This window comes from Stenella coeruleoalba (genome assembly GCF_951394435.1).
Source record: "Stenella coeruleoalba genome assembly, chromosome: 9".
NCBI classification, from domain to species: Eukaryota; Metazoa; Chordata; class Mammalia; order Artiodactyla; family Delphinidae; genus Stenella; species Stenella coeruleoalba.
The window spans coordinates 98,542,974-98,603,921 of NC_137155.1; the positions used below are offsets into that span (position 1 = coordinate 98,542,974).

At 59.2% G+C, this 60,948-nt stretch overlaps 3 protein-coding genes across 11 annotated transcripts in view; 2 read left to right on the plus strand and 1 right to left on the minus strand.

Annotated features, from left to right (window-relative positions):
• KRBA1 (KRAB-A domain containing 1) overlaps positions 1–303 on the plus strand; it is a 24,724-nt gene extending 24,421 nt beyond the window's left edge. For all 9 annotated transcript variants that reach the window (XM_079930986.1, XM_079930990.1, XM_079930988.1 and 6 more), the window contains one exon: positions 1–303. This exon is cut by the window's left edge and continues 2,629 nt beyond it. The gene's annotated coding sequence lies outside the window, so the exon portion shown is untranslated.
• Positions 304–22,289: 21,986 nt separating this feature from the next.
• Positions 22,290–30,497, minus strand: ZNF467 (zinc finger protein 467). Its single transcript, XM_079931965.1, has 5 exons — positions 30,179–30,497; positions 28,153–28,228; positions 27,558–27,674; positions 26,629–26,742; positions 22,290–24,174 (listed from the first exon to the last, which is right to left on the minus strand). Exons 2-5 carry the CDS (start codon positions 28,184–28,186, stop codon positions 22,661–22,663), a joined length of 1,779 nt encoding a protein of 592 aa, XP_079788091.1. The 5' UTR covers positions 28,187–28,228; positions 30,179–30,497; the 3' UTR covers positions 22,290–22,660.
• A 2,823-nt stretch (positions 30,498–33,320) lies between these two features.
• On the plus strand, positions 33,321–60,628 carry LOC307191774 (SCO-spondin-like; the record flags this gene model as incomplete). Its single annotated transcript, XM_079931966.1, is given in 66 exon segments — positions 33,321–33,370; positions 33,599–33,757; positions 34,146–34,182; positions 35,315–35,486; positions 35,712–35,952; positions 36,365–36,426; positions 36,429–36,508; positions 37,321–37,456; positions 38,093–38,160; positions 38,162–38,308; positions 38,310–38,516; positions 38,714–38,879; positions 39,114–39,235; positions 39,237–39,349; positions 40,148–40,337; positions 40,458–40,552; positions 40,783–40,920; positions 40,922–41,037; positions 41,364–41,499; positions 42,144–42,252; positions 42,254–42,522; positions 42,621–42,691; positions 42,694–42,735; positions 43,075–43,226; positions 43,343–43,434; positions 43,500–43,669; positions 43,875–44,108; positions 44,316–44,468; positions 44,868–45,200; positions 45,795–45,950; positions 46,048–46,139; positions 46,231–46,447; positions 46,579–46,731; positions 46,844–46,964; positions 46,966–46,982; positions 47,071–47,253; positions 47,357–47,584; positions 49,302–49,394; positions 49,721–49,939; positions 50,807–50,884; positions 50,983–51,455; positions 51,457–51,601; positions 51,736–51,815; positions 52,282–52,371; positions 52,761–52,930; positions 53,547–53,593; positions 53,704–53,895; positions 53,988–54,193; positions 54,435–54,540; positions 54,543–54,617; positions 54,947–55,043; positions 55,154–55,281; positions 55,284–55,328; positions 55,693–55,853; positions 56,420–56,548; positions 57,065–57,189; positions 57,806–58,002; positions 58,251–58,252; positions 58,256–58,329; positions 58,331–58,386; positions 58,523–58,639; positions 59,031–59,114; positions 59,601–59,728; positions 59,831–59,852; positions 59,855–59,951; positions 60,448–60,628. Coding segments are annotated over 66 exon segments (8,844 nt in total).
• Between the last annotated feature and the right edge of the window lie 320 nt (positions 60,629–60,948).

The window sequence follows — 60,948 nt, forward strand, 5'->3', positions numbered from 1 at the left end:
CGAACCCGTGTCCCCTGCATGGGCAGGCGGACTCCCAACCACTGTGCCACCAGGGAAGCCTCCGGTTAGCCATACTCGATGGAGCATAAGGAACAGAAAAGTTCTAGGCTTTCCACTCAGGAAAATGAGTCCAGCTCGTTCCCAGGCTGTGCAGGAGCGACGCTGGGCCCGTTTCAGAGCCAGTAGTAAGGGTCTGACGGCCTGGCGGGGAGAGGGGTCGGTGCTGCGGGCGAGGGGCCCCGGCCTCGCGGAGGAGGCCTCCGCCCATCCGCCTGCCCATCACCCTGGGCGGCCTCCCCTCTGCGCGCCCTTCTCAGCCGGGGGGGGGGGGGGGGGGGGGGGGGGGGGGGGGACGGGGCGGGGCGCGCCGTCCTCCTCTGGGTGACGTTTGAAGGCTCGGTTTTGTGGGCTTTACAAGTCAGCTTGCACGTCAACGTGTGAGGTAGCACGCGGGCCCAGAGGCCAGGAGGAGCGGTTGCTCCGGGCTGCGCGGGCCTCCTGCTGGCGCTGGCGGGGAGCGCGCACGGCGTCGGCTGCGGCCCAGGCCGGGGGCTCCGGGTCCACCTGGACCCTGTAGGAAAGTGCAAGTCCTCTCTCAAGAATGTAGAAAACGAGTAATAAAATAAAGGGTGAGACACTCCTTGGTCTGCAGCCACATTCGTCCCCCAGGTCCACTGCCTGCCACGTGGACAAAACCCTTTATTAACTGAAAAGCCTTCTAGAATCTCTGATTTGGTGAGCAATCTGTGTGCAGTGTAGGAGTTTGATCCTGTGTCCATCTCCAACTACTTCGTGAGGAAATGGGGTCACTCTGGTGGGACAAACCGAGGGGCCTTTGGAACTCAGGAATTCCCGGGGTCTGGAAATGGGGGCAGAGAACCTTTGCTCCCACGGAGCTCCCTCTGGTCAGGGTCCCCGGCGGCCCACCTGCCCCGCCAGCCTGAGGCCGCTGTGAGGCAGGAAGGTGGGAAGGTCCCGCCTCAGCCTGTCGGCATCGGAGCGGGCCCCACACAGTCCAGCAGAAGGGGGGCCGCCGTGGAGGTGAAGGGGTGCGGGGGCCACAGTCCCTGCCTGAGACGCCCCACAACGTCACCGCTCTCTGCTGAAGGAGCTCGGCGCATGGGCAGACCAGGCTTGCTCTAGACCTTGTGTCCTTGTGTTTTAGATGTGGCCTCTGTAAACAGCCTACGGTTGGATTTTGTCCTTTAATCCAGCCTGACAAATTTGGTCCTTTACTCAGAGCCCTTAATCCATTTATGTGCAAAACGATTGCTAATACATTGAGATTTGAATATAGCATCTTATTTTGTGCTTACGTTTGTCTCACTCGGTGGTGGGAGGTTCCCGTCTTTCCTGCCACCTTTTGTACTGACAGTGTTGTGGGTTTTGTTATCAGTCATTCCATTTTCCCCTCAACCAGCCTCAACATTTAAAGAAATAAAAGGGAAGACATCCAAATTTACAGCTGTATTTGGGAAGTTTTAGCGTAGTTTTTTTAAGAAATGGATAGGACATATCAGGAAGGATATGGAAGATTTGAACGAGCCAATTAACAAAATTGGCTCGATTGATGAATCTAGAACACGGCACCACAGAACTACAGAATATTCATTCTTTTCAAGCATACACAGAACATTTACAAAAACTGACCCTGTACTAAGCCCTAAGTGTAAACAAATTTGAAAGTATTCAAATTACACTGAATATGCTTCCTGACCATACTTTAGCTTTTAAGCTAGAAGCAAATAACAAGAAATGAGAAATTCATATACATATATATATATAAATAAAATAAGAACTGTGCTCCTAAGTAACCTGTGTGTCAATGAAGAAATCATAAGGAATATTTCGAACTGCACTATAAGAAAGTACGGCATATCAAAACTTGTAGGATACAGCTGAATCAGTACTGAGAAATGGGTGAGCGTGCAAAAAAAAGAAAGGCTGAGAATTTACAAGGAGGTACAAATAGGACAGCAAAAGCCCCCGAAACATTAAGGCATGTAAACATAAGAGTAGAAATTACTGAAATAGCATACGCATAACAGATACAATCAAGAAAGCCAAAAATTGTGTTTTTCACAAACCTAACAAACTTGACCAGTTCGTGGTGTGATTCGTCACTGAAAAAAGAAGGCGGTGACACCCCTTCAGATGCTGCTACAGACCGTATGAAGATAAAAAGATACTTCAAACTTCGCCAAAAATTTGAAAACTCAGACAACTCCCACAAGAATACAACTTAACGAAACAGACTCAAGAAGAAATAGAAAACCTGACTAGTCCCATGACATTGGAAAAATTGCATCGGTGGTCAAACATCTTCCCACAAAAGTACAGACCTGGAAGTCTTCTCTGATAAATTCTACCTCATTTAAGGAGAAGGTAATTTCACTAATACACAAAGTATTCCAAAGAACAGAAAAATATAGAATACTCTGACTCACTTGTGAGACTAGCATAACCCTGAAACCAAAACCTGAGAAGGACAGTACAAGAGAAGAAAGTCACAGGCTCATCTCCCAAAGTGTTCAAAGAAGCAAAAATCTTAAAGTATTGCCAAACAATGCAGCAGTTTATAAAAAGAAAAAAACATCATGACTGAGTTGGTTTTATTGCAGAGATTCAGATGGTTTTAACATTTGGAAATCACTAGTGGTAACACGCCATCGTAATAAAGGAGAAAGGTCATCTCAGTAGCTGCGTAAAGATCATCTGATAAGAGCCAACATCCATAAATGCTCTAAGTAAACTGGGATGAGAAAGGACATCGCTTAATTTGATAAAGATTATCTACCAAAAAAAAAAAGTCTTACGGTAAACGTAATACTTAATGATGACCTATTGAACAAGTAAAGGAGGCTGCCTTTCGCACTGTAATTCAGCGCTGCAGTGGATGTCCCAGACAGAACAGTGAGCAAGGAGGATGCAGGTTTGATGATCAGAAAAGGAACACAGGAGTCATTACTCACAGGTGATGTGACTATATATATAGACAGTTGAAAACATCTATAGATAACCTAGTAATGGGAGAGTTTATAAGTGGCTAAAGGCCAATGTACCAGAGTAAGCAGTATTTGCATATACCAACAACGGCAGTTAGAAAAAAAATTGGGGGAGACTTCCCTGGTGGCACAGTGGATAAGACTCTGGGCTTCCAATGCAGGGGGCCCAGGTTCGATCCCTGGTCAGTGAACTAGATCCTACATGCTGCAACTAAGGAGCCCATGTGCTGCAACTAAAACCCGGTGTAACCAAATAAATACATAAATATTTTTTTTAAAAAGAAAACATTTTTATAGTAACAAAAATTCAAGTATCTAGGAACAAATCCAACAAAGATTTATATGAAGAAAACCATTGAGTACTTTTTATGAGTTCCTTCATTCCTCATTCCTCACAACAGTTTAGGTAGCTGTAAATACTATCATTATCTTTTTTTAAAAAATAAATTTATTTTATTTATTTATTTTTGGCTGCGTTGGGTCTTCGTTGCTGCGCGTGGGCTTTCTCTAGTTGCGGCGAGCGGGGGCTACTCTTTGTTGCGGTGCGCAGACTCCTCACTGCAGTGGCTTCTCTTGTTGCGGAGCACGGGCTCTAGGCGCGCGGGCTCAGTAGTTGTGGCTCGCGGGCTCTAGAGCGCGGGCTCAGTAGTTGTGGCGCATGGGCTCAGCTGCTCCGCGGCATGTGGGATCTTCCCGGACCAGGGCTCGAACCCGTGTCCCCTGCACTGGCAGGTGGATTCTTAACCACTGCGCCGCCAGGGAAGCCCCCATTATTTCATTCTTATTTTACAAATGAGAAAACTTGCTCGAGGTCACACAGCCACTAGGGGACTGAGCTGTGCTGGAAGCTTGGGTAATCTGGCTTCAGAGCAAAGTGAGATCCTAAAACATGCAGAGCAAGAGCACAGTGAAAGCTGCACCTTCAAGTCTGAGGCAATTCAGGGAGGAAGAAAAAAGATTATCTTTAAAACTACTAACCGGCAACATTTATTTGTGCGTTATTTGTTGAATGCTCCCCACCCCCAAATCTAAGCTCTATGAATGAGGGCGGAGACATGTTGTATTTCTGCACCCACACTGGGTCAGGGACATAGTAGGGGTTCAATAAACATGTATTGAATATCTGAACAACGCTTTTATTTGGATTTGAGACACCAGAGAGTGAGGGTATTGGAATGAATTCATTGAAATTTTCCGAGAGTTTATAGAACCCTTGGATTCTAATTGAAACCGTGAGCTAATACCATTGACACCTGGGGTTCAGCGCTGTGTTTCTGCCCCCCCCCCCCCCCCCCCCCCGTTAAGAGGCTGGTCACACATTATTACAGGAAAGAAGTTAGAAACATTCTATCCTAGTCCTGGAGCATCTGTGTCCACTTGGCTCAGACACTCCCTCCTCTCCACTCCCAATGTTGTAAATGCTTGTGGCTTGGTGGTGAGCTGGTCTTTAAGGTGACGAAGGACAAGACCCTAGAGAAGCAGACCTGGGCACACACTGGGGTCAGGTCGGGGCCCACTTGCACAGATTCTATTGGTCTGGAGTGAGGCCCGGCCCTGTGTCACCTATATATTGACTTTCAGGTGGTTGTGAGCAGAAAAGGAGGCTCTTCTTAGCCTGGGACGCCTCTCACCATCCATCACATTGCACAGAGACCACTTTCTCTGTCAAACCGAGGCAGAGTGGCTGCATTTCTGAATTCCAGTTAAGGAGGCAATTGCTGGGCTTCAGTTCCAGGGCCTCGGCGCCACCTGCAGGGCAGGACAAGCAATTACAGATCAAAGCTGCAACCCGTGTGGTCCGAGGGCTGAAAGGAAGGCTGAGAAGCCACGAATAGGCCCCTTTTATTCCTAAACAACTGGAAGGACCCTCAAAGCTTCCACTGTGCAGCACCTGAGGTCATCCTGTGTGGGCGTCCTGGATGTGGGGTGAGCCCATATCTTACTGTCGCCAGGTTTCTCTCCCTAAAGCAGAGCTTGCTGGGGGTGGGGAGTGGGGTCAGCATCCTTCAGAGACTCCCCGTGGGCGGCAGAATCAGGTCCCTCAGCTTACCCCGGCGTCCAGAGCCTTCCACGGGCTGGCCTCGACTTAGCTGAACAATCTTATCACGCACTGACTTCTCTCACAGAACTTACACTTCAGCCCGGCTCCTCACGCATACCTGAGCCCAAACATTCACTTCCTTGCTGTTGCCCCCGCCAGAAATACCCTTTCTCAGTTTTCACATTTTATTGGGCAAAGTCCATTCTATTAGCAAAGCCCAAAGTTGGTACCTCCACCACGTTTCCTGCAGCCAGAAGTGAGTCTATCCTAAGTGTTTCCATGTGACTATGTGGGTTGTTTCACATTAGAGTTCTAATCACTGGACAATATTTCATGCAGCTGAGGCACCATCGTTTATTTGGACGTATTTTCACTGTTCGGTGTTTGGCTTGCAGTGCCCACGGCTTTTCTCCTGTTTTGAAATCCCCTAAAATAGGATCACTGAATATGTATTTTAAGGCTCTGGACAGGGAAAGGCAAATGGTTTCTGAAAGACATTTAGCATTAACAATACATATCTGTATCAATTTTACAAATATATATCATGTAGTGGAATTGATATGCTTCCGTTTAATTTGAAACCTACAGAAAATGTGAGAGAATGGTGCTACAGACAGCCAAGCACGCGTCCCCTAGGATTCACCAGGTGTTAATATTTAGCCGTAGTTGCTTTACCTCTCGCTCGCCATATGTATAGACATGTTTTCTTTTTTGCTGAACCATTTGTAAGTATACTGCAGACATCATGGCACTCCTCTCTGAAATAGTTCATCATATATATCCTAAGAGCAGTCTCCTACATAATCATACGACTACAGCCCCCAAGAAATTTAACTTTGACATAATAATATCATTGCATAATGCAGTCTACATTCAAATTTCCCCAATTGTCCCAATAATGATTTACAATTTATTTTTGTCCAAGATTCAACTAAATGTTGTGCGATGCATTTGGCTGACACATCTCTCATCTCCTTTAATCTAGAACCGCCCCTACCCTTTTTTCTTCCATGACATTGACAATTCTTTTTTTTTAATGAATGTACTTGATTTACAATGTTGTGTTAATTTCAGATGTACAGCAAAGTGATTCAGTTTTGTGTGTATATATGTATATATATATATACATTATATATATATATTTTTTTCAGATTCTTTTCCATTATAGGTGGTCACAAGATATTGAATATAGTTTCCTGTGCTATGCAGTAGGTCCTTGTTGTTTATCTGTTTTATATATAGTAGTGTGTATCTGCTTATCCCAAACTCCTAATTTATCCCTCTCCCACCACTTCCCCTTTGGTAAGATTTCTATCTCTGTGAGTCTGTTTCTGTTTTGCAAATAAGTGCATTTGTATCATTTTTTTTTAGATACCACAGATAAGTGATATCATATGGTATTTGTCTTTCTCTCTCTGACTTCTCTTAGTATGATAATCTCTAGCTCCATCCATCTTGCTGCAAATGGTATCATTTCATTCTTTTTTATGGCTGAGTAATATTCCATTGTGTATATATGCCCCATCTTCTTTATCCATTCATCTGTTGATGGACATTTCGGTTGCTTCCATGTCTTGGCTATTGTAAATAGTGCTGCTATGAACATAGGGAGTGCATGTATCTTTTTGAATTAGAGTTTTCTCCAGATATATGCCCAGGAGCGGGATTGCTGGATCCTATGGTAACTCTATTTTTAGTTTTTTAAGGACACTGACAGTTCTTAATATGTCAGAGCGGTTGTCCTGTACAACACCCCATTGTCTGGTTTGGACTCATTGTTTCTTATGACTGGATTCAGGTTCAAGGCTCTCATCAAGACTAGGGGATGCTGAGCGCCTCTCACTGCTTCACTGCGCCAGGCAGTTCAGGGTCCCCAGGTCCAGGGAAAACATGAGGGAAGGAGAGGCGTCTGCCAGGAACTATGATTTCCAGCCTGCACAGCGCACCTCTCTCATGGCTGAGGGGACGTGGGACGTCGAGTCTCCTCCCTGACCCTGGGGAAAGGGATGGAAATCCAAGCAGAGGGGCCGGTGAGGATTCCATAGCCTTTGTCCAAGTCCCTGCCCCCAGGAAGGGAGAGAGGGGACAGCCTGGGGAGAGGGGCCTCAAGCGGCCCCAGGGGTGAGGTGGCCATGGACCACGGCGGAGTTGGCGATGGCTTGGCTACTGGTCCTCATGCTGCTGACCCCACCGGGCCCCGTCAGCATCCTCAGCTGTGTGGGGTGAGCTGGGCGAGCGGCAGCCTCTGTGTCCACAGCCAGCGCAGTGGCAGGAAGGGAGCCTCAGCCGCCCCCTCCGGCGCTCTCCTACGTGCAAGTCAGGTGACCTACTGTTTACCCACGGCTGACACTTGGTGAGCTCGTCCCTCAGCGCCCACGTGGTGCCCAGCACAGGCAAAGTGCCCGGGGCTTGTTAGGTGTGACCACTCAGAGGGCCTCCCCTTGACACTGGAAAAGGGAAATTTTAGACAAAATGAAAGAAATCTCCCTGCAGTGGAAGGTGGGGTTTAGACTCTAATGTTCTCTGCTATCTTAGACATCCTGAAGCTAATGCTGTCAGACATTGCCCTCAGGGCAATGTGGGCGGCTGTCCTGCACCCACTTCCGGGACGCTCTGGCACCGCCACTGAGCCGGTGTCCGGCCCCGGGTCTGCGAGGTTGGACCCCTCATCTCCTCGGGCCCCGCTGCTCGCTCATCCTCACACAGGAGGCCCCGGTCTCCGAGGTGGACAGATGAACCCGACTGCAGACTGATTACGTGACGTGCGCTTGATGAAAAGCAGCTCTGTTGTGGGGATGAGACTTCATGCTATCAGCGCTATGAGAGAGGGCTGAGCGGGGGAGAGAGAGAGGTGGAGAGACGCCTACACCAAGAGGGACATCGCAGTGTCAGAGTACTTAGACGGTACATGAACTTGGACCTTGGACGGTGTGACCTACAGTCAGTGCCCCTCACGTGAGCTACATCCCCCAAACCTACACATATTTCTAACAGGCGACTTTTCTCCTAAAATCCATCCCATTCTCTTTACCCTCTCATTACCACGGTTCTTCACTTGGGACCTTGCCACTTTTGCTGTGACTGCTGTTTATAGAGCCGTCCCGGTACATGGAGGAGAATATTCTGGAACACTCATGCAGGAGGCTTTCCCTCCACTCCGCTGAGCAATCGCGAAGGTGACGCCTGTGAGCTAGTGTTTAAGACAAACAAAAACGACCTGATGCTAATGTTCACCTACAAAAAAACTAAACAGGGCTTCTCTGGTGGCGCAGTGGTTGAGAGTCCACCTGCCAATGCAGGGGACATGGGTTCGTGCCCCAGTCCAGGAAGATCCCACATGCCGCGGAGCGGCTGGGCCCGTGAGCCATGGCCGCTGAGCCTGTGCGTCCGGAGCCTGTGCGTCCGGAGCCTGTGCTCCGCAACGGGAGAGGCCGCGTCAGTGAGAGGCCTGCGTACCGCAAAAAAAAAAAAAAAAAAAAAAAAGGTGTAAAGAAGAAAATAAAAATACCCCACAATAGCTCACGTTATTAAGTGCTAGTAGATGTGCCCGTCACCACAACAAACTTTACCTAATTTAATCCTCCAATCACCCCCCGCTGAGGAGGGGACTGAGGCTCAGGGAGAGTGAAAGGCTTGCCTGCAGTCACACAGCGAGTAAAAGTGGGGGATTCCGAATAAAAACCTACCTCCGCCGGGTTTCCAGCCAGAACGTCTCACCTGCTATGCCAGGGCCCTCGGCTTTTGTATGTTTGAGGCACACTTTCGGCCGGAATTCTGACACCCACTTGAAGGGATTTTAAGGTCTGAAACAACGTTACACAAGTCTGGGGAAAAACGCATAATCCCAATGACATTTTACCAAAGTCTCCAAGAGTCCATAAAAGGATTCAGCTGTAACGCGATTTACTTGGTGGCCTTGTCTTTGTGTGTTGCTGTTGAAATATAATGATTCCTCGCTGAGCCCACATTCTAATTTAGACCCTGTATTCTCTAGGAATGAGTCTTTGGCGCTGGCCTGACCTTCGTCCGCAGCATTTACTTGTCACTCGCCCCAGCTCTTTTCCGTCACCAACCCAGTGCCCCGCTCCCTTTCCCCTACTGACCAGTTAATCCAGCTTTCCACACAGAAGGTGCCTATTGCGGTGCCTTCTCTCAGCTTAGGAGCTCTCAGCCATCCCTAACCTCCCCTTGCTGGTCTGCGAATTGCTCCCCCTCAAGATGCTCTCTCCCTTCCCCAAAGAAGGAGCCGCAGAATCCTAAGAAGATGAATGTGCCCTAAGCCACTCCCACTTGCTCAGGCCTTGGGCATCTGCTGACTGACTCGGCCCTCCCACCCCCCTCCGGGCTCCCGGGGGCCCTTCCTACCCCCATCAGCATCAATAAAAGCTCCTGTCTCCGACGGGGAAAAAGAAGAGCAACGCTGGTTACCACTCGCTGAGCACTTACTATGTGCCGCTTACAGCCGTGACGCTCTGTAAGAACCGCGGTTGGAAAGATCAGAAAATAGTCCTTCCCTGGGTGAGTTTTATGCAATAAGATTCAATGTGTCTTTCAGTAACGTGAGCTAATTTTAGACCCAGAATTCGCCAGGCCCTGTGCTCCATCATGTCATTATTCTACACTAGTTCATTTCGTCCAGTGAAGTGTCACTTCATCCTCATCGTGCCGAGGGGAAATGGACGCTTAGAACAGTGAGTCACCTGCTCCGCCGTGTGAGCGAAAGGGCCGCACTGGTGCCAGACAAGTTCCCCCCGGGGTCCTCTCTTCCCAGTCGTACTGGAGGTACATTGAATCCCATCCACGTAAGAGTGCAGAGTCCTCTTGTCACGCTCCTGCCAGGGGCTTCCTCTTCCTTCACGGGCCCCACTCCAGGGAACGTGTTCCTCCTCTTCCATTTCTTGCTCGATGCTGCTGGAGCCCAGTCCATCAGAACTCACCTTTCCAAGTCTAGAGGGAAGGCTGCCTCACCAGCACGGGTCTCCCACGTTTGCCTGGAAACGGCTCCAGGTGGTCCAGGAAGAGTTGCATCCCTAGCGGCAGGCGTTGGCCCCGGGGCCTCAGTTATCACTTCTGCCCCTGTGGCGTCATGGCTGGTTTGGTCTGGAGGATGGTTCTGGAAAACAGGCTGATGAAGACGACCTTGAAGGGCCACTGCTCCCACCTTCTTTTCTTTTAGCGGTCAGGAATGCAACGATGCTCGGCATAGTGGCGTCACCGGGGATGGTTACCACCTGGATGTCGGGCAAGGTGAGTTGTTAATAACCTTGACCCCAGCTGGAAACTTGCAAGTGTCAGACTCTGACAGCCCCTTGGAGGCCTGCACTGAACTGGGCTCCCTTTGAGCAGGGGTCTTAGGCCCTTCCACTGCTGATTCACCTGGAGGAATGGGGAGGGGCAAGTCTCCATCTTCTGAGAATCAGTGGTTAAGCAAAGAAGGAGTGGATGTTTTCACGGATCTGGGCTTTTCTCTTCCACTGAACACCACAAGAATGGACTCTCTGGACCACAGTTCCGGCTCCCACCGCTGATGGAGGGGGCGCTGGGCTCCAGCCTCCTTCAGCCTGTGGGGAAAAGCCAGGGGCCAGGAGAGCCATTCTTTCAACGGGAAACCAGGTCAGCTGGGTCCTCTGGTGGTGGGAGAAGAATAAGGGATTCCAGGAAGGGAAGGCGCTCTGTGCAAGGGGCTGGAGGACCTACGTCATGTTTTTAATACTGTTTGTGTAAGTCAAGGGTAGAATGTCAGGAATCTTGTGATTGCAAGGTCGGAAGCCCAACTCAACTAACCAAGATGTAAAGGGAAATGTATTGACTCATTGAATTCCCGGGAAAGGGTGTCAGATGGGTCCTTCTGGAGGCAGGTAGAGGGAGGGGGTAAGAGATATATTGGGAGGTAATTCCTGTGAAAGATTAAAAAAGGGAGAAAACAGTCTTAGGCACAATGTGGATCTGACACCTCAGAAAGGAAAGTTGGGAGGAAGCAGAATCGTGCAGGTGGGACTTCAAACCGCGAGGCAGAGTCTCGGCTGACCCACAGGGCGCTGCGGAGCAGAGATCCACGGTGGGCAGGGATAGCCAGGCCTGAGTTCCCAGCCGCACTCCGGGTTGGCTAGGGACTTCCTGGGGAGGGCTTGGTCTCGGCTCACAAGCTGAGGTGGACTCTGCAGGCCGACCGTGCTCCACTCACCCACAGCGGAATGGAGTTGGTTCGGAAGGGAAACCCAAGCGGAGCATCTCCGTGGCTGCCTCTGAAAGCCAGGAATGCCATTTGGCCTCGGGAATGTCAAGAATCTATGGTTCATCTGATGCCAAGACTCTCTCCATCTCTCACCCCTGCTTTTCTCTGTGGTCAGCTCCATTCGCCTTCCCCGAAGACTAGCCTCGTCCGCATGATAAGAAATACGGCCTACAAAAGATTCCGACTTTGACAAGTACGGCCTTTGCTCCCCGGGAGGGTCTGACTCACACAGTCTCTGATGCAAAGCTCAGTGCCCTGCAAAGGGCCCCAGCTGGCCCAGCCGCTGTTGGGTTCTCACCTGGACAACTGGCAAGTAGGGAGGGCAGGACCTTGCGAGCACGTGGCAGCCTCACCCGGCCACGTCGGTGAAGCAGGAAGAATAAGGGGGAAGCTTTTCCCAGAAGGACAGCTGTGCCGGATGAAGAAGAACCAGACGTCTATCCCGAGCAGCCTGCACATCTATCTGGCCTCCACTTCCCCCCCCTCCGCCTTACCTTCGCACCCTCTCAACCTACTTTCCGCCCCACCACTCTGCCGAAGCAGCTTTCTAAGTAACCGCCAACGATTTCAGAGTTGACCAGCCTGATGGTCCTGGAGGAACTGTCAGTATAAGAGTTGGCACGGGGCTGGATCTGGTCGCAGTGCCCCCGCGGCAGACGCCTCTTGGGCTTGTCTGTCCAGCCTGGGGGCTCACGGCCACCCCTCTCCCTGGGAATTTCCATCTCTGCCATAAACAGGGCAGAACACAGCACTCGTACTACAACCAGGTGACCTCAGCCTCCTGGTCACGGCTGACCAAACCTGGCTAAACTTACCTTGAGCTTAGACCGTCCAATGTTCTCCTCTGGGAATTTGGAACTGAGAAAGTCGGTCGGTCATTTGACTGACGGTGACAGTGGGAACTTGGAGATGCAGAGGCTGAGGAGAGGCCGCTTTCACAGGCCACGTGAATAAAGCATCAGGAAAGCTGCAGTAGGAGAGGAGGGGCCAGGCCGACAGCCGGCACCAACCACCAGACTTGCGAACGGGGCCAGCTGGGACCGTCCAGGCCCTGTTGAGCCCCAAAGCCACAAGACGGCAGTGGCATGAAGGACCCCAGGTGGGGCGGCCCAAAACCTCTTCTCGGGGCCGCGCCCAAGTTGCTAACCCGCAGAACTGTGAGCACGTGAGCGGTGCTTGTTTTCAGTATCCAGGTGAAGGTCGCGCAGGAGTGGAACCTGGTCCAGTGGAGAAGGCGGGTCTGACAGGATGGGTTTGAATGGGACGATGGAAGAAAAAATAAAGTCGCTTCTTGCTTGCCAGCCACGCAGTGCGGCTCATTTAATGAACCAGTTACATCTGCAAAAGGCAGTCCCCACGGTGACACTGGATAGGTCCTCGATTTTTCCCAGGAATTCTCAAGTACCTACTTGACTTCAGATAGTCAGTTCGAGTTTTGGGGCATCTCCCCTGTCCCGCTCAGCAATGGTTCCCCAAACAACCACTTTCACAGAGCCGTTGAAAGTTCGGAAGATTGCTCTCTAAACCCTGACGGGTGGTGGCTAGCACTGGCCCCAGGAGGAGAGGAAGAGCCTGTGACCTTGACTGGGAATAGAAGTGGGGGTGAGGGGTGAGGACGGCTGCTTTGTTTCCTTCCTGAAACAAAGCACAACAAAGCCAGATGAGGCAGGGGTGTGCAGGCAGCTGCAGCTGCGAAATGAAAAGCCCCGGTCAGACTGTTCACGGGGAGGGGGTACGCCATGGGCAGGGCGGCACTGGGCTTCCTGGTTCCCGCCCAGCTAGGCCCTCCCGGGGGTGAACTCCAGCCCCCAGGCCCAGCCAGGCTGGGGGGCTTCCGTCTGGGCCCAGAGGTGAAGGTGTGTGGGTCCTTTGGCTAATTATGATTCTTGATCTGGTCCGAGCCCTTCAGCTCACTTAGCTGTGGGTTTGACTACCCGACCCTCCCAAGCCTGCTGAACAGGAAGGGGGTTGCAGAGCCCGGGTGTTTCCTCCGGCCCCATCGCAGTTTCCAAATTGCCTTTAGGCTCCTCCTGTGGCTGGGGCAGCCTAGGCAGAAGATCACACGGAGAGCGTGTCAGCAGGGCCTGCCCTGGCCAGACCGAGGATTCTGTCTTCCCTTCTCTCCCACCCTCAGTCCCGGGCTGGGGGCCTCTCTCCCTTTCCAGGCCTCTGTTCTTTCATGTGCAGGATGAGGGGTTAAAATTTCAGAGCTTCAGAGACTCTGAAGGCCACGGGTGGGCTTGGAGTCGGGATGGAGCGGTCCACGTGCCCTCTGAAATTATACGCAAACTGTCGTTTCTCTGCACGTTTTTCTGGGGAGCGTTTCAAACGTCTTACCAACCTGCTTGGTGGTCCACAGAAGTTTAGGGACCGCCGGTCTAGGAAATTCCCAGGCCCCTCCAACACCAATGTTCTTGCTTTCCCTTTGCGTCCGCTCCCCCAAGTGAGGCTCTTGCCTCTTCTGGGTCTGTGTGTTTGTCTTCTCATCTGGTAACGTAGGTACAGGTGTATCTGGAGGAAACACAAATAAAGACCATATGTTACATCTGGCTGTTAAAACAGGGGAGACGTAAAGTATGTGAGATATACCTGACATCTAACTCTGAGAGTTGCACCTGAGCAGTCCATTCGGCCGTAAGCATTCTGGCGGGGGGGGGGGGGGGGGGGGCGGGAATGGGGGTGGGGGGAGGGGAGGGATAGATCGCTGAATTTTATTCTCTCCAGGATTTATGCTTCGGCCATTACCGTGACTTAGCCCGAAGCTATGACTCTGAAAATGTGGATTCTAGGCGCCACGGCTCTCAGGAGGGGAGAGATGGGTGGGCTCCTCTTCCAGCTACACAGTTCAACTAGCACCCAGGGAACTGGGTCCTAAGAGTCCACACGGTAAACAAGACGCCGGACCTGGAGCTGCCCGCAGTCTGCCTGGGGAGACGAGGCCCTCACATCCCTGAGAGCTCAACTGTTCTAAACCTCAATTTCCTTACCTGTGAAATGAGGATAACCCAAGGGCACTTTGGAGAATTAACTAAGAGCCTAGGTCACGCTAAGCGCCCAGTAAGTTTTAGGTATTTGGAAACACAATGCTGCAGATAGCATCAGATGCGGCCTTGAGTACCTAAAGGAGGAGATGCCTGAGGCCGGGCCCTCGGGAAAGACCACCACCCCACCCGAGGAGGGGGTCTCCATCTGGGCTTGAAGAAGAGGTAGGATTTAAAAGGGAAGTGGAACCTACATGGGAAAAGAATCTAAAAGATTGGATATACACATGTGTAAAACTCATTCACTTTGCTGTACAGCAAAAGGTAACACAACATTGTAAATCAACTATACTCCAATAAAAATAAAAAATAAAATAAAATTGAAGTATAGTTGATTTACAATGTTGTGTTCATTTCTGCTGTACATATAAATAAGTAAATAAATACCTTTTTAAAAGATAAATAAATAAAAGGGAAGTTGAGCTTGGTGGGCTCATGATGGGGAAACCAAGGGAGGCAAAGAGGGGAGGTGGGACAGACTCGGCAAGACGAGGGCGAAAGAACACAAGAGCAATTGAGGTTGGGGAGGGTTTTTACCCAGGAGGTGTGGGAAATAAGTTAAAAAAGGTTTGTTGGGGCCAACTGCAGAGGGCTTTGAATTAAGACCCCAAATATTTATTGAGTGCTGGCTGGGGGACGGGAGCCAGGCTGGATGCCAGGGAAGCTCGCAACCCACAGAGGAAGACGGACGCATCCACAGCTGACCTAAGGCAAGCACCAGCTGCTGTGAATTCGGATACGCCTCGTGAAGAAGGTGCGCTTAAACTGTAGGAAATGAATGAAAGTTTTAGGCTGGGGCATAACAAGCTAAAAGCAAGACCCCCCCTACCAGCTGGAGGATACATTGGAAAGTGGGAGGAGCTGGAGGCCAGACGATGGGAGGAGGTAACAGTAGTCCAGGTGGTCGGCAAGCCTGGGCTTGGGCAGCCGCGCAGCGAGGACCAGTCAGCGTGGGGAGCACAAGCGCGCCGCGGATGCCCAGGCTTGCGTCCCGGAGGAGACGATCCGAGGACCAGCTACTCGGAGAGAGTTTGCCTCATCCACAAAAACACAGCCCTTCTGGGGGGAAGCTGGGCCACAGGGCCGAGTCTCAGGGGCCCTGAAAGCCCTCCAGGGAAACCTTGAGCAAAGCAACTCAGTGAGGGAAAGGAGCTGCCTGGCCGGGCTATAGGGGAGCCCAGGTCTGGCATCTGGAGAGCCTAAAGCAGAATCCGCTTGAAATGCCCCTAATGACCTTATGTAATGATGTTACATAAGCCTATGGTGTAAATCCAGGTCCTGGTATTGACCAAGAGCATCCCTGCCATGAGGCTGACCTCCTCCTAGCCCGGGGCTCTGTTCTCTGTCAGGTAGTTGGGGAAGTGTTTCCGGCAATGCCCTGTCGTGAGGACCCCCAGCTTCTCTACCACCTGAGGCCACAGCACAGGGCTCTGCAGCCTTTCCCCAAATTACTGCTCCCAGGAAAGGATAGGATGTCACCCATCTGCAACAGAGTAGTCACCCCTGATTGTGAAATACAGACTTGTCTCTGGTTAACAAGATACCAATAAGGTAGAGTAGTTTGTTTCTCCCACCCTAAGGTGGGGTGAAGCTCTCCACCAGGTCCTCGGAATTACTTTCCTCCTGAAGGGCATCTGCCGTGCTGTGACCACACTATGCCAGGTCCCACCACAACTCCGAGGAGGGTTTTTGAGTCTCCTGGGGCAGAAAAAATGTTCATATTGCAGACCAATTCATCCCGCTTCAGTCTGCCCATCCTCTCTCCCTCCAGATGCTGTGCAAAAGCCCCACCCCCACCCCAGCGCAGCCCATTTCTCTGAACTGCACCCCCTGCCCTTCAAACCCACTTACCCCTCAAGGCACACTCAGCCCCATGCCGTTCCTCCATCTTAGGTCTCCCCACAAATAAACCCTAGAATAGGCACGTGCATGCACGCGTGCAAACACACACACACGCGCACACACACACGCGCACACACACGCGCACACACACACGCGCACACACACACAGTTTTCAGAGACACTAAACAAAACAGTCACGTTTGAATGAAGACAGCTCAGTTCTCAGCTGCTCCTACAGTCTCCTAAAAGTCAACTGTGCTCTTTCTTTGTTTACAGTCATGTCAAAGCTCCTTTACTGTTTTAGAAGTAAGAAAATATCAATTAAAAACATTACTGTAGAAGAAAAGAACACGAAGAGACATTTCTGTTACTATCGCTGGGCTTTTTTGAACACTCTGATGTTTCTCCAGAGCTAGTTTCCCAGCCTGTCACGTGGAAGGCAAGAGCTCTGGGGAACACAAGTCGAGTCGGATCAGAGCTGTGCCGCGCGAGCCCCCTTCCCTCCGGGGTGGAGCCAGCCATCCCCTCCCAGCACCGGGAGCCTGCATTTCAGTCTGTCCTCCTCCAGGGTTGACACAGTATCTCTGTGAAGTTCCCTGCGATGGGTTGAAACGTGTCCCCTAAAGAGACAGGCTGAAGTCCTCACCCTGGGACCTGGGACTGTGACCTTATCTGGAAATTGGGTCCCTACAGATGCAGTCAAGTTCAGATGAGGTCACTGGGGCGGCTCTAGTCCACTATGACTGGGTCCTTCTAAGAAGAGAAGAGGGGCTTCCCTGGTGGCACAGTGGTTGAGAATCTGCCTGCTAATGCAGGGGACACGGGTTCGAGCCCTGGTCTGGGAGGATCCCATATGCCGCGGAGCAACTGGGCCCGTGAGCCATGGCCGCTGAGCCTGCGCGTCCGGAGCCTGTGCTCTGCAACAAGAGAGACCGCGATAGTGAGAGGCCCGCGCACCACGATGAAGAGTGGCCCCCACTTGCCACAACTAGAGAAAGCCCTCGCACAGAAACGAAGACCCAACACAGCAAAAATAAATAAATAAATAAATAATAAACTCCTACCCCCAACATCTAAAAAAAAAAAAGAAAAGAAGACAAGAGACACAGAGACAGACACACACACACAGGAAAGGCCATGTGAGCACAGGAGGCAGTGGTTGGACGGACGAGGCTACAAGTCAAGAATCGCAAGCGTTGCCAGCAACCCCAGAAGCTGGGAGGGAGGCCTGGAACAGACCCACCCCAGAACCTTCGGAGGGAACGTGGCCCCGCCCACACCTTGATTTTGGACTTCTGGCCTCCAGAACTGAGAGGATAAATGTCTGCTGCTTTCCATCCTCCTTGTGTGGTGCTTTGTTCCAGGGCCCCTAGGAAACAAACACAGCGCCTTTGGTGAAGGAGTCCCGCAGCACAGACCCGGGCTGTTCAGCCCCCTACCCCGCCGCACCCCTTGTGTGTGCAGGGGAGAGGCCTGCGGGGCAGGGAAGACAGGCAGGCAACAGCCAGGCGATTCTCAGATACTGGGGCCCAGAGACGGGCTGCGCTGGGCGGTGTCACTCAAGCCTGTGATACAGGCTGTTGTCCCAGTTACAAGCCAGTTACAGCCGACAGCCACCCTTCCCTACCGACTCCCATATCCCCGCCTCAGGGTGACCCCATAATTCACCATCACTTCTGGAAAGGGAACATTCTGCAACCAATACACGAGCTTGCTTTCAGTTGCTTCCTGCTTTTTCTCAGGGGTCTGCCCCCTGGAAGTCTGGTTTGCTGCCTTGGGCCCAGGGGCAGGAACCCCTTTCCCTCTCCCTGGATACAGACACTCCTTAATACGGTGAGTGAATGTGACCACAGTACCCGGCTGGCCGAGAGCCCAGTCCAAGGAGGTGAGATCTCAGCAAGTCACCCCACCTTCCAGAGACCCCTCCCGACCCTCCACGTGCACTTCATTGCTGTTCACCCCTCATCCCATGGCCCTTCGCATGCTTCCCTTCCACACTGATCACTAGATCCATCCACTGAGCCCCTGAGGACCAGGAACGTTGAGGGTCCTCTCTGCAAAGACACCGAGCTTGGTGTTTAACTCTACAGGCTCTAGGGAAACGCAAGTCAAAACCACAAAGAGGGCTTCCCTGGTGGTGCAGTGGTTGAGTGTCCGCCTGCCAATGCAGGAGACACGGGTTCGTGCCCTGGTCTGGGAAGATCCCACATGCCGCGAGCGGCTGGGCCCCGTGAGCCATGGCCGCTGAGCCTGCGTGTCCAGAGCCTGTGTTCCGCAACGGGAGAGGCCATAGCGGTGAGAGGCCCGCGTACTGCAAAAAAAAAAAACCACAAAGAGAGATCACCGCATACCTGTTAGAATGGCTACTATCAAAAGAACAGAAAACAACCAGGGTTGGCGAGGAAAAATGGAACCCTTCTGCACTGTTGGTGGGAACGTAAAATGTGCTTTTTTAAAGTACAGGCTCTAGGATCAGACCACTGGGTTGCTTTCATCACATATGCTGTGTGACTTGTGCAAGTAACTTAGACTCTCTGAGCTTCTTTTACCTCATCAGAAAAACTTGACCAAGGACAACGATGCCCACTCATAGGGTGGCGGAAAGAAAAACAGAGCAACACTTGTAAAGCCCTTAGTCTGTAGTGTACTTAGCACAGAGTATTGGACACATTTTAGTTTATAACTACTATTACTATTCCCAGCATCGAACAGTGTCAGACACACAAGCAGGTACTGTATACATGTTTGTTGAATGAAGAAAGGAAGGAAGGAATGACCTTGTTCAAATGGCCTAATTGCTCTGTGCTCAGTTTCCACATCTATAAAATGGGGATAATAATGGTAGTTATTGTGAGTTTTGGCTATGTTAATATATATGTAAAGAACTCAGGTCGGGCCCCGGCACATAACAAGTATTAGGTAAATATTAGCTACCATTACGATTAGCGGTAATCACAACAACCCCTTTTCATACTGCCTACCCTGTCCCTCATCCCTCGATAGTTTCTTCCGGGGTGGCTGACACAGGGAGGTGTAGTGCTGGGACCAGCTCGGTGAAGGGCTATGGGAGAAGGGAGTCCTGAATGTTCGATGCCTCGCTGGCAGAGGACCTGGAACAGGGCGCCCTGGAGATGTGAGTTCTCTCTGCACTGGCCCTGAGCTGGGTGACCTGTTCTCATCTCAAACTGTGTGCAAATACCTGATCCCCTGCAGCCCGGCGCCTCAACATAAGGTTTAGCACTTAAGGGTTCCCAGTTCCTCCTGGTTCCTCCCACCTCCTATCGGTCTCTTCCAGTTGTAGCCGCCTTCCGGACTCACCAGGACTCTCCTCCTGGCAAAGCCATCCCTGACTGTTCCAGCCCAGGCCCTCCCCCTTCTCTGAACTCCTCCAATACCTATATCTTGAAGAATAGAATAGAACACCTGGGCCCAGACCACCACATACGATGGTCCAGGTGTTTTATGAAACTCAAGCCTGTCTCCCTTCTAAGGTTTAGGTTTGTGAGTCAGGGATCTTGGCTTTTTCTTCTTCGGAGTGTCCCAGAGCACCCAGCGCTCTGGGCCCCAAAGCAACCAGCTGCTTGTCTTATATCTGGACTGTAGATGCCACAACGACAAGATCTTCTGTTCAATTCGCTACAACGTTTACGCAAGGCTGGTTGGACTCCAAAGTTCACCCGTCCTTCTGGGTGGAGGATTGCAATGCCTGTCTCCCTGCCTTCTGAGCTAGCCGGCCGAGCAGGGGGAACATCTGGAATCTTTCTGACTCAAGATTCGCAGAGATGTCCGGCAGGTCACTCTAACTGGCATGTTCTCGTCCAACCCTGCAGATGGAGAGGAAGGAGATACAGGAGGAGGCCACTCGGAAAGTTCTTTGTCTTACTAATTATGTGATAGGTAGACTTCACTAAAGCCTGGATTAAGGCTCTAAGTCTACCGACTTCATTCTGCTCTGATTCCATCGCTGCCAAGCAGCCTCTTTATCACTAACTTAGTTGCCCGAGCATAGTGTTACCTAGAAGAAAAATAGGAACATTTAGAGCATCTGGGTATTTTCTGATACAAGGCGCGCCGGCTGTGGGGTTTACAGCGATCTCCTCCTTTTTGAAAGTTCGAATTACGCCACTTCACTTTTATGAAAGACCCACGTTAGTACCTGCTTCCGCTAACTGCGAGGAATCTGAAGAGGAGTTTTGCTTTTATGAAAAGTGAAAATAGCATCTAGCATTTGTTTGCCCTTATAGAGGCAGCGTACCCCAGGCAGTGAGAGAGACCCTGCAAAGCTCCTTCCTGGGAACCACACTCAGCATGCCAGCATCAAGCCGCCATGGCTTTGAACTGTGTCCGTGAGCATCTGTGCTTCTTCTCTATCTGTTCTGTGCGTCCATTAGCAAGATGTGTCCAAAAGTGATTGCTTCTCCACTTTACGATGTTTCAGCTTATGGAAGGTTTCATAGGGACACCCTACTTTAGGATAGCTGGGGAAACCTGTATTTGAAACACACCAGGCTGGCTCCTTCGCTGACCATTTCCCCTCCTTCTCAAAGTGGAAAGGCAACAACTTAGGAATGGAGCACGTGTGTGCTTTGGGTGCCAGTTCATTGGTGTGGGTGCTTGAAGGAGCCAGCTAAGCCGTGGGGATGCCCGAAGCCGGCAAGAGGCACTGTCCTCTGTTCACTACTGTGCTGTTCACTACTGTGCTCTGTTCACTACTGTGCTCTGACTCAGAGGGGCCGCCTGGCTCTTCGTCTTTTCCGCCTCCCCCAGCACAATGGTCATCACCAGAATGGCTGTGGGACGGGTCCCACCTAAGATTTCCCAGGTCTTGCATATTCAGACCAGTTGGACTTATAAGATTGGGATAGGAAGGAGGTGGGAACCCAGGAAAAGGACCAGAAGGAGGGGCTACCCACTTGCTCTTTGCTCCCATCCTTCAGGGCTCACTTTACAGGTGTCCTCATCCCGGGAACCTCCTTTGACTTTTCCTGAATTTGGGACGCCACTCCCAAAGCCCTCTGTGCTGGCCCTCAGCCCGCACTCCTCACGTTTCCTGCAAGTTCTGTGAGGGCAGGGTCCTGTCTGTCTTGCTTACTATTGTTTCCCAGTGCCTAGCGCAGGGCTAGGGTTCTTTTTGGTGATAGTGCCATTAGAATTGGGAAAAAAGCCTCAGCCCTCATCAACACCAGCAATCTTTTTTTTTTTTTTTTTTTTTTTTTTTGCGGTACGCGGGCCTCTCACTGTTGTGGCCTCTCCCGTTGCGGAGCACAGGCTCCGGACGCGCAGGCCCAGCAGCCATGGCTCACGGGCCCAGCCGCTCCGCGGCATGTGGGATCTTCCCGGACCGGGGCACGAACCCGTGTCCCTTGCATCGGCAGGCGGACTCTCAACCACTGCGCCACCAGGGAAGCCCCAGCAATATTATTTTAATGAGAAAGCAGAGGCCCAGGAAAATGAGGACTCTGCCGCAAGTCCTACAAGAGGCTGAGGAAGGGTCAAAGGTAAGACTTCTGACTCCAAGTCCAACACGTTCCCCCATCATCCCACCCCTCCCAGTCACTCCCAGCCAGCCCAGCTCTCCTACCAGTCTAGGCTGGGGAAGCACAGCTACAGAAATGTCTGCACCCATGGTAAAGAGAGAACCTATGGGAAAGTGTGATGCGAAAGCAACCTTCATCTGTCACTAACATCCTTCCTCCTGCTGCCAGGCAGAGTGGCAGGTGGGGCTGCTGTTCTGAGATCCCCTTGGGAGAGCTGCAAACAGAGGCAGAGCCCTGGAGCTCCAGAGCCCTTGGCGGCACGCTGTCCCCATAGGAATGGCCAGGGGCACACTGTCCCCTCTCTTTGCATTCCCTACAGTTCTAGCCTTTGACACCTGGCATGAGAAATGTATATTGATGTTTCTTCCTTGTCAATTTGAGCGAAAGGCAGGGAGCAAGATGGTGATCTAGCAATTAGCTGGATCACATTTTGATTTGATAAAGGCCATTACCGGCAGTTGGCTAAATTTAACTCACGCAGGATAGGAAGGGAAGGGGTATCTGTGTGTGGATTAAGGTGGGTGAGTGGATGAGAAAAGTCTGGAGTTCCATCCCCCCAACTCATTTCACAGCCCCAGAACCTTCAGATTGTAATTTTAATGAAACTTTCAGTACACAGATCACCATTCTTTCCCTCCCTCCTAGAGGGTCCTGACTCAGTCTTTGGTCAGGAGTGGTCCGGGAAATGTCTGCTTTCCGATGGGGTCTCTGGGTGGGAGATTTCCAGGAACTCAGGCCTTAACTGTTCCTTAGCAAGGATTCACTCTCAGCACTGTTTTTGTCCCAGAATGTCAAAGCCGGTTATCCAGACTTCTCCCCAGCAAGACAGAGAGGGAAGGAAAATGGCCGGAGGCTGTCCAGGCCGTTGTGCTCCTCCGCCCAGGAGATGTCGTCGGGCATGGGTCTCTGGAACCAGGGAACAAAAGAAGGCAAAGGCAGGGTCCGGCCTAGAAAGAGGCTCAGAAAAAGAGCGGGGATGCCACCACCTCGGTGGGAGTGGGCCAGACGGGAGCCAAGAGGTTAGATTCGGAGGTCGGGTGGGCGGCGCCGCCGTGGATGCGCTGGTGTCGCGCCAGGTGGGTCTTGCGGCTGAAGCTCTTGGCGCACTGAGGGCAGGAGAAGGGGCGGGAACCCGTGTGGACGGCCTGGTGGCGGACCAGGTTGGTTTTGGAGCTGAAGCTGCGGGCGCACACGGCACAGGCGTGGGGCCGACTGCCTGTGTGCACCGCCTGGTGGCGGCCCAGGTGCGACTTGCGGCTGAAGCGGCGGCCGCACTGCGCGCAGGCGAAGGGCCTGGCGCCGCTGTGGGCCCTGGAGTGGGCCACCAGGTTGGGCCGCGAGCCGAAGCGGCGGCCACACTGCGCGCAGGCGAAGGGCCGTTCGCCCGTGTGCACCCGCCGGTGCCGCGCCAGGTGCTGCCCGTGGGCGAAGCCGCGCCCGCAGTCCGGGCAGAGGAAGGACCGCTGGCTCGCGGGAGCGCCCGGGAGCGCCGGTGTGCTTCGGGGCGCGCAGGCCGAGGGCTCGGTGGCAGCGGCGGGGTCCACGGTGGCGCCCAGTGTGCACTCGTCGCACCCGAAAGGGCGCCCCTCGTCACAGTGCAGACGCTGGTGCATGGCGAGGTTCTTCTTCCAGCCGAAGCTCAGGCCGCAGTCGGAGCAGGAGAAAGGCTTGGGCCCGGGAGGGGACGGAGTTGGGGACGGGGCAGGGGACGTGGGCGAGGCGGACGCGTCGGGGGAGGATGGGGCGCGGCCGGCCGCCTCGTGGACCCTCTGGTGCCGCACCAGGTGTTGCTTGTGCGTGAAGCTGCGCGCGCACTGCGCGCACTGGTAGGGCCTCTCGCCCGTGTGGATGCGCTGGTGGCGGATCAGGTGCGTCTTCTTGCGAAAGCGCTTCTCGCACTCGGGGCAGGGGAAGGGCCGCTCGCCCGTGTGCGTCTTCTGGTGCGAGCCCAGGTGTATCTTCTGGCTGAAGCGCTTGCCGCACTCTGCGCACGGGAAGGGCCGCTCGCCCGTGTGCGTGCGCAGGTGGCGGGTCAGGTGGGCCTTCTTGCTGAAGCGCTTGCCGCACTCGGAGCACGGGAAGGGCCGCTCGCCGCGGTGGCTGCGCTGGTGCAGCAGCATGTGCGCGCGCTGCGTGAAGCTGCGGCCGCAGTCCGGGCAGGCGCAAGGGCCCTCGCCGCGGTGCAGCCTCTGGTGCAGCCGCAGGGTCAGCTGGTCGCGGAAGCGGCGCTCACACTCCCCGCAGCCATAGGGCTTCTCCGAGGTCGGAACCCACCCCGCCAGCGCGAGCCCGCCCAGTGCCCCTGGGGCCCCCGGGGCCCCCGGCTCCAGCTTATAGGCGGCGGCCAGAGGCCCCAGGTCAGGTGCGGGAAGGGGGCTGGGGAGTAATGACAGATGCTGGGGCCATTCCACCTCCTCTCCTGCCTCGTGATCTTCCGCCTCCACCTTCACCTGCCGAATCATCCACTCCTCCCCTGAAAGGTCAAAACAAGGTGAGTCTGTTAAGCCCCACATTTTTTTATGCGCCGTTTATCTGCCAATACGACCACCACTTCCTGGAGCCCTGAAGTCTAGCTTCTGCTCTTTCCACTGGAAATTCCTGGGAATGACCAAACCCAAAGATCACTGAAAGTCTTCCTCCCGGGCTCTGCTGCGGGGACGCTTTCGCCCCGGTTTGCCTGCCTCCCTGCCTCTGGACTAGCCTCCCATTACTCCCCCTCAAGGTTCAGTCCTCAGGTTCCTGTCCCGGCTCGTATGCCCACGTGGCCCCCCAGATCTTTCTGTTCTGGAACCTCAACCTCTCATCCCCAGTTGAGCCACTCCCCTGCGTGTCCTGCGAACTGGTTACAGCTCAGCAGGCTTACCGCCAAACACCCCACCTTCCCAGATCTACCCCGCTGATGTCAACAGTAGGTCTACAGCCCCCTTCTCCCAGCGGGCTGGACTTGGAACCTTGACCTTCACCTTTGATGCCCCCCTTGCTCTCTAACTCCTCCCCAGTGGACACTGAGTACCTCTGCGTTCCTTCCTGTGGTTTCTCAAAGTCTCCCCCTGCTCATACGCCCTTCGCTGCTGCTTCTAGGGCCAGGTGGGAAATCCCAGTTTAAGAAGAGGATTGAGTTTACAGGACTTGGAGGACCAATAGATGGTACCACCGCTGGAGAAGCAGGGAGGGCCCTCTGAGGGAGCAGGTTGGAGATGGGTTCCCCTGGAGCTTTGCCCACTCTTGGGCACTGCAATGGCCCGGCCAAGAGGAAGGAGCTCAGGACCCAGACCGGGAGTGTCCCCTTGGGTTCTCCTCTGCCACTCAGCAGCAGTGTGACCACGGTTGAGTCACTTAATCTCTTTGAACTAAGTGTGTTAGCTCGCTTAGGCGTAAAGGTTGGACCAGTTCATGGTTCCTAAACCTGGTGCCACGTCATAATCTCCTGGGCAACTTTCACAAAATGCATCTATGGGAGCCGGGCCCGTGAATCTGTTCTCTTTCTTTCAAGCTCCCAAAGTGATTCTTGTTTGAGAACCTTTGTACCGGCTGATCGGAGGTCCTGTCTGGCTCTAAACGTCTGTAATAGCCTGAGCCTTGGTTACATTCCACGTGCACGATCACAATTAGATTTACTCCTGGTTTCCTTTATCCATCCATCAGTTCCAAACAGCTATTTATCATACTGTGATGTCGCTTTCATTTTCACTGTGCCACTCTTCTACTGAAGAACCACCCATAGCTCCCTATTATTTAGAGGATAAAGTAAGTTCTAGCTGCATCTGAGGCTCACGCCAACCTAGTCCAACTCTCTTAATACTCCCAGGCATAAACCCCTCACTTCAGGCAAGCTGGTCTTCTGTAACCCCAGTCACATGTCAACTTCCCTAGTTCGAAGTCTCTTAGCCTAGAATGTTTTCCCATCCTCTCCCCTCACCCTCATCCAAGCTGGAGTCTACACCTCTCTCAATATGCAGCACAAGTCAACAAAACCTTTGACAGATCCAACGCACGAGGATCTCATATAAACACTTAAGTGCTGACACTTTTACACTTCCTTGTGGCGTGCCTTTATTGTTATTTGTTCTTTTCATTCTTTACTCTGGCTCATATTGGTATCAGATTTCAGTTTCTGGAGGGCAGGCATCTTGTGTTCTGTTTCTTTACGTGCCTAATGAAAACGAGGATTGCCACCATGTACTGAGTGCCAACTGCAGATGAAGCACTGCATACGCTCTCTCACAAACCTGCACAAAAACCCCTGTGCAGAAGTGAGTCTTACTTCTCGTGGACAAGCTGAGGCTCCTCTAGCCTATCCAAGGTCGCTCAGGCAAAAACTGTGGAGCAAGGATTCAAACCAGGACCGTGTCACTCTAGAGCCCCCTCTTCCCGCTCTACCTAACACAGCCTGGACCTAGTGGGCACGAAATAAGCCCTCGTGCCATAAGTGACATCACTCAGGCAGAAGGGGATAAAGCTGGTGGTAGTGGAAGGAAGTGACGGGTAGGACTGTGGAGAGGGAACGAACTGTCTGATCGCCTTGCGTATGGGGGAGATGCGTCAAATACAACAGATTCGGAGCATCTGCGAGGCACCGAGATCAGTGGAGATTTGGGGGAAGGAGCCTGTCTGGGGAGAGACAATGAAAAGGTTGATCAACGCCATGTGTCTTCCTGGGAATCGTATTTCAAGCTGTCAATAGGAATGAACTTTGGGGGAGACAGGCTGGGAAGTTAAGGCTTCTGGAGGATGTTGAGGTGAGAGCGTGTTTCTCTTTGGTGGCCAGCCTCTCTGACTCCTGTTGTCTGTGGATGTAGAATTCCCTCTGCGTGCTGAAGCTCTACAGCAGAAAGGTGCCAGGGCCTGATTCATCTTGGGGTGGTAGGGCCTGGGGGGGCTCCCTCCGCCTGGCCCCCTGGTGGGATGGAGCGCTGGGGAGACTCACCTGGGCAGGAGCCCATGGGCTCAGCCTTCCGTGGTGCACATGCCCGGCCTCCTCTGCAGGGAGCTTCAGCTTGTTCAGTGGGGGCACCTTCCTCTGGTCTGGGGGCCTCGCGCCCTGGCAGAGAACAGGCTACCTCAAGGATGCCGCAGACATCAGAGATGGACAGAGCTCCCCACTGGCGCTAGGAAGCAGGGGCTTTTGACACCCCGGTCCCAGCCCCACCGGCAGGATTGCATCCCACATCATACCTGCAGGGGCTGAATTCCCAGCTGCCCCAGGGCAGCCTCAGGCTCCTTCAAGCAGGGCAGCTGCTAAGGCCGTGCAGGTTGCAAGAGCCACAGCTGTGAGGAGTTTCTGGAATATGTGTGTGTAAGATAGTGGAAGCAAGGAAGGGTCCCTGCCCTGAGGCTTACATGAGGCTCCTAGGAGGGGAGATGGGGGACCTCCCAGCCACCAGATGGACTCCAGTTCCAAGGCAAATCATTAGAGGAGATCGGGGTGTCAGAAAGCCAGGTCCACGCCTGCCTTAGGCATCTTCTCCCCGCATCTGCTTAGCTGCCTCCCTCACCTCTTTCCAATCTTACTTTCCCAATGAGGCCTACTTTCACCCCACTATTTAATCCTCCAGCCTGCCCCGCCCCTACCTGCAGTGGTCTCAGGCTCCCTCACCCTGCTTTACGCCCCCAAAGCACATAGCCTCTTCTAACACGGGTTATAAGTACACTTATTTCTACATTTGTTGTCTGTTGACCCTCTGCCCTCACTAGGATTAAGCTCCTGGAAGGTAGGGATCTTTGTCTCCTTGGTCACTGAGGTATCCTGAATATCTAGAATAGCATGGAGCACGTAGTAGGTGCTCAATAAACACCTGATAACAAAGGAAGGAAGACTCTGCCCTGAGCCACCTTCCCTGGTCCCCACTTACTTACCTGAGCATTTGCCCAGCGCTCTCTCTTCCCGGGGAGGGGACATCTGTTCCTGGGCATTCTGGGACTCTTCCCCAGGCTCACTTTGGGGGGCCATCTCCGGCTGTCCCACAGAGAGTCCTGTTACAGGCAAAACGATGGGTCCAAGTAAAGCACAAAGTACAGAAGAGGTGATCAAAGATGGGGGGGTCTTCCGCTTCCCAGCCCACCCAATGGGTTTTCCCCATGTGCTCAGGAAGGAAGGGTCTCTAACTAGGACAAGGGACAGCCAGGCCCTGCAGTGGCTTGGCCAGGTATCGACCTCAGCCCCCTTGCACTGCGTCAAGGACAGGCGACAGAAGGAAGAGAGAATAGATTTAAATATCCTGCTGTTCTGTGAGTACTAGCACAACCTCCAACATGGACCAGGCATTCTTCCTGATGAAACCGAAAAGGATGCTGCCCTAAAGAAAGGCTCCTCGGGTCTCCGGGGTATCAGGGTGGCAACCTCCTGAGGATGCTCTGCTGTCTGAATTAGGGAAGCAGCAGGCGTAGTATGCTCTTGAATCCTCCTATTCCCCTGCCCCCCATCCAAGTTCCTTCAGTTCTGCTGGCTCACCCAGGGACCTGAGGGCCTCGAAGGTCTCTCTCATGGCAACCCAGGATAACTCCTCCTGGGGATCCGGCCACAGACCCTAAGGAGAAATACAACCTTGTTCAGATTCTTCTCAGCTTCCACCTGGGTCCTGGCTCTGCCCAACCTCTCCCCGTCAGCTATCTCCAGGAGCTCCAAAGGTGATGTCCTCAGGTACAGGTGAGGGAAATGAGGGAACGTGGATTTCAGAAAGCAGAGACCTTTGAAGGTGGACCAAGGCGAAGGCCTTGAAGCCGTTTCTGCAAGCTAAGCTCAGGTCAGCTCTGGAAATCAGCCTGCCACCCTCACCTGCAGGTCTCTCAGAGCCAGCACCGGCCCTTCAGCGCTCCCCACCCCCCGGGGCCCTTGCCTGGGGGTGTCAGGAGTCAATCGATTCTCTGGGGAGAGGGTGGAGGGTGGGAGACCGGAGGGGAGAGCGGGAACTTCGTCTCCTAGGCCCTCCAGCTGTCATTGCAGGAGCCGGTGAAACAGTAGCCGGCCTAGGGGCGGAGGTGAGTATCACTACTGGGCAACTGGTGGGGAGGCTCTCGGAGGAGGGTCCTCACCGGAGGCAGGAATAACTCTGGCTTCACCTCCCCCAAACCATCGCCCCTCCCCCGCGGGGCTTTCCCAGGCTTGGACACCCGGCCCTCGAGCCGCCTTCGCGGCTCCTCCTCCAGCGGATCCCCTGCCCCTCCCCCAGCAGACTCCCCTCCCCCCCAGTCTCTGGCAGCCTTCCCTCCACCCTCCCCTCTCCCGCTCCCTCCGCCTTCCGCCCTCTCTCCCCACGGAAGCTGGCTGGCTGTCCAGCCCCGCCCCCTGCCCCGCCCCTCCGGCTCCTCCCCCTGCCCACAGCCTGCCTGCCAACCCCTCTCGGCCCCCTCGGGTCTGCCCTCCGTAGCCACCGCCCCCCTGACCCTCAGCTGGGGCAGCCTCCGCGGCAGAGCTCCCCTCCCCCTCCCCAGGCTCAGGGCCGCCTTTCCCTCCCCTCCCGGTTCTCCCCCGGCTCCTTCCTCCTCCCCGGCCGCAAACCCTCTCCCTTCCTTTCCCCCTCCTCTTTTCCTTCCTCCCCAACACCGCCCTCCTCCTCCCGGCTCTCCCCTCCCCTCTCCCTCTCCTCCCCCACTCTGGTTTCCTTTCCTCTCTTCACCTCAGTTCCCTTCCCCCCCCCGCTCCCCAGCCCTCCTCCTCCTCTCCCCACACCACCCTCTCCCTCCCTCCATCCTTCCCTCCTGCAGCTCTCCTTCCCCTCCGAGGCCCCGTCTCCCTTCCCCCTCTGCCTCCCCAGCGGGCTCTCGCTTCCCTTCCTTCCTGGTCCCCACTCCCCAGAACTGCTCTTCCCCTCCCCCTTCCAGTCCGCCCCCCCGAGCTCCCGCCTAGTCGCCCGGCCCCCAGCAAGCCTCGGGTCTGAGGCTCAGCGCTCCCTCCGACTGCCTCGCCGGCCCTGCCCCTCCCCGCCCCTGCCTCCCAACCCACCTCCGCGTCCCTCCCCTCCCTCTCCGGGGCTCCGTTCCCCATTTCTGCTCCCCACTGACTTCTCACCCCTCCCAAGGTTTCCTGTCGCCCAGACCCCTCCCACCCCCTTCCCCGCCTCCGTCTGTCCCCCGGAGCCCCTCCGCCTGGAGCTCACTACACGTCCCGACGCCCTCCCGGCTCCCGGGCTCACCTGTCAGCGCCCTTCTCGCGCCCCTCCCGAACGCCCGATCCCCGCGCCTCGACTCCCGCCCGTGCCCCTCGGCCCCCTCCCACACTCCCTGCCCCCTCTCCGGAGACGCCCCACTCCCTGCCCTCGGGGGCCTCCCACCCTTTCCCACCTGACTCCCACCCGGACTCCTCTCCCCAGCCCCCGCCCATCCCTCCGGATGCCGCCTCTCCGCTCTCCTCAAAGCCCTGACCCCCGAGCCGGCCCTCCTCCCCGGTCCCACCCCTCCCTTCTCCGGCCCTCGCCGCTCCTCTGCCCTCGCTCCCCTCCAGCCCCACCCCACCCCTGCTGCGCTCCGGGCGCCCGCACCCCCGGGGCTGTCACCTGCGCCGCACGGGCGGTGGCTGCGAGTGCGGGTGTGGCGGGGAAGCGGCGGAGCGCCCGCCCTGGGCGCCTCCACGGTCTCCCCGCTGCCGCCCGGACCCCGGCGCCCCGGCCTCCTGCCCCCGCGGGCTCGGCTCGCGATGGCGCCCGCCGCCTGCAGTCCGGGTGCGGACTGCCCGGAGACTGACAGACTGACAGCCCCGAAACTTCGCGGGGAGGGGAGAGGAAAAGACGCGGAGGGAGCGGGAGCGGGGAAGCGGCGCCCGGGAGGGGGAGGGGAGCGAGGAGGCGGGAGGGGGCAGCGGGGCAGCCAGTGGGGGAGGTCGGGGACAGGGTGCCCAGGAGTGGAGAGGGTGCCCAGCGGGTTAGGCGGGCAGGTGAGGGTCTGGAGGAACGACGGCCCGCAGTAGGTGATGGAAAGTGGGAGCTAAGGACGGGGGAGGGGAAGGGGTGGGGGGAGAGGAGTGCGGGGGGAAGGGGTGGAGGAGGGAGAGGAGGCAAGGAGGAAGGGCACTCGGGCTGCGAGGGAGGGTGCCGGCAGGCGCGGAGGGAGGAGCCAGGGGAAAGGTGGAGCGCGGGGCGTCGGGGGGCGGTGTGGAGTTGGGGGGAAGAGGAGGGGGCCTGTTAAGGGGAAGGGAGCTAGTGTCTGCGCTGCTGTCTTTGAATCGCAAGTGTCCGGCGGAATGTGTCTGCGCCGCGCTCCCGCGGCGGGATCGAGTCCCCGACTGTCGGTCGGTGGGGTCGGTCTGGGAAACTGCGGCCCTGCCCCCGCTCTCCACCCTGATCCCACTCGGATCCACCCAGACCCGTACCCCCCCGCCCCCCACCGATCTTAGACCCACCGCGGGAGCCGGGTCCCTTGGGGGCGGTGAGGAGAGCCCGAAGGAGACCAGGCTGGGCCCCAGTGCCTGCTAAGAACGTGACCTTCGAAGTAGAAATTGGGATTGGGGCTTTGAACCAGGTCACCTGGGAAAAGGCAGGGCTGGCGAGGAGGCGTCGGGGGTGAGGCCGGAGTTGGATGGGGTGAAGACTCCCCGGGGCGGCATCCAGGGGAGCCGCTGCTGACGAGAGGGCAGAGTCCCCTGGGCGTGGTGGGGAGCGGATCCTCCCACCCGGCTGGAAACCTCTGCCAGTCGGGTGTGGAGGGGTGCCCTCAGACATCCCTGCCCCTGGTTGTGACGTTTCTCTTCAGCTTTGCCACTTGGGCACCCCAACCCCTGAAAGCTCCCCGCATCCCGTCCTCCTCCATCTAAAATGTGGGCTGGTTATTCCAGGCCTCCCTCTCTAATCTCTTTCTCCAATCTCCTCTGGGTTCTAGCTTCCTCCCTCCTGGCCTCTTTAGAGGGAAGGATGTGACTTGTATTTCTCCCCTATCCACGTGTGGGTTTCCCGGGAGGGGTGGGGATGACTCGGTGTGAAGAGCAGCCTCCCCTGGCTTCCACACCCCATCACCTGGAGGGGACACCAGGGCACAGAGAAGCACAGCATGCAGCAGGGGCACATCAGCATTTGTTGACGCTTAGGATGAGGGGGACAAGAACAGGTGATGCCTGGAAGAGCACAGGGTGCCTCGGAATCAGCTGTGGAGGGCTCTTCTACCTTCTGTATGGGCTGCTTCAGCCGCTCAGTGTCTGGCCTGGTCATCGGGCTGCAGGACGGCTCTGGGAGCAGAACACATCACTGTGTGCCAGGATGGGGCACAGGCACCTCGGTCTGTCCTTGTAAGACCTGCAGTGCGAGTGTGTGTTAGGTGCCAGAGGGAGAGTGTCCAGGTGTGCATGTGTGAGAGGCTGGGAACAGCTGGGTGTCCACGGCCTGACCCTGGACCTTTCCGAGGACCCCCTCCGAGAGCTCCCTGAGGGATTCACTGCGCCTTCTCCTGGCCCAGGACCAAGGGTCGGCCTGGAAGAATGCCTGGCAGGGCTCTGGTTCCCGGCAGCCCCCCCCAACCCTGCCCACCACAGGTGGGGTGACTGTGTGGGATGCCTGGAGGCACGTCAGGATTAGGGGTTGGAGGGTTACAGGATCTGAGGCTCAGGCCACATTCCAGCCTGGGTGTCCTCGCAGCTGGTAACCGGTAACCAGGATGTAACCAGGATTCCCCTGGGGAGCGAGCTGCTGCCCAACCCTCTTCCAACCGGATGGTCTGCTCAGATTATCCCATCCGGTTGCCCTGCCCCAAGGGCTGGGGGAGCTGGCTGCAGGCCCCTCTGCCCCCTGCCCCCACACTTTCTAGCCCAGGCACTCCTCCCTGAGGCTGGCTCTCCTTCCCCTATCTGGGCTTCCTGGTTCTGGATCCCAGGGACCCTAGGAGAGCAGATGGACCCCGCCAGCCACAAATGATCACCCTCAGTAAGAAGTCAGACCGCACAGAGGGAAGGACACATGCCACCCCCCTGTCCGCAAACAGTCCAATCGCCCTGGAAACCCCATTCCTTCTGCTCACTGACCCTCGTTTCTGGAGTGCTTGGCAGGAGAAGCAGGAAAGGGACAGGGAAGAGGATCGTACACTCAGGATTTGAGGGCTGGAAGGCCGTGGCCCTGTGACTCTTAACACTATTGTGGGGTCACGGCCCCCCTTGAGAATCTAATAAAAGTTATGGAACTGTCATCAGAAAAACATGCACACACACAATTTCAAAGTATGCATGGAGCCCCTATCCCACCTGTGATTCCCCGGGAGGCCCCTGAGGTTTTTACTGGTAAGGAAATTGAGTCCCAGAAAGAGAGTGTGGCTTGCCCCTGTCCACGTTAATTGGTGGTAGGGCTTGATAGTGTACTATCAGGGACACACGGACCCCCCATCACACACACACACATACTCACTCACTCGCACAGGGAAGGGGATTGTTTCCAGGGAGAGCTGGCCTCAGCTGGCCTCTGAGGGGATTGCGCCATGTGCAGGCAGGTCCAATCTGGTTCTGGGCAGCTGGGCATGGGGCTGAGATAACACCTCCCCAGTGCCACGGGCCTCACGCTCGCTGTCTCAGGCCGCCTTGGACACACTGACCCCAGGCTGCAGTAGCAGCAGTGTGGGGCTGGGGAGGCCAGCCCCAGCCTCTGCTCACCTGCCACAGCATTGGCTCCCCAAAGCCTCACAGCCCCCAAAGGTGACCTGGGGGTCGCCATGCTGCTCCCTGCCCTCCTCTGTGGGACGGCATGGGCACTGGCTAACGGGTAAGCAGCCCACCCTGGGGCTCCTCGGACTAAGGTCCTTCTCCTCCTGCCGCAGGCCCAGGCCCCTCTGGGGCAGCCAGACTCCTTCCCGCACCCCCTTCTCTCAGCCTGCATAACGTAGCCTCCCCCTCAGCTAACTAACTCTCCAGGGGGAGTGGGGTCACAGGATAGGGCCTCCCGGACAGATGCGGACAGTGGCCGCAGCTGTCGCTCCCCATCTATGGGCAGGCGGTGGTGTGAGTGGACAGAGACCATCCTGGTGGAGGAGGAAGTAACCCCCCGTCAGGAGGACCTGGTGCCCTGCACCAGCCTCCATCATTACCAGCGCCGGGGCTGGTGGCTGGACTTGACCTGGAGTGGCCGTGTGGCACTCTGCCCCATCTACAAGTGAGTGACGTGGAGGCTGGGCTACCTGCCCAGCAGGAGAGAGCCGTGGGGTGACATCCTTAGAGTAGGGGAGGACTGAGCGGTGACCTGGAGAAGCGGGCATTTGGGAAGCAGGTCGTGGGTGGGCTCCAGAGGGGTGGAGGGTGGGGGTGGGGGATGAGTGGGCACTTCCGTGGGCAGCGCAGGGAGAGTCATGATGCCTGCTCCCCGTGCCCCCCCTTCAGTCCGCCTTCCCGAGATCATTCTCGCTTTGGAAATGGAGACCAAGAAGGGAAAATTACACGATAAAGCCTCTCAGAGAGTAGGTGACCAGACTGAATGTCCCAGGCCATTCCCAGGGATGGGGCTGAACACTAACATCTCCCCTCCCCCTACCTGGTGGACCCAGGCCCCCGGAAACCAGGCCTGCTGCACGGAACCTGACAGTGAGGGCTTGCTGCCCAGGCTGGGGGTGGGGGGGGGGGAGGTGGGGAGCACCCACTGCACCCTGGGTAAGCGCCTGAGATTAGCCCAGATCCAGGGTTGCCTGGAGGTGGCAGTCCGCCTGGGGAGGGAAGTCCGGTCCAGGCTGACCGTCTGGCTCTGCCCATTCTCTCTTTCTACCCACCACAGCCCTTGCCGAAGCCAGCCTTGAGGGCCACTGCTTTGCCACATGGCTGTGCCAGCCGAGGGCAGGCTCAGCTAACGCTTCTGTGGGGCCTGGAGGAGTGCTGAGCCTGGCCTTGGGGACACAGCTGGTGGGACGGCCACTCCCAGCCCTGCCACAGCTGCTCCAGCCACAAACTCCCCGGTGGGTCCACAGACCCCAGCCTGTGGGAAAGGCACAGCCCCGGCCGTCACCTGCTCCCCTGACAGGCAGTTAGAATTCTTTTATTTTTTAATTATTTATTTATTTATTTTTGGCTGCGTTGGGTCTTCGTTGCTGCACGTGGGCTTTCTTGTTTTTAGTTGCAGCGTGCGGGGGCTACTTTTCGTTGCGGTGCGCAGGCCTCTCATTAAGGCGGCTTCTCTTGTTGCAGAGCACGGGCTCTAGGCACGCGGGCTTCAGTAGTTGTGGCACACGGGCTGAGTAGTTGTGGCTCGCGGGCCCTAGAGTGCAGGCTCAGTAGTTGTGGCGCACGGGCTTAGTTGCTCCGCGGCATGTGGGATCTTCCCGGATCAGGACTCGAACCCGTGTCCCCTGCATTGGCAGGCGGATTCTTAACCACTGCGCTATGAGGCTGCAGCCCAGGATGTGTGCCATCAGTTGCTGGACGGTCCATGCAGGGAATGCCATGTCCAGGTACGGGTGGGGGTGCAGGTGGCATCAGGCACTGGAGCGGTGGGAAGGGGGAGTGCTGGGGAGCTGCCAAACCGGGCACCTGGTCCAGGCACCAAATTGCTTTGGGCCGTCGGTCAGGGCGCCCCCTCTGGGAGGCTCCTATATATTATCTCTAAGGTCCCTTGCAGTGTTCACCTGTTTGGTTATAAACCAGGGCGTTTTGGAAGCAAGAGGAGGGAGGCGCTGATGAGTACTGGAGAAGGCTGGTTGGCTGAGGGGCTGTCCCGGTTCGGCAGGTGCCCCCTGCTGAGTACCACGAGGCCTTCCTCTTTGCCTACCGTGCTGGGGCCCCAGCGGGCAGTGGGCGGGAGGAGCGGCTGGAGGCCGCGTGCCCCACCTTGGCCAGCTACGCCCAGGATCGTGCGGCGCGACGCATCCACGTGCGCTGGAGGAAGCCCGGCTTCTGCGGTAGGGCTCCCGCCTGTCCCTCCGTGCACAGCCTCTGGCCTCCCCACCCTGTGGAACTGGGAACTGACCGAGGGCCGTCACGTGGCTCCTGTTTCCTGAGGGGTCCGCCACCCCCTGAGCGCCCCTCTCGGGGGGCTGCCAAGGCCTGCTGGCTCTCCAGCGGCAGCGGGATCTGACGGGAGGAGGGAAGCTCCTTGGGCCTCACAGCCACTCCTGTGCCCGCAGAGCGCCTGTGCCTAGGGGGCCGGCTGTGCTCGGACTGCGCCTCGGCCTGCCCGCCCAGCTGCTCGGCAGTGGGCGAGGGGGGCGAGGGGTCCTGCGGGGAAGAGTGCGTGAGCGGCTGCGAGTGCCCGCCCGGCCTCTTCTGGGACCGCGCCCTCTGTGTGCCTGCCGCCCGCTGGCCCTGCTACCACCGACGCCGGCGCTACGACCCCGGTGACACCGTGCGCCAGCTGTGCAGCCCGCGGTGGGTCCACGGGCCTTGCTGGCCTTTTCGCTCGGGTTGGAGGCTCCCTGGTCCCCTCTGATCCCTCCCTTATGCTATCTCCTCAACCTGCCTCCCTTCTGGGGCCTCCCTCACAAGAGACCTGTGACCTCTCAAGGCATAAGTAACGGCCCTGCTTAAAAACCTAGCCGGTGACCTCCATCAGTTGACCTCTAGTGCTAACGGGGAGAAGGGGGTGCTGGGGGAGGGAGGGACCAGGGTTTTGGGGGGGTAGGAGGGCGTCTCCAGCTCGGTCTCCCCCTCCACCCCCTCCACTCCACCCCCACCCCCCTCCACTCCATCCCCACCCCCCCTCCACTCCACTCCACCCCCACCCCCCGCCTCCGCCGTGGGGCCGATCCGGAGCGCGCTCTCCAGTCCCTCGCGCCCACAGCGTTGGCCAGGACGGCCGCTGGCTCTGCGCGCAGGCGCCGTGCCCCGCCGAGGGCGCGGTGGGCGGGACGGGCATTACCTCACCTTCGATGGGCGGAGCTTCTCCTACCGCGGCCGCGCAGGTCGCCGCTTCAGCCTGGTGCAGGTGTCCAGAGGACCAAGTCCGGGAGCGGGGTGTCGTGCCAGAGCGGGGGCCCTCGCAGGGGTGCTATGGGGGAGAAGGGACTGTAAGCAAACCACTGAATAAACAGAACACACAGTCGTCCAGGGAAAAGCTGAGAGAGAAACGACTCTGGAGGGAAGATGGCAGCCGCAGACCCACAAGCCTGCCCTTTGGGTTCTTGCCTCCTCCTTAGGTTCCTGTGAAAGTCCCGCCGTCATCGCCACCCCAGCCCAGGGGCCCAGAACAAAACCCAACCTCACGGTCCTTTCTCACACACGGGACAGCTGGGCTTGTCACACGCTACTTCCTGTAAAACAACCCCAGGGGAAATGAGGGTCCTCCTTCCTCCCAGCCCTCCCCCAATAAAGTTAGGTGACTTCCCAGCTCCAGGCCCAGGCCACCTTCTTACACACATAGGCACAAACAGGAGCTCGCACATGACATGCTCACACGTGTGCACATAGATTTAGCGTGTGTGTGTGCACGGGCACACAGAGATGAGCGTACATACCCACAGGGAGGAGGGAGAGGAGACATGTTGCCCAAACATGCACACACACACCTCCACATGCGGGTGCACGCGAGCACGCACACGCACACGCACACACACGTCACATATGCCAGCCCTTGGTGAGGGTTAAGCCCCTTACCTCACAGAGTCTGGCTGGCTGGCAGGCGGTCAGCGTACGTGCTGCGTGGAAGCTGCCCCAGTGTGTGCCGTTGGTGACCAGTAGAACAGGAGCTGCTCTCAGGGTCTGCCCCACCGCCACCATGTTCCTCACCATCGGCCCCAGGACTTCGTAAAGAGGCCGCTACTGACTGTACTGGAGCACGGGGACTGCAATGCTGGGAGCTGCCTCCACGCCATCTCGGTCTCCCTGGGGGACACCCACGTCCAGCTCAGGGACTCAGGTGGCCTCAGCTCTCAGGGTACCTACCTACCAGGCCTTCTGCTCCCAGCAGCCCTCTGGAGTGTGGCTCAGGCCCCAGGGGCCTCCTGTCATCTCTCCTCTCCCTGTGGACTTGGGCTCTGTCCAGCACCCTCCATCCACACTGCCCTGTGGTTCCTGAGCCCAACTCTCCCGCGACTCCCTCAGCCCAAATCACTGCCTCAACTTCCCCCTCACTCTGCCATCTCTGAAGCAGACATAAAGTCCTGTGGAAATTTCCCAAGGCATCTTCTGCCCCATCCTGAGGGGAAAATACAATTCATAATGTTCTGAGGGATCTGAAAGGCCTCTTGGGGTGACCGAGGCAGGCAGGCCCCTCCCAGCTCTGGACAGCCAGGGCCCAGTCCCAGCCCCTCCTGCACACTGACTCCAAGGGCAAAGGCAAAGTGGGTGCGAAGGGTCACGTGGGGGTTGTAGGTGGGATGCGTGACCTCCCAGGGGTCACTCCAGTTCCCCTTGCTCAGGGTGGGCAGCCCACCATGACACAGGCCCTCCCCCCTCCTGCCCCAGGTCCTTCCCCTTCTCACAGCCCCATCCTGCAATGTGCCCTCCCCCCACCGTCATCAGCCCAGCCCAGCCCTGTGGGGGTGGCCCCCTCACAGACCCCCTATTTCAGGAGCAGTACTGGTGGACGGGCAGGATGTGGTCTTGCCCTGGAGCGGCTCTGGGGGCCTCAGCGTCTCCCGGCGCCTCTTACACTTTCCTGCTGCTGCGCTGGCCTGGGGCCCGTGTCCTCTGGGGAGCGTCTGACCCTGCAGCCTACATCACCCTGGACGCCCGCCATGCCCTCCAGGTGTGCCAGAGGGCGGGTGAGTGGCTGGGCGAAGCCACAGAGGGCCTGGAACCAGCAGGATGACTTCCTGACTCCTGCTGGCAACGTGGAGACCAGCATTGCCGCCTTTGCTAGCAAGTTCCAAGTGGCAGGCGAGGGAAGGTGCCCCTCGGAGGACAGCGCCCCGCTTTCCCGCTGCAGCACCCACACTCAGCGTCACATTTTCGTGGAGGCAGCCTGTGCCATCTTGCATGGCCCAGTCTTCCAGGTAGCCAGCTTGGGGGCACTCCTCCTGTTTGCACCTGGAAAATGGGGTCAATACCTGCCCTGCCCTCCTCCTGGGCTACCGGGAGGGCCCTGGTGCCGTGCCAGGACAGCTGAGCACTGGGAGGTGGCAGTGGGGACCAGAGAAGACAGGGGAATCCGTGCGGGAGGAGCCGACCCCCTTCCTCATCTCCCTCCAAGGAGTGCCACGGGCTGGTGGACAGGGCACGGTTCCACCCGCGCTGCTTGGCACCTGTGTGTGGCCGCACCCACGGCGGGGACTGCCTGTGCCCCGTGCTCGCTGCCTATGCTCGGCGCTGTGCCCAGGAGGGTGCCCTGCTTTCCTGGAGAGACCAGACCCTCTGCCGTGAGTCTGCTCAGCCGGCCAGCCCCATCCCCAGGCTCTTTCTTCCAGCACCTTCTAGGAATGGCTCAGTGGGATCCAATGGCTTTGCAGCAGGGGAGGGTCCCCAGAAGGACCTCTGACCTCGGCAGTTTGCTGGGTTTGCCTTCTTTCAGAGACGTAGGGACTGTCGGGTCCGGAGGGGTGGGCAGAGCAGCAGTGGCAATGCCCCTGACCTGCATGCATCTCTGTGCCCAGCTGTCCTGTGTCCCGGTGGCCAGGAGTACCAGGAGTGTGCCCCAGTATGCGGTCGGAACTGTGGGGAGACTGAAGGCTGTGGGGAGCTGGGCAGCTGTGTGGCCGGTTGTAATTGCCCCCCTGGGGCTGCTTTGGGACCCTGAGGGCCAGTGTGTGTCCCCCGGCTCATGCCCCTGCCAGCTTGGGGCCCATCGCTATGCCCCTGGCAGTGCTACCATGAAGGACTGCAACCACTGGTAAGAGCACACACCCGTGGCGGGAGGCAAAAAGCTTGGGGGTGAAGAGGTGGAGCTTAGAGAAAAGGGGCCGGGGATGTAGCTCTGTGGGTTCCGGGCCGATGGCATGCACGTCAGAATGACAAAATGCTGATAACTTGCCCTCAGTTGTGGAGCACTTCAGGGCCTGTAAAGCGCTTTCACGTATATTACCTTATTTAATCTTACTTTATTCTTACAATAACCTAGTAAGGTAGGAAGAGGAAGAATTGTTCCCATTTTGCAGATGAGGAAACTGAGGCTTGGATAAGCTAAATAGCCTGCAGAGTCACATAGCTTGTTAATGATGAAGGACTAGAACCCAGATCTCTGAATTCCAGGTGAGTGTGGTCCAGAGGCTCTTCAATGGGTTAGGAAGTAAAGGCAAGTTACAGACCTACAGGGGCTGTGCCGGATTCAGGCTTTGGTGGGTGAGAGTGAGACTTCAGCGAAATCCTTTTCCTACCTGTGCTGGGAGTAGGGTTGTTCAATATCTCTGCCCCTCCCCAGAGCCCAGAGAATGGCCTCTATTCGAGTTGGGGCAGGAAAGGGTGACAGTGTCTATCCCAGGTATGGCCAGGTGCTGGAAACACTTCCTGTGCTTGTGACAACTGGGGTCGGGGGTGAGACGCTCAGGTCTCCAGTGTCAGAGCTGGATTTTCCCTCAACGTTAGGGGCTCCAGACCCCTGGGATCCTGAGGCTCTCCCAGGGCAGGTCAGGGGCCTGGAAGTGAGTCTGGGTTTGGGCCTGGCCCTTACCTGCCTCCCCACCTCTGGCAGCATCTGCCAGGAGAGGGGCCTGTGGAATTGCACTGCTCAACGCTGCGCCCCACCACGGGCATTCTGCCCCCGTGGGCTCGTCTACGTCCCTGGTGCCTCCCTCCTCACCTGTGACAGCCCCAGTGCCAATGGCTCCTGCCCCCCAGGCAGCATGGGGGGCTGTGTCTGTCCCCCGGGAGCCGTGCTGCTGGTAAGTCCTGGAGGGGGCTACCCGAACCAGAGCCCAGCCCTGACCCCTGCCTGTGTGTAACTGGTGTGGGGGGGATCAGGCAGTCCGCCAAGAAGCCGTTTGTCCCCGGCCTCTGCTCAGGATGAGGGCTGCGTACCTCCCGAGCTCTGTCCCTGCCGTCACGGTGGGCAGTGGTACCCGCCCAACGCTGCAATCCAGGAGGACTATAACATTTGGTATGCCCAGCCCGTGACCTGTAACCCTGTGACCTAGTGACCCCTGGCTAGGGGCTGGGATGATGGTGGGTGCGATATCCAGACTGGCCTGGACAACCGGAGTCCTCAGCATCTCTCCAAACTGAGGGTCTGTCTGGAGTTGCTTGGAATCTGGACCGGCTGCCTCCCCCGGATACAGTTCCAGGTCCCTGTCTTCGTGAATCTGTCTCCCCTCTCCCCGTTGCCCACAGGGTGTGCCAGGGTCGGCAGTGGCGCTGCACGGGCCAGCGGTGTGATGGACGGTGCCAGGCACCAGGTACCCCCCACTATGTGACATTCGATGGGCTGGCCCTCACCTTCCCCGGGGCCTGCGAGTATCTGCTGGTGCGGGGCCAGCGGCCGTTTCACAGTCTCTGCCCAGGACCTGTCCTGCGGGGCCAGCGGCATCACCTGCACCAAGGCGCTGACCGTGCGCCTGCAGAGCACCGTTGTGCACATGCTGAGAGGTGGCTGCGACATTGAAGGGTGACGTTGCCAGGGAGGGGCACCCCAGGTGGCATCACAGCTGCGTGGGTAGCTGAGGTCTGGGGTTCCCTGTGTCTCCCCACTGCTAACCATCGGTGCAGTGAGGCTGGTGCCTCTTCTCTTGGCTGGGAATCATAATTCCGGAAGGCTCCATGAAATTAAAGCCCAGAGAGGTCTAATGACTAGCCCCAGGTCACACAGCTAGAGAAGCAAAGGAAAGGTTGGAGGGGAGGCTAGGAGGGCCTCGTGGGGATCTTGGAGCCCCTTTATTCCAAGACTGAGCCTGAATGTCTCTCTCCCTCCACAGGCCAGGCAGTGACAGTGAATGGGGTGAGTGTAACGCCCCCCAAGGTCTACACGGGCTCCGGGCTGAGCCTGCGCCGTGCTGGCCTCTTCCTGCAGCTCGCCACCTGCCTGGGCCTCACCCTGCTCTGGGATGAAGGGCAGCCCCCGCCCCCAGCCATCTGACCCCCACCCCGAAGCTCCCCACAAACTGTTCCTCCTTCTCATGTGTGGTCAGAGTCTCCAAATTATGTTTTCATAATTATATTTTTCTTCATTATGAAAGCAATACCTCCTCACCAAAGAAACAGTTTAAAAATACCAAGTTTTAGAGAGAAGAAATAAAAATACATTTCCTAACAGCCCACCACCCAAACCCAAGCAGTTGGCGATTTAGAAATAACCGTTACTGAGAAATCAAAGGAGATCAAAATAACCCCCACTGTGGGAAAAAGTCGCCTGCACTGAGGCCTCTGGGGCTGGTGGGTGTCACAGGCCGTCCTGGAGTCTGGAATCCTGCCCTTTGGAGAATTTCCCTACCGCCCCCCCCAACCTGGGTTTAGTTCGGAAGGTAAGCTCTCACTTCTTGCCCTTAGCCCCCCAAAGGTAGGTCTCTTCTATCCCCACCAATCATCACCCCCGAAAGAGGGAGCCAGCGTCCCCTGGTGGGTGGTGGTACTTACCTGGGAAGGTCAAGCAGGCCCACATAATAGGCACCTAGGTCTTCTCCCAGCCCCCTGCCCTAAAGAAGGCCTCCGGGATCCTGTCTCCACAATCCTTCCCCCTGCTGCCCTCTCCGCCCGGGCACCCGGGTCCTGGTGCAGCTGTCCCCCGAGTTCCGCGGCCGGGTGGCTGGGCTGTGTGGAGACTTTGATGGAGACGCCAGTAATGACCTTCGGAGCCGCCAGGGAGTCCTGCCTGGAGACCACGGCTGAACTGGTTGCCCACTCTTGGTGCCTCAATCCTCTCTGCCCAGAGCCAGGGGACCTGCGGCACCCCTGCGCCGTGAGGATGGGCAGGAAAGGGGGAAGCGAGGAGGGGCAGCTGCGGAAACCCGGGGTGGGGGGGTTCGAGAGGCTGGGTGCTGCGGAGGAGTCTGGCTGGTCCACCGTGGTGTGCCCGGCTGGGCCCGCGCCCGCTGCAGTGCGATGCGGCAGTCGCTCTTTGCCCGCTGCGGTGCGGAGGTGCCCCAGAGCAGCACTTCGAGTGGTGTGTGCGTGACACCCGCAGGTGAGAGGAGCAGGCCTGGGGAAGGGCTGGGCCCGAGCGCTCCCTCCCTCAGACGTGATTCAGGGGGCGACTGTGTGTGTCTCTGCTCGGCCATCGCCACCTACGCAGACGAGTGTTCCCGGCACCGCACGGGATCCACGTGCGCTGGCGCAGCCAGGAGCTGTGCCGTGAGTGCCCCACCCTGGGTCCCGGATGCCCAGTCCCACCACACGTTCAGCTCCTTCTAGGATACTTCTAGCCTGAGAGCCAGCCGTTCATTCATTCAAGGGCGAATACGTGTGCAGTGCTTACTGTGCGCCAGCCACTTCCCTAGATGAACCAAACGCGATGAAATTGCGGCTCTGTGGAGCGCGCACGTGGCACATAGCCTCGGCAGGGGCTCGGCAAGGGTCTGCGCCACGCACCCCCGTGCCCTCCTGAGTGTCGCTCAGGCTGGCTCGCCTGCTGCTGTTGCACCCTGGTGCCCGTGCACCTCAGGGACCCAAGCCTCTCTCCTCTCCACCCAGCTCTGCAGTGTGAAGGGGGCCAGGGGTATGAAGCCTGTGGCCCCACACGTCCCCCCCCAACCTGCCATGACCACGGTCCTGAGCCTGGGTGGCACTGCCAGGCCGTTGCCCGTGTGGAGGGCTGCTTCTGTCCTGAGGGGACTCTGCTGCACTGTGTGTACGGTCAGAGTGGGCAGAGGGGAGGGGCCCACAAGGCCATGGTGACAGGGCTGGCACAGAGGGCTGCCGCGCCCCTTTTGCCAGAGCCCTGCCCTCTGTGATCTCAGGAGGAGTCTGCCTCGAGCCGGCTTCCTGCCCCTGCGAGTGGCGAGGCAGCTTCTTCCCCCCGGGCACCGTACTGCAGAAAGACTGTGGCAACTGGTGAGTGGCGGGCCTGGGGGGAGCCCTGTGCCCTGGGCTGGCTGAGCCCTGGACACTGTCCTCAGCACGTGCCAGCAAAGTCAGTGGCTTTCTGGGGATGACGGTAGCCGCGGGGAGGAGCCGGTGCCTAGCTGTGCGGAGGGAGAGGCCCCATGCCAGGAGGGCGGGCACTGTGTGCCCCACGGGTGGCTTTGTGACTACCAGTATGACTGTGGCGATGGCTCAGACGAGGAGGGTGAGTGTCCCGGGTGGCAGTGGCCGAGTGGCGGGTTAGTCCTTGAAAGTGTAACGGAAGCGTGCGTCCTAGGCGGCTTCCTAAGCTGCCGCTCCTGTTACCAGCAGCTGCGACTTGTGGGCAGGGCTGTTCTGGTTTCTGGGTTTGGGGGCTTCTCTGGGACCCTCTGTTGGCATCCTCAGCCTGCCTGCCCTCCCCACACCAGGCTGTGACACCCCAGGCCGTGGGGAGGGGCAGACGTCTTGCAGCTCCGGCCACTGCCTGCCCCTGGCCCTGATCTGCGATGGGCAGGACGACTGTGGAGACGGGACGGATGAGCAGGGCTGCCCGTGCCCCCAGGACTCATTGGCCTGCGCTGATGGGCGCTGCCTGCCCCCCGCCCTGCTCTGCGATGGGCACCCTGACTGTCCGGACGCTGCTGACGAGGAGTCCTCTTGGGGTTAGCGGTCCCTACCCCGGACTCCAGTCCACCAGGTGTCCCCTTCCGAGAGACCCATCTTGTGGGTCCCCACCTGCCTGCCTCCCCTCCTTCACCAATCCAGCTTCCAGCTGGGAAATGGGCACCTGTGGGTGTGTGAGTGAGGGCACCCCAAACAGTGAGGAGAAGGGGCAGCGCCCTGGGACCAGCGCCTTTCTCTGGCTACAGGGCAAGTGAACTGCACCCCTGGGGAGGTGTCCTGCATCGATGGTGCCTGCGTGGGGACCATCCACCTGTGTGATGGAATCTGGGACTGCCCAGATGGAGCCGACGAGGGGCCAGGGCTCTGCCCGCTCCTCTCTCTGCCCATTCCCCCGGCTGGTACCTTGCCTGGCCCCTCTGCTGTCTCCAGGGAGACTGCACCTACTCCCCAAGTCAGCGTCAGCCCCGGTGAGTCTCCTGGAGGGAAGGGGGTGAGAAAATGGGGTCTGGAGGCCTGGAAGGGAGGGGACAGCGCCTCAGAGGGAGGCCTTGGGGCAGATGCTGGGGATGGGAAGGAGCAGGGCCCAGACTCAGCCTCCTGGAGACACCGGAATGAAGGAAGTGAAGAGCGTTTGCGGGGGACTGAAAGAGTCCAGACTTTATTCCCAGAAGTTCAAGGTCCCCCTCTAAACCGACTGGCGTCTAACGGGAATTCTTGGATGCGACGGGAGAGCTTTTGGAAAACCAGTAGGGCAGCAAAAAGCGGGAGCGGCTGGACTTGGGGAGGGCCAGGCGCAGGTAGGGGGCCGGAAGGGCCTGGAAGGGGAGCGGAGCCGGAGGCGGTGGAAGGGCCCGGCGGCCTGCAGGCATCCCCGGGCGCCCCGCCGGGGTGGAGCGCGGAAGCCCCCGCAGCGCCGCCGTGCGGCCTCTTCGCGAGCGGCGGCGGCAGCGGCGAGTGCGCCCCGCGGGGCTGGCGTTGCGACGGCGAGGACGGCGAGCACGGCCGCGACCGGCTCTGCGCGCCGCACCTCCCGCCCTGCGCCCGCGGCCCGCTCTGTGTGGCCCCCGCGCAGCTGTGCGACGGCTCCGCACACTGTCCCCACGGCTCGGACGGGGACCCCGGCGCCTGCGGTTCGGGGTGGCGCTCGCTAGAGAGCGACTTAGGTCTGGGGGCCGCCGAATCTGAGCGAGTTTTGTCCTCCTTGAATCTTTTCCCGGAAGCTCTCTTTGAACACTCTTGCCCGCCCGCCCAGCCCCGGGGGAGAGAAGAAAGGGCCTTTGTCTTTGCCCGTGTGGAGGGCTGCTTCTGTCCTGAGGGGACTCTGCTGCACTGTGTATAGGGTCAGAGTGGGCAGAGGGGAGGGGCCCACAAGGCCATGGTGACAGGGCTGGCACAGAGGGCTGCCGCGCCCCTTTTGCCAGAGCCCTGCCCTCTGTGATCTCAGGAGGAGTCTGGGCTGGATGGATTAGAGGGTGGGCAGTGAGTGGCTCTGCCGCAGGGGGTGGGGGGCAGTTTTGGGGGGGCTCCCCCCAGCTTCTCCCTACCAGGCCTGGGGGTCCCCTCTGTGTCCCCGCGAGTCGGACCTTCACGGCCTGGCCACCTGGTGGCAGCTGGGCGCTGTCCACAGGCCCCATCTCCTCCCCTGTGGCCTGCCCCTCCTGGACCCCTCACAAAGGTGTCTGAGCCAGGCTGTGTCCCCTGAGGGTTTTGCCTCATACCCCCAGCCCGTGCCTCCGGCTGCCCCGCTCTCCTCTGCGGCCTCCTGCCCCGCTGCGGCAGCCTCTTCCCCTGTGGTTTGGCTCCCCAGCTGTGCCTGAACCCTGAGCGGCTCTGCGATGGGCTCCCCGACTGTCCGCAGGGCGAGGATGAGCTGGGCTGTGGTAGGCACCCTGTTCCCCTGATGGAGGCCACGGCTGGCGGGGCCCTGGGAGGTGACTCTCACTCCCACCTACCTGTTTTCTCTCCTCTTCCCTTCAGAGGGGCTGCCAGTCCCAGGAGGCCCCAACAGGACAGGGCTTCCCGGCCCAGAATACTCCTACCCGGATGGCCTCTGCCTCGGTTTCCAGCTGGTGAGGGTGGGGAACGGGTGGTGTGGAAGGTAGAGCCGCTGTGCCCCCAAAGCGAAAGTCGCCCTGACCCCGTTCCCTCCCCAGGGGGCAGCCTGACTGTGAATTGGCGGGGGAGGCAGGGCCCTCCTGGGAAGAGCAGTGCTGTGAGGCCTGGGGCCCCTGGAGCCCATGGGCGCCATGCAGCCAGACGTGCGGGCCCGGGGTGCAGGGCTGCAGCTGCCGCTGCTCCCCGCCCAGCCTCCCGGTGCTGCGGCACTGCCCGGGCCCCGAGCACCAGACTCAGGCCTGCTTCACGGCCGCCTGCCCAGGTGTGGGGTCCTGGGCACCAGGAGGCCAGTGGGGTGGGCGGGGCCTACAGAGAGCCGGCGGGAGGAAGGCACTGGTCCCCGGCCCAACCTCACGGCCCACCTCCCCACCGGTCGGCCCTTTCTCCTCACAGTGGACAGTGAATGGACCTCCTGGTCTCCCTGGTCCCCATGCTCTGAGCCATGCAGGGGCACCATGGCCCGGCAGCGGCAGTGCCGCCCACCCCGGAACGGGGCCCACACCTGTGCCGTGCTGCCTGGGGCCCCTCCCAGCACCCGCCAGACCAGTGAGTGGACGGGAGGAGGGCAAGGTGGGTGAAGTGTGGAGGGGCTGCTGGTGGGCGGCTCGTCCCTGAAGGGGACCCACCCTCGATGACCTCTGGTTCGGCTTCATCTCAGGACCCTGCCCTCAGGACGGCTGCCCCAATGTCACCTGCTCCGGGGAGCTGGTGTTCCATCCCTGTGCCCCTTGCCCTTTGACCTGTGATGACATCTCTGGTCAGGCCGAGTGCCCCCTGACCGCCCTACAGCAGCCCAGGTAAGGGAGCTCTGGGCCTGGGGTACGGCGGGCATGTCTGCCGGGACCGAGCTCTCCGCAGAGAAGCCTCGCCCTGGGCCTTCCCTAGGCTGCTGGCGCCCCACAGGGCAGGTGCTGGGTGACGAGGGGCGGTGTGTGTGGCCGCGGCAGTGCCCCTGCCTGGTGGACGGCACCCGCTACTGGCGTGGGCGGCGCGTCGAGGCCGACTGCCGGCTCTGCATCTGCCGAGATGGACGGCCCCGGCGCTGCCGGCCCAACCCAGACGGTGCCGGTGAGGCCCCCCCGGCCCTTCCTGAGGGGTCTCTGGTCTCCTCCCAGACCAGCCGGTGGCGCACCCTGCCCTGCTGTGGCCCTGACTCTTGGCCCTCCCTCAGTGAACTGTGGCTGGTCATCCTGGCCTCCCTGGACCGAGTGCCTGGGCCCCTGTGGGAGCCGCAGCATTCAGTGGTCCTTCCGGAGCGCCAACAATGCCCGCCTCGCTGGCCGAGGTCGCCAGCGCTGGGGCATCCACCGCAAGGCCTACAGCTACTGCACCCGCCAGGGACCTGCGGGGACCTTGGCCTCACCTCCAGCTCCCACGTGGGAAGCCGCCTGTGCTCAGGGTGCTTCCACGGGCACCACGGACCCCAGATAAGGACCCCCGCACTCTGTGCCCCTATTAGTCTAAACACCAGGACTCCCAGTGCATCTTTGGGGATCCCTGGCCTTCTCCTGCATCAGTTTTATGCCCTGGAGGTCCAAAAGGGGGTGCAGGGGGCCCACAAGCCCAGGGACGGGTATGGGCCCTCTGGTTTGCACCTTGTGCCTCTGGAGGTACCTGGGGTGAGGCTTGTAGGCGGAGTAGCCACACCCGCCTGTCCAGTCCCCTCTGGGGCCGCTCCACTGGCATAGCTTGCTTCCATACCCCTCGCTTGGGCCAGCTGCAGTTTCTCGGGTTCGGGGTGGGGTCGGGGTGACGGGGTGACCAAGTGTCCCCGTTGGCCCAGGACTTTCCAGGTTCTATCACTGAAAGTCCTGAGTCCTGGGAAACCCCTTGCTCCGGGCAAAACAGAATGGGGCGGTTGCCTAGCTGAGCCACTCAGCAGGTGAGGGGCGGCCCTCCCTCCCCAGGTGCCAGCCGAGGCCCCGCGAGGGTCCGCCGAGTCGGGGATCGCTGGCGAGAGGGCCACTGCAGGGCTGCCCGTGTCTGCACGGCAGCACGTCACGTAGCTCCCACTACTGCCCGCTGGGCACCTGCCCCCAGGCGAGGGGGGAACAGGGGCCCTGGGGCCAGGGCAGCGGGGGCGGGGCGAGGTGTGTAGAGGCCAGGGTCGCAGGTCGGGCCAGGTAGGTGGCCAGTTCAGCACGTCTGGCCTGACTCTTGTGCCCGCAGGACTGGGTTCTGGTGGAGGGATTGGGAGAGTCATGTTGCCACTGTGTCCTGCCTGGTTAGTGGGTCTGCGGGGTAGCAGAGGGGCCCCAAGGGGAGGAGGGTGGCGAGGACTCAGAGCGAGCCACAGGTGACAGCGCCGAGTGGGGGGCACCGGCTACCCAGCCTCAGGGTGATGGGAGCCTGGGTCCTGGATGCTGGGGAAGGAAGGGGCCCTCGGGTGGGACTGGGGGGAAGAGCACTCGCTTGTCTCTGCTCTCCTAAGGCCAGGCCTCAATCTCTGCCCGCCTCCTCTGACCTTTTTGGGGTTTTGCGTCCCCTGTGAGGTCACCCTTGAGGACACTTTCTTTTCTCTGGTTCTGCTGGGCCAGATCTGGTTCCTTCCCTGTTCCCACTAAGAGCAACCATGACAAAGTTGGGCTTTTCAAGAGCATCTTTACTTGGAAACTGAATTATAAATAAAACAGGAAGATACAAAGGCTCAGAAACTGATGTGCCTTTGGGTCCAGATTCCATATCTTAAAAGTGCACCCATAGGCTGCTGAGGTTAGGAGAGAGCCCGCACGCACAGTTGTACAGGTGGTTCACTGCACAAGTTATGTGGCGAGTGGGGGCTAGGCTCTAGCCTGGAGGACCGCTTCCATCCAGAGATGCCCTTTTCTTGTGCCCACAAGGGTACCCAATTAGCGACAGCAGCCCTGGATTAGGAACTGCAGCCGCTCGGTCCTGGCCCCTGAAGTGGCTTTGGACTCGTGGTTTTATTCTACGTTAAGTATTCAGTGGAAGTGAAAACCCCCAACTCACAACAAGGGAAAGAGGATGGGCTTTTCCAGCTGGGGAGCTGTTCTCAAAGCTCCTGGGAAGTCGTGGGCGAGAAAGTGCCCCAGGAAGTAGAGAGAGGTCAGGGAGCTGGGCCAGGGGCTGGTGTGAGCCTGGGTCTCCCCACGCAGGAGACAACCACACGGTCCGCCACATGGCCTCTCCAGCCCCAAGCCCCCGGATCGGGGCCCCTCTGATCACCTACATTCTGTCTCCCCCCAGAGGTAAGGGCCACGGGCTACCGTAGGGCAGAGGGGGGCTGTTGCCCAAGGGTTGTCCAACCTGGGAGGGCAACAGGATCGCTGGGCTATACCTCTTGCTTCCACGGGGAGGATGGTTTGCCTAAGCATCTAGACGTCATCCCGGCCTAAGTTGCCTCTGCATCCCTGCCTTTCCTGAACCAGCCTTCTGTCCCTGTTGACACCACAAGGTCAACTGTGTGGGCCCTTCAAATCCCCCAACTCCCCTCGTGCCTTCCTATCTATGCCCCTAGCAGGCTCCTGCCAGCCTCTGCCCTCCCCCAGCTCCAGCCCCTCTCTCATGCACCCAGATCCCTGCTATTCTCCCCTGGGCCTGGCCCAACGCCCCGAGGGGAGCCTGCATGCTTCTCCCCAGCAGCTGGAGCGCCCCACCTGGGCTGCCATCCTAAGGCCTCCCACGGAGGCACCTGGGCAGCAGGGCCGGAGCCCCGTAGAGGAAGCTTATACTCAGTGGCACGCCCAGCCCCCCTACTTGCAGCTGGACCTGCTATGGCCCTGGAACCTCACTGGTGCGTGGGGAGGGGGCAAGGGCTGGGGGAGGAGGTGGCAGACGGTGGATGGAGGTAGCGGTGGCGTTGGAGGTTGGTGGGCTGGGGTAGTGTTCACTCCGACCCCTGTCCCTCCCCCCAGGCATCGTGCTCATTTGACTGATGGGAGGACTGAGGCTCAGCTGGGAGAGGCAATTTATGATGGAACTAGAGCCTGGAGTGGGGGCATTCTACGTTCTCCTTCCAGTTGCCTCTTTGTCTTTCCTGAGTGTAATTCACTTCCTGGGGTGCACTTGCTTTCTGCTCAGAAACCTTGAAGCACCCAACACTCAAAACGGATACCAGGATCTGCCAGTAGAGGGCGCGCTAACCCCGTTCCCTCTGTTTTTTTCAATTTTCCGTTCTTTTTTCTTTCCTTTCAGTTAATTTTCTTCTTTCTTTTTATTTTCTGTCCCCTGGTCCTCCCCCAGTTCCCTCCTTCATTCTTCCTCTCCCCCTGCCCCTTTCTCTTTTGCCTTTTCTCTCTTAGATTTTTTTTTTCTGGAATGTCCACAAATTTGACAAGTGGGCTTTAAAATATTTTTATTGGAGAAAACTAAAAGGAAGGAAATACTCAAGAGAAAGATCCAGGAGACTCAAGCTAGTGTCTACTCCTTCTGAACAGATGAGGCACCCACCTCTTCCTCCACGCCCTGCCCTCACTTCTCATCCCCACACCACCCACGGCCTTGTCAACCCCTCCCTGTCACCCCAGGGACCGTGCTCCCTGAGCTCCCATGCAGCCCCACGACCTTCCCAGCCGTGCCCCGAGCTGATGCCTCTCCCAGGTGGGACCCCGGGGGAGAAGTGAATGTGCCTAGGCTGAGCTGTCAATCTCTGTGTCCCCAGGGCCAATGCCTGGTGTGTGTCCCCTGGGCAAGCAGTGGCTGGACAGTGCACAGGGCCCTGCTTCCTGTGCAGAGCTCAGTGCCCCGAGAGGGACTGACCAGCCCTCCCACCCTGGCTGCTGCTGCAGAGCACTGAACTCAGGGCGCGTGGCTCTGCTCTGCCAGCCCCGTGACCAGCACGTGACCCCAGGCAAGTGGCGTTCAGTATGGGCCTCTGTTTTCCTGTTTGTAAAATGGTGATTGGTCTGGAAATTCTTTTTTTTTTTTTAATTTTTATTTATTTATTTATGGCTGTGTTGGGTCTTTGTTTCTGTGCGAGGGTTTTCTCCAGTTGTGGCAAGCGGGGGCCACTCTTAATTGCGGTGCGCGGGCCTCTCACTATCGTGGCCTCTCTTGTTGAGGAGCACAGGCTCCTGTGGTCACCCTGGACCCCATGGAGCGAGTGCTTGGCCTCCTGTGGCCCTGCCCGACGCCACCGGCACCGCTTCTGCACCAGGCCCCCCGGCGTTACACCGTCCAGCTTGGCACTGCTGCCCCCACTGGCTTCAGCCCCACCTCCTTGCCCAGGCCCTGAGGCAGAGGAGGAGCCTTGCCTCCTGCTGGGGTGTGACCGTGAGTCCCCTGGAGCCCAGATGTGGCCTCTGCGCCCTGTGGATGCCTGCCGCCTTGCACCAGCCAAGCCCCCGCCACTCCTGTGTGGGCGGCCTCCAGAGCCGGACCCCACCCCGGGGCCTGGGGGATTACTGCGAGGGGCCTCGGGCCCAGGGGGCCGCCTGCCAGGCTCTGCCATGCCCAGGTACCTGCTGGCGACGGGGCTGGGTCAAGGGCAGAGGTGGGAAAGCTGCAGGGAGCATGACGGGGAGAGGGGCCTGGGTGGGCCGGGGTGGGCGACCCGCCCAGCTCTCTGCCTATCCTGTCCCCTCCCCCCAGTCACCAACTGCACCGCCATCCAGGGGGACGAGTCCAGCCCCTGTGGCCCTCCCTGTCCTTGCTCCTGTGACGACCTCGTGGTGAGTCTGGGCTCCTGAGGGTCACTTTGAGGGACGGCAGGGTGTGGCTTTGGGGTGTGGCCCCTCTGACCTGGGATTGACCCGCAGTGGTGAGAAGGGGCGGGGTCAGCGCCCATCAGGGTCCCACTTGCTCCAGAGAGAAGTGGAAGCAAGCCTCACCCAGCAGCCCTTGCCTTCCTTACCGCAAACATTTCTCAGTTTAAACGTTTTATGACAGAAGCAGCATAAACACATAGGCAGGGGCAATCATCCCGTTATATCATCGTAAACCCCAGGGGCGTATCGGCGCACAGGCCTTACCTCCGTGCGCGCGCCTGTGCGCCTGCGTCTGCGGGGGTGTGGGGCTATCCTCTGAGCGCCCGCCCAGGACCATGGAGAGGGACACAGGCAGGCCGCCGGGGTCTCTGTCCAGCAGCGCCTGCGCGGTGGTGAGGAAGCCGACCCGAATCAAAAATGCTGAGAGAAGGGCTGGGGAGAAGGGACGCACTTGGAGGCCCTGCTCGGACCTGTCCAGGGAGGTCGGGAGGCTCCCACACGGGGGCAGGACGAGGAGGCGGTGGGTCCCGGCCTCCCCCAGGGAGCCCCAGCGCCTTCCCAAACGCCCCCTCCCCCCAGCTTTCCAGTCGCCTGCTCCCTACGTTCTAGGAGGTCTGGGAGATGCCTCGGTCCCCACTCATCCCTCCATGGGGTCCACGTTTGGAGGCCACTCCGCCCAGGGAAGCTCCTCTCAGGCTCTCCTCTCCCTCCCCCTCCTCCCCTGGAGGAGAAACTCCGGTGGCCGCGCGGCGTAAACTGAGTGTAGAACGCAGCAGTTCTGAACTGCAGCCTCGCACCTTCTCCCCTCTGCCCCCCTCCCCCTCCACTTCATCTTCCGTCCCGGGGGCCCTTCCCGGTCCCCTCGGCCCTGCTTTCTGCTGACCGGGGCCCTCCCTTGCTGTCCCCCAGCACTGGGTTTGGCACTGCCAGCCAGGCGGTTACTGCCCGCCGGACCAGGTGCTGAGTGCTGACGACGCTGTCTGCGTGCCGCCCAGCCACTGCAGCTGCCTGGGCCTGCTGACCCGGGAGCGGCACCGTCCCGGCGCTCAACTGGCGAGGCCCGATGGCTGCAGCTGCTGGTGAGGCGGGCGTGCGGGCAGGATGCAGGGGTGAGGCACCATGTGGGCAGGGTGAGGCACCATGTGGGCAGGATGAAGACGCAGGGGTGAAGGCACCGTGTGGGTAGGATGCAGGATGCAGGGACAGGTGCAGGGGTGAGGACAGGACTAGTCCACTTTGTGTCTCGTGCACCTGAGCTCTCCCGGTCTCAGCGGATGCACGCTAGGCTCCCACAAGCCCTGAGGAGGTGTGGCAGGCCCCCTAACCCCTTGTCTGACAGGTGGGGAAACCGAGGCAGCCAGCTCCGCAGTTCTGGGAGACTTTGGAGGGCTGGGCGTGTGCTGTGAGGGGCAAGGGGGCAGCGGTGTGGTGTTTCCTCCTTCTGTCTGGCCCCTGTCAGCAGCAGCGACCTGTGATCATTTCCCCATAGGACAGAGTCCACAGGACACCTGAGAGGGCCCTGAGTGGGTCAGGGAGCAGGGGCTGGAGGCGCTAGAGGACGGGGAGGGTGACTGAGACCTCAGAGGGAAATGGGGCCAGGCGGATGGAAGGGAGGGCCGATTGGGAGGGGTGTGTGCGGAGGACCCGGCGGGGCTGAGCTGCCCTCTCCCTCCTGTGCCTGCGTGCCCCGCCCAGCACCTGCTCCGAGGGCAGGCTGACCTGCACAGACCTGCCTTGCCCAGGTATGCACCCTGCTCCGGGGAAGGTGAGGAGAAGCAGCCCAGGGGCGCAGAGAGAGTTGGGTCCAGGGGAGGGATGGCTGCACCCCAATGCCCGCCATTCGCCTCCACAGTGCCTGGAGGCTGGTGCCCGTGGTCAGAGAGGACGGCGTGCTCCCAACCCTGCCGGGGCCAGACGAGGACCCGCTCCAGGGCCTGCACCTGCCCGGTTCCTCAGCATGGAGGGGTTCCGTGCCCTGGGGAGGCGGGGGAGGCAGGAGCCCAGCATCAGAGGGAGAGCTGCGCCAGCCCCCCTGAGTGCCCAGGTGAGATGCCCCACTAGGTTGTGCCAATCCCAATAGGCTGGGACCTCTTGGGCCTCCTAAGGCCGCTGGATGATTTTGTCTTCCTGGCACAGTGGATGGAGGCTGGGGCCCATGGGGACCGTGGTCTCCCTGTGACGTTTGCCTGGGGCAGTCCCATCAGAGCCGAGCATGTAGCTGGCCCCCCACTTCTGAGGGAGGCCGGCCCTGCCCTGGGGGCCACAGGCAGAGTCGCCCCTGCCAGGACAGTTCTACTCAATGCACAGGTGAGGGCTTCTGTGGAGCTCTGGGGGGGTCCCTTGTAAGGCTAGGAGATGCTGCCTCTGACCTTTGACACCCCACATACACACTTGCATGTCACTTTCTTCGAGGGACAGCCCTTAGGTCACTCACCCCGTGGAACTGGGGCAGGGTGAAGGTCCGAGCGGGTGGTGGGCATAGCAGGAGGGCTTATCGCCCGACAGTCGGGATCCCCCAGGGTGGACCCCCTCAGCACCCACCCTCTCTGCTTCCCTCCTGCTGTAGACTGTGCAGGTGGCTAGGGTCTTCTCCCTTGTGGGCGGCCCTGCCCCCGCTCCTGCCGGGACCTGTCCCCCGGGGTCGTGTGCCAGCCAGGCTCGACAGGCTGCCAGCCCAGCTGTGGGTGCCCCTTGGCCAGCTGTCCCAGGACGGCCTTTGTGTGTCCCCAGCCCAGTGCCGCTGCCAGTACCAGCCCGGAGCCATGGGTCAGCGCCTCCCCTCCCCCCCAACGGCCCCCGAGCATGGAAGCACCCGCCTGCCTGGCCCCTGCCGCTCTGCCCACAGGGGCCAACCTGGGGCTGTGGGATGGGAATGGGCAACTCCTGCATCCTTGGGCTGGTCCAGGTTGGGGCTTCCATCTCCTGCGTCCAGGATCCCGGTCCCCATGGGGTGGAGTCTGGGAGGGAGGGAGGGAGGGAGGGAGGAGGGAGGGAGGAGGGAGGAGGGAGGGAGGAGGGAGGAGGCAGGAGGGTATGAGGAGGGATTGATGGGGCTGAGCCGTCTGAAGTGTCCGCCCCCACTCCTGTGTCCTCAGGGATCCCTGAGAACCAGAGCCGGTCCGCAGGGTCTGGGCTCAGCTCCTGGGAGAGCCTGGAGCCCAGGGAGGTGGCGACTGGACCGTGTGACAACTGGTGAGCCAGGAGGGTGAGCCAGGCAAGGGGGTGGACTGCCAGCCGGGCAGTAGGGCTGTCGGGGAAGCGAGCAGGGCCCTGTCTTCTGAAGCTGCCTTCCTTGTCCCCAGCACCTGTGTGGCGGGCATCCTGCAGTGGTGGGAGGTGCGGGGCTCCTGGGGCCCCTGGGAGGACGGCAGTGTTTCGTGTAGAGGAGGGGAGCAGCTGTGCTCCCGGTGCTGCGCCCGGCCACCCTGCCCCAGACCGCCCGCCTGAGCCGCATCTGCTGCACCCAGGTCTGCAGAGGTGAGTCCCAGCCCAGGCTCTGCCCTGGACACTCCGACTGAGCTGATTCCCACTTTGGCCTTTGACCCTGACTCACAGGTGCCTTTTGACCTCTCCCACGCCATCCCCACAGGCTGCCCCTTACCCAGGCCAGTGATGGGCAAGTGAAGGAGGAAGGAGGTAGACTCGGGCTGTGCTGAGGTGTGGGGGGACCGCAGGAGCGGGCGTGGCACGGGCCCTGAGGGGCAGGCTCGGGAGGGTGTTGTTGGCCTGTCTGGGGGTGGGCGCCAGGGTGAGCAGAGGCAGGCCGCGGGGTGGGCGCAGGAGGCAGCGAGGGCAGCGGGGCCGGAGCTGGGCACTGACGCAGGTGCTGCCTCAGAGGCAGGCTGCCCGGCCGGGCGTCTGTACCGGGAGTGCCAGCCCGGCGAGGGCTGCCCCTTCTCCTGCGCCCACATCACTCGGCAGGTGGGCTGCTTCTCTGCTGGCTGCGAGGAGGGCCGTCACTGCCCCGAAGGCACCTTCCTGCACCGTTTGGCCTGTGTCCCGGTTAGAACTCACCCTGCCTGGAACCCACGCCTCTCCCCTTCCCTGTCAGCTCTCACCTCTGCAGACCCTGTGGCCTCTGGCAGCCTCTAAGCCTCCTGACTTAGAGCTGGTGACACTGAACCCCAGGGAGGGGAAGGGACACACCAAGTCAGGAGACAGTTACTGGCAGAGTTAGACTCAGACTCAGGTGTCCTGGTTCCTGGCTGAGGCCCTTTCCTCCTCCCTCGCTCCTCGCTCCCCGCTCCCCCGTCCCATCCTAGAAGGGCCTCTGTGGACCCTGCCGTGTCCTGGCTAAGTGCTCTGTACAGGAAGGTGCCTGGCCATCTCCGATCAGGCCCATAGCCTTGCATCGCTCACGTTCATACCCCTGACACAGGTGAACAGTCCCACTCGCTGCCGGAAATGCTCTCCTAGGGCCCAGGGCCTCACCCCTGCCCCCTACCGTCCTCCCCTACCCGCTTCCTTCTCCCCACGCGCCTTCCGAGGATGTGCACAGATGCGGAGAGCTGGCACCCGGCAGGTGGCTCCAGCCTGGGCCACCGCACTTTCTCCTGCGCTCCCCGCAGCAGTGCTCCTGTGTGCTGACTGCCTCGCTGCTGCAGGAGCTGCGAGCTGCCGGCGCTGACCCGGGGGCCACCTGTCCATCCTGGGAGAGGGGGGTCAGCCCCTTGGGCCTGGAGATGAGTTGGGCTCGGGTCAGACCCTCCATACAGGCTGCAGCAACTGGTTTGGACCGTGGAGAGCCAGGGAGCTGCATGGGGTTCGGGGCCTGGCACTGGCAGGTGCTCCAGGGATTGGCAGATGGGAGGCAGAGGGGCAGAGACAGAGGGCAGCTAGGGCAGGAGGTGGGCAAGACCCACTGTGCCTGGGGGCAGCTACAAGCGGACACAAAGCCACAGCTGGGCCTGCGGCTGCCAAGTGGGAGAACTGTGACGGCTTGGGGGCGGGGGGCCGGGGAGGAGCTGCAGGAGGAGGGGCCCCCCGTCCACCCCCACGCCTCCTTCCCTCCGTGACGTCCAAGATGAACCCCTCTCCTGCAGACCTGCGGTGCTCGGGGCCTTGACAGCTCTCGCATTCTGCCTCGTGGCCGCTCACCCATGCCCTGGCTGAGCACCACACGCGTGCAGCTGCTGTGGGCCCTGCACGGCGCTGGCACTAGGATGACGAAATGATTGCCACACAGCCCTGTCCTCGTCTCCCCTTCTGCACAGGGGCTGCTGGAGCAGGCTGGAGGCTGCATTCCCCCAGAGCAGTGTAACTACCAGCACATCTCAGGAGAAGGAGCTGGGGTGACCCTGGCCCCCGGGGACCACCTGCAGCTGGGCTGCAAAGAGTGGTGAGTGTTGGGGGCGGGGAAGGTGGCACCAGAGCGCTGGGACCCGAGGGTGGAACAGGGACGGGGAGGGGTTCCCCGGGGCAGCCGCGCAGAGAAGGCCAAGCTAAGCCCCACGGGCCCGGTCCCAGCTTCCTCTTGCTCCAAATGAGCCCAGAGCCCAGGTTACCCCTACGTGAGCTCCCTGCCCACGGCGCTGGGCTGGGTCCTGCCTCCTGAGCCCACCCTGACTGCCCCCTCCCACAGTGAGTGCCAGCATGGGGAGCTGCAGCGCACCAGCCGGGGCTGTCAAGGTAACTCGGGACCAGGGGGACCAACCGTCCCCGTTTGCCCAGGGTGGAGGGGTGGGTTTCCGGGACTTGGAACTTTCATTTCTAGGACAAGGACGGTCCCAGACAAACCAGGATGGTTGGTCACCCTGCCCTGGCCCCCTACACCTCCCTCAGCCTCTCCTGTTTCCGGACCTTCCTGGTCACAAGCTGAGCCCCTCCCTCCCTATCTACTGTGGTCTCTGGGTCTGGGGGAGGGTCCCGGGAAGGATGCTCAGACGCCGCCCTTCCTAGGTCTTCTGCCTCTGAGCCGCTGGTCCGAGTGGTCACCCTGTGGGCCCTGCCTCCAGGACTGCCCTAGAGGAGCGCTGGTCCGGGGACCCAGCTGGCCTCTCCTCCACCTCGGTCCCCACGCTGGCTTCAGAGCAGCACCGCCGCCGCCTCTGTTTGGACCCCGAGACGGGGAGGCCATGGGCCGGGGAGCCAGACCTCTGCACCGTGCCACTCAGCCAGCAGCGTCTCTGCCCAGACCCTGGAGCCTGCCAAGGTGATGGGCGGGGCGGAGGCCACAGGGGGAGGGGCCTGGAATGCGGTGGAGTCGGGCCTGGCCAGGTAGGGCTGGGCCGCGTTGTTCACGTCAGCGTCCCAGCAGTCAGCTGGCCTGCTCGCCCTCCGGCTAGTCCCCAGGGCCTGCTGGATTTGAGGCTGGAGAGTCAGCAGCTAGAAGGTGAGGAAGGGGGCTCAGCTGGAGGCAGGAGGCGGGCCTGGGGACCGACTTCCGCTTCTTCTCCCCAGATTGATGCCAGTGGAGTCCTTGGGGGGCCTGGAGCCGCTGCCAGGTACCCTGCAGTGGGGGTTTCCAGCTGCGCTGGAGGAGGCTGCCAGGGGCCATGGGCTCAGACTGAGAGCTGCACCATGGGGCCTTGCCCAGGTAGCCGGCTCCAGCAGCGGAGGAGGGGCCAGGGGTATGGCACCTGAGGGGGATGCTGCCTCTGGCCCTGGAGGTGCCCAGGGAAGGCTCGGGACTCATGAAGTCCCGACACAGACTCCTACCTTCTGGTCCGCAGGAGAGAGCTGCGAGGCCCGGGACCCCGTGCCCACCCTGGACCGTGCCGACCACTGCCCAAGAAGCTGTGCCGACCTCTGGGTCCGCGTGCAGTGTCTGCAGGGACGGTGCCACCCAGGTGGCGGGCAGATGGCTGGGCCGTGAGTTATAGGGCAGCCGAGTGGACCTCTGAGTCACTTTCAGCAACCGGCTGGGGGTGCTGCCCGAGTGAGCCTTAGTCAAGACAGGCTGCGTCCTAAGGATGCTCTCAGGAAGCCTCAAAGTTTCCCAGGGGGTCTTCCCTGGTGGCGCAGTGGTTGAGAGTCCGCCTGCCGATGCAGGGGACACGGGTTCGTGCCCCGGTCCGGGAGGATCCCACATGCCACAGAGCGGCTGGGCCCGTGAGCCATGGCCGCTGAGCCTGCGCGTCCGGAGCCTGTAGGGCGCTCCAGGGCTGCCTGAGGCTTTGGACTCCAGCTGGCTAACAGAGGGATCCGTCACGTGCGCCCGCCCCAGCCCCGCTCTCCCAGGCTGCCGCTGTCCCCCTGGCCAGCTGGTACAGGATGGGCGCCGTGTGCCCATGTCTTCTTGCCGCTGTGGCCTCCCCAGCCCCAGTGCTTCATAGGTGCTGGCTTCGGCCGAGGCGGGTGGCTGCCGGCCAGCGGCCAGGCAGGGACATGGGGAGCCCTGGGTGGGAGGCTCGGGCCAGGTCAGGGTTATGGGCCTTGTTGGGGAGCAGAGGCTCTGTTCACCTGACTCTCAAGGGTCTGAGCCCTTTCTGCACACCGCTGGCACAGCACCTGTGTTAATGGGTCCCTGGTGTGCCGCCCCCATGAGTGTCCAGCCCTCGGGCCTTGGTCAGACTGGAGCAGCCGCAAGGAAGGTCCTGCGGGGGCACCGTGCCAGGCCCAGGACACGGAGCAACGGCAGGAACGTAACCTGCAGCCCTGCCCCAGTGAGCACCCAGGGCGCTGGGTGCCTGCTGTTCCCTGCCGTGCTGCCGAGCCCAGGGCCCGTCCCGGCTGATCGCCACGGCCGGCGGAGGGTCCCGAGGCAGCCCCCTCCCTGGGACACCACCTCGCTCTCTGCGCTCCCCCCAGAGCGCCCACCTGGCCAGGTGCTCAGCCCCTGTGCGACCTCGTGCCCGCGCCTGTGCTCGCATCTGCAGCCTGGCACCCTCTGCATGCAGGAGCCCTGCCAGCTTGGCTGTGACTGCCCTGGAGGGCAGGTGGGTGTGGGCACCATGCCCTGACTCTCCCGTGAGGGAGCAGGCAGGTGGGGGGAAGGGGGGATGGTCCAAGTGTAACCGGAGCCTGCCCCGCCGCGGCAGCTGCTGCGCTACGGCACGTGCGTGCGCCCAGCTCTCTGCCCTGGGGCCTCAGCTTGACTCCTGAAGAGCAGGGTCGGGAGATGCCCCCAGGGACTCTGCTCACCCGGAACTGCACCCGCTGGTGAGGGCTGGGGGCGTGGGTGGGGATGGAGGGCGGGGCTGCTGAGAACGGGGGTGGGGAGGAAGGCGTGGCAGGCATCTGAACAAGAGCAGTGTCTTCCCAGTGTCGGCCAAGGCTGAGCCTTCAGCTGCCCCGTCGCTGGCTGTCGGGGTGAGATGTGGGCTGCCCACATCCCTGCTGGTCCCTCCAAAGCCAAGGCCAGGCTGGCCCTGATAAGGGGAGAGGGGCCTGCATGTCCTAGGCGGTGCTACCTCCACTTACCAAGCTGGGCGCCACTAGTATTTGGGAGGGTGGATAGAGCAGAGAGGTATATTCGGAAACCCAGAAGTCTGGAGGCTGCTGGAGCCGAGTGGGCAGCGCTGGGGACAGGAGCAGGGACCCAAGGGTGCCTAGTGTGGGAGGGGGAAGAATCGAGGCTGCACCCAGGGCTGACCCGAGTGGTGGGCTCGGTGGTCTTCCCTGGCAGAGTGCCTCCCCCGGAGAAATGTGGCAGCAGGTGGCCCCCCGGGGAGCTGGGGCCCTGTGAGCAGACGTGCCGGGAGCCCAACGCCACGGAGACTCAGGGCAGCTGCAGTGCGGGGCAGGCCCCGGGGGACCCTGGTGCGTGCATACCACTGCGAGTGCTGGCACCACGGGCGCCCCCGCCTGGTGACACCACAGCCCTCCACGTCCCCTAGCCCTTCTTTTTTGTTTGTTTGTTTTTTTTTTCGGTACGCGGGCCTCTCACTGTTGTGACCTCTCCCGTTGCGGAGCACAGGCTCCGGACGCGCAGGCTCAGCGGCCATGGCTCACGGGCCCAGCCGCTCCGCGGCATGTGGGATCTTCCCGGATCGGGGCACGAACCCGCGTCCCGTGCATTGGCAGGCGGACTCCCAACCACTGCGCCACCAGGGAAGCCCCCAATCATTCATTCTTAATCACATATATCCCTCAATGGGGAAGGACTGTCAGAAATATTGAGGAAAGGAAATGTGTAAAAGGATTGCAATTCCTGATG

Coding starts and splice junctions, on each gene's coding strand:
- ZNF467 (XM_079931965.1), bottom strand. CDS start 28,186: ATGAGAGAGACCTTCGAGGCCCTCAGGTCCCTGG. Junction 26,743..27,557: donor AGCGCTGGGCAAATGCTCAG/GTAAGTAAGTGG, acceptor GTTCTCTGCCAG/GGCGCGAGGCCCCCAGACCA. Junction 24,175..26,628: donor GCCCATGGGCTCCTGCCCAG/GTGAGTCTCCCC, acceptor TTGACCTTTCAG/GGGAGGAGTGGATGATTCGG.